The sequence below is a fragment of the Microtus ochrogaster genome, chromosome 8 (assembly GCF_000317375.1).
Source record: "Microtus ochrogaster isolate Prairie Vole_2 chromosome 8, MicOch1.0, whole genome shotgun sequence".
Taxonomy (NCBI): Eukaryota; Metazoa; Chordata; class Mammalia; order Rodentia; family Cricetidae; genus Microtus; species Microtus ochrogaster.
The window spans coordinates 10,114,628-10,174,865 of NC_022015.1; the positions used below are offsets into that span (position 1 = coordinate 10,114,628).

The 60,238-nt window shown below is 46.3% G+C and overlaps 1 protein-coding gene across 1 annotated transcript; it reads right to left on the reverse strand.

The window, feature by feature from the left end:
- Window positions 1-35,828: 35,828 nt before the first annotated feature.
- On the reverse strand, window positions 35,829-54,556 carry Clec19a (C-type lectin domain containing 19A). Its single transcript, XM_005372513.1, is given in 9 exon segments — window positions 35,829-35,908; window positions 37,055-37,093; window positions 37,096-37,134; window positions 37,137-37,173; window positions 39,537-39,607; window positions 39,610-39,637; window positions 41,839-41,988; window positions 47,359-47,440; window positions 54,531-54,556. Coding segments are annotated over 9 exon segments (552 nt in total).
- Between the last annotated feature and the right edge of the window lie 5,682 nt (window positions 54,557-60,238).

The following is a 60,238-nucleotide window of genomic DNA, read 5'->3' on the forward strand; positions in this document are numbered from 1 at the left end:
CTTTTGGATAGTGTCTCCCTATGTATCCTTGGCTGGTCTGGTCTGGAACTTGCTATGCAGAGATCTACCTGCCCCTGCCTCCTGAGTGCTGGGATTAAAGGCATACGTCACTATACCTGGTTCCTGTCTTCTTTTTAAGTTGATTATCTCAAGTATTTTGCCACAACTGTGGAAAGCTGACTAACACAGCTGCTCTCCCCAGAGCCAGGTAACAGCAAAGCTAGGCTTGGAATCCAGCTGTAGTTCTCAGAATGTAGCCTCTGCCTGGCTCTGCTCGATCATCTTCTGGAAACAAGGCCACCTCTCTGTTCCCAGGTCACCCTTTAATGGGGGTGAGTACTACCCACTACGAGAACAGAATAGTGGGGAGGGGTAAGACCTGGGGACCACACCAAGTGCTGTGGGAATCATAGGGGAGGCTCCCTCACTCACCTGAGAGGGATGTGGGTGGGTGACATGAAGGTCCTTGCTTCCTAGTTAATCATGCCCTCCTCATCTGTGACATCAAATCTATGCCTGGAAGAGGTCTTCATTCACTTATGCAGTGACATGTCGGTGACTCAGTCACCACAGAGCACTAACTGTGGCATCAGGGTTACAGAAAGGGGCAAAATTACCTTTGTCTCTCTGGAGTGTGCTTTCAAGTGAATGGGACAGTCGGTGGCCATCCTGAAGCCATTGCACACGGCTCCACTCACCCTCGTACCTCCTGTCTTGGTCTTTGGGGCCCATGCTCTACCTGTGGACTATGAAAGTGAGGGAGCTGAGAACCCTTGTTCTAATCCACCCGGCCCCAACTTTATCAAGCTGTGTACTCAATTGTCTCTGCCCCTCTGAGCCTTGATTTCCTAGTATCTAACATGGGGTAGTTCTAGATAAACTCCTAATGCTACTATCGGTCTGGTCAGCACCACCCATATCTGCTTTCCGTGTTCTACACAGTCATGAAATCTGACAGCACAGTCGTGTATCATTTTTTTAAAATTATTGCATTTAAAATTTATTGGGTGTGTATTTCTCTGTGTGTATGTGTGTGCGTGCGCATCTGTGTGTGTCATGGCTTGTGAGGGGATATCAGAGGGCCACTTGGAGGAGTCTGTTCTCTCCCCTCTACCATTTGTGTGCCAGCAATCAAACATAGTCAGGCTTAACAAAAGGTTTCTTTTTTTGTTGGGCCATCTCACCAGCTCCTTGCCTGTGTTTTATTTAACCAAATTAATTGGTTAGTTAATTATATAATTGTGTGGGGGAGAGTTTAGATGCATGCATGGGACAGCACATGTGTGGAGGTCGGAGGGCAGCTTGTGGAAGGAAGCTGGGTCTCTCATTTCACCTTGTTCTGAGGTAGGGCTCTCTTGTTTCTGCTGGACTGGTCCACGAGCTTTCAGATGGTTGCTCTGTCTCTGTCTCTCTCCCTAAGAGTGCTGGGATTACAGATACTCCTGCATCTGGCTTTTTATGAATTCAGGGGACCAGACTCAGGCTGTCTTTTATCTGCTGAGCCATCCTGCAGACCCTGGCTGAGTTATCCTGCGGACCCCAGACTTACCTCTCTTGAGTGCGTCATTCCGGGCCTCCCTTTTACTGAGACGTGGTGACTTGAAAAAAATTCTCATCTTTGGACAGTGAACCCAAGTGTAGTGGGCAAACATAGGCACCTCCCACTTCTAGGAAGACCTCCCGCTCCGCTCTCTCTCTTTCCCAGGGCTGAGTGGCAGTCTGGGAGGAAACCATCTATGACATAGAACAAAGTGAGAAGAAATTTGACCCTACATGACTGTGTAGTTCAGAGTCACCCCACTAGCCTGGACTACTAACCTCTGAAGCCTCCCAAAAAGCTAGAAATAAAACACCTAATGGTCTGAGCTGTGGGACTTCGGGGTTTCTTTGTTATAGCCACTTGGCATGCGCAAGGACATGGGACATCTGTGGTTTTATTATTTCTTTCTTGTCTGTCTTCCTTTTCTATTAGCCTCTCCTCCCTCAATTTAGCTGCAGATGACAAGCACCCTCATTTTGGGTTTTTGCCTGCTTCTCTAAGCATGGGTTGTTTACCCAGAACATGGATGGGAAGCCAATGTGACAGAAAGACAGTGGTAGAACCCTATATCCTTGTCAAGAGGCTATTGCATCATCTCCTCCCAAGAGGGGTGACTTCCCAGAGTGTCCATCTTCACAGTGAACAGAGCCACATCTCACACAGTTGACATGGGAATGTCTCATGATTGTGTGATCAATGCATTTGTAAAAAAAAAAAAAACAGTGATCATAAATAATGTCTCTCTCTTCAAGCATTCAGCTAACTCTGGCTGGTGGGGGGGTAATAGTCACCACCTCTCTCCTCCTTCCTTCTCTGTCTCCTTCCTCCCCACTTCACTCCCTTTCCCTTTTCCCCAGGGTCTTGCCATGATAGGTAAGCACTCTGTCCCAGAGCCATAACTCTGACTCCATTATTTTCTGTTTTGTTTTGAGACAGGGTTTGATGCTGTAGTCTAAGCTGGGCTTGAACTTGTGACCCTCCTGTCTTGACCTCCTGAGTACTGGAATCACAGGTGTGGATCAATGTATCTGGTGGATCCTCCCCTTCTAGCATTTGGGCTTGCCTGTGTGTGTGTGTGTGTGTGTAACATGATGCACCCGTGGTGGTCAGAGGACAACTTGCTGGAGTTAGCTCTCTCCTTCCACTTTGTGGGCTCTTAGGAATTGAACCAAGGTCATCAGACTTGGCAGCTTGACTGTAAATGCATTTACCCACAGAGTTATCTTGCCTCACCTTCAGAGATAACGTCTCCTGATGTTGACCTATGACTCTTGGGGCTCAACCATCCTCCTACTTGAACTCTGGAGTTGCTGGGCACACTGGGGCATGCCACTATGCCAACCTGTTACTAATCCATCACCACTTTACAAATGAGGAGCTGAGATTCAGACAACACAGCAAGCCCAAGATCACACGGCCTAAAATGGCAGAATGGAGTGGGCTGATGCCCCATAGTTGAAAGAATTTCACGGATGCAAAACTCAGTTGCCCTTTTCGTGAAATCTCTGATATTCCCAACCAGGAAACCAAAAAGAATGACAAGACCGCAAAGAACTGCCAGAAATGAGCATTCTCAGGGGAGAGAATCCACCGCACAGTGGAGGGTCAACTGGTGAGCTGTGGAAGAAGGTAGATCTGGGTTCAGCCATTTTCTAGTTGAAGCCCTTTGTCTTCTCATTTGAGGCAGTAGAGGAGAGGGCCTGACAGTCATCCGCACGAATAAGGGGGAGCTGTCTTGTTGCCTGCTGCACTTGCTTTTGTTTATATTTGGGATTTCCTATAAAGTGATGAAACCCAGATGAACCAACAACAAGTGGGGTTTGTTGCTTTACAGGATTGGGAAGCTCAGTGTCAGGCAGGGGCTCAGTCGTGTCAAGAATCTGTCCTTTGTCCCAGGTGCTGTCATAGTTATGTTTCCATGACTGAAAAACACCATGATCAAAAACAACTTGAGAAGAAGTTCCTCATCCAGGGAAGCCAGGCAGAAGCTCAAGGGGGAACCTGGGGCAGCAGCTGGTGCAGAGGTCATGGAGATGCAAAGGTAAGACAGATCTTCCTGCCATTGATGAAATCTTTGAGAACCCCAACAGAACTAGCAGTCATGTGCTTTCTCTGGAACAAACCAGTAGCCAGAAAGATGGCTTCTGCAAGTCTTTAATTTTTTTAAAAAAATTATGTTTTAATATGTATATGTGTATCACTGTGTATGGGTACACACACCTGTGAATACAGGTGCCCGGAGAGCCCAAAAGAGGGTGTCAGATCACTTGGAGCTTCACTTACAGCAAATTGTGAGTCACTTGAAATGGATGCTGGAAACTGAACTGGGGTCCTGGGCAAGAGCAGTGCATGCTCTTAACTGCTGAGCCATCTCTTCAGCCCCATCTTTTTTTTTTAAATATTTATTTATTATGTATACAATATTTCATCTGTGTGTATGCCTGCAGACCGGAAGAGGGCACCAGACCCCATTACAGATGGTTGTGAGCCACCATGTGGTTGCTGGGAATCGAACTCAGGACCTTTGGAAGAACAGACGATGCTCTTAACCACTGAGCCATCTCTCCAGCCCCCAGCCCCATCTTTTCGGTACATTTGTTTATGTGTGTGCATGCCTGTGTGCACCATGGTGCATATGTGGAGATCAGAGGGCAGTAGCTAGTTCACAGCAAGTAGATACTACAAACAGCACATAGGTCACACGCAAGCTGATCATGGCCAGCATGGGCTACACAGGGAATTCTAGGTCAGCCTGTGCCAGAAAAACAACAGAGCTACAGGAACCCAGAAATGGGCTGGCAAGATGGCTCAGTGGGAAAGGTGCTTGCCGCCAAGCCTGACAACCTGCGGTCAATCCCCAGAACCTACACGGTGATGGAGATTCTGCGTGCTAAGATTACAGGTGTGCTCCCCCATGCTCAGCTCTTTAGATCAATCAGTGTGTTGTCAATGACGGTAATAGCATTACCCCTCCTCTGTGTGCCTGGGGGGCTTAGCTGAGATGCTGGCTCTCAGCATTCCTCTGTGGCAGGGTTTCTTGTGGTAATCTAAACTGCTTTTATGTTACCACATTTGTTCTGTACTGAGCTGCAAATCCCTTGTGGATGAAGGTTGGATTTAATCCAACATTGAGTAACGGGAGTCTAAGAGCCAAGTGACTTTTCTTTTCGTTCCTTTTCCTTTTCGAGACAGGGTCTTCCTTTCTGGATCAGACTGGCCTCAAACTCACAGCGAGTCCACCTGCCTTCCCAAGTGCTGGGATTAAAGGCCTAAGTGACATTCCTTTAGATATGTCTCGCGCCTGTAGAGAAAGAATTCCTTCCTCCTTGGTGTGCCAGGAAGTTCTAATAATATGTGGCTTAGAAATAAGACTTCACAAATCATAGGTCAGGCCTTCTGTGTGTGATAGTTTCTCAGGTCTGAATCAGGTCAAAAGCCATGGCACAGGGACTGGGTGAGGCTCCATTGGCAGCATGCTTGCTGCACAAACATAGGGATCCAAGTTTGGAGCCCCATAACTCACGCAAAACTGGGCAATGGCAGTATGTTTCATAACTGCAGCCGTGGGTGGGGTTGGGGGGACAGAGGCAGATGGGTCTCAGGGGTTCACTGCCCAGTCAGCCTAAACAAATGAGTGAACTCTGAGTTCACTGAGGGATCCTGTCCTAAAAAGTGAGGTGGAAATTGATAGAAGAATAAACCCAGCATCTGTGGCCTTCACATATACTTATATAAATAAGTGCACACAAATATAATGTGTGCCCAAAAAGAGTGTATAAGGTCCTTTTCATAGTGTCATCTTCAAAACCAGGTATTTTTTTTGTTGTCTTTTTACCTTCTGTTCATCTTAAGGGCAATATGTGACATTTTGCTGCTGCTTGTGTTTTTATTTCTCTCACTGTGGAGTCTGAGCACTGTTTCATGTGGCTGCTGGACCTTTGGGTTTCCTCCAGGATGCTTTGGAGCCTAGGGGGCTGCACGGCTCTGGTGGGCCCATTTTCATGTTCCCTAATATTTGTGCACCTGCCCTCCTAATGCATTATCTCGAAAAGCTAGACCTGGGCGGCACCTGCCTGTGCCCGCTGAAGGGCACCAAGTCTCTTTGTAGTCATTCCCTGTAGCTGGGAATCATACAGAACAAATTGCAGAGTGCCCAGAATAAATATGTGAGGGTTTCCAAGCTGCAGGAACTGATTGTTAAGCTGGGCGCCTTGCTGCGGGGCAGGTTCCCTGAGATTGACTGCTCTCAGGCTGTGGATGCTGTATGAGCTGGCAAGCCTGCCCCCAAAGACTCATTTGGAAGCTATACAGTGCAGTGCTGCCTCTCAGGGCATATTATTGGATATGGCAGTCTGTGTGAATCAGTGGCTTCTTGGCTGCAGAGAACCTGTGGGGTCCAACATTACCACTCCTGGCCCTCCATGGCAGCTAAACTGGCCTTCAAATTACCTTCAATGCCCTAGCCTCGGAGACTGGTGCTGGCCTGACTCCTATCCTCCCACCCAACCCAGTGACCACTGTCTCTATTTTTCTCCTTGAGAGCATTTGCTTCTGGTTCCTTGAATATGATCACAAATTTTGAAATCAGAGAGCTCTGTATTGGAGTAATGGCTTCATGCTCACATTCTGCATTCTATGTGCAGTGACAGATACACAGCAGACTCAACAAACTGATTTTATTTATGTACTTTTTTTCTAGGTAGGGTTTCTCTGTGTAGTCCTGGCTGTCCTGGAACTCACTCTGTAGACCAGGCTGGCTTCAAACTCACAGAGATCCGCCTGCCTCTGCCTCCCGAGTGCTGGGATTAAAGGTGTGTACTACCACCGCCCAGCAACAAGTTGTTTAAGACAAATGACTCCTGGGACCTGAGAGATGACTTAGTCAGTAAAGTGCTTGCTGCTCAAGCCTGAGCACCTGAGTTCAGATCCCTCCACCTGCGTGAGAAGTCGGTCCTGGAAGCACATTGTCCATAACCCCAGCATCATGAAAACAGGCAGGGGGATCCCTGCCACTCACTGTACAGACAAGCCAAATCTGTGATCTCTGGCCTCCACATGCACAAATACACACACACACACACACACACACACACACACACACACACACACGCCAACCTTTGCATGTGTATTTTAGTATCTTGCTAAGGTCATGGTTTTTGGTAGTGCTGGGGGTGGAACTCAGGGCCTAGCACATGGTGGACAAGTGTCCGACTCTTGAGTTGCATCCTTAGACTTACCAGTGTGGTTCTTAGGTTATGTAGCATGAGTAGGCTTGTGCAAATGGCCAGTCTGAAGCCCTGCTCCCTTCCATACTTCTGTCTTATGTAAAATCCCTGCTAGAGGTCCTGCTTCATTTTTCTTGAGATTTCCAGTCATGTCTAGCTCTTGGCTCATAGTAGCTGTTCAACACATTTTTAAGTGCTGAAGACTTAGTATAGTTTATGCAATTAAGCAAATGTTTTTCAAATTGTTTGGTATGTTGGGAAAAAAGTTAGTGGATTGTAAACATTTTTAAAGGTTACAGAAAGATTCTAGGAGCATGGAAGACCAGCGAGCTTAACTAGACAATGAACTCTCTCCTTAACCAGGCAGAACTTACTGTCTGATTGAGCTGTTTCAGGAACTTGGCATCTGTTTTTCTTTGTTCTTATTTTGAAAAGTCTCACTCTGTTGTAGTGCCTGCTGGGAACTAAACTGGAGACTTAAAAAGACATACACATACAGACAGACAGACAGATAGACAGAGACATAGGGACAAGACCTTGGTACAAGAATGCCAACTTTATTGTGCTCCAGGGAAGCTTATATAGGGAGCCTTAACTGATAGCCATGCCCCAGCTCTCGGGATCTTTCAGCTGCAGGCCTCATCAGAGTCCACTCCCCTGCTATCAGGGTCTTGTGCTCAGAGCAGCGGCAGGCACAGGTGTTTTGCTCAGTTCACTCCAGCAGCCAAAGGGTCTGAGGCAGGCAAAGAAAGTCAAGGGGCCAGGCACCTGCAGATCCCAACAGCTCCTCCTTTTCTGTATAATTAGACCAGGCCTGTCTTGGGTTTCAGAAGCACAAATTCACATCTTACCCATCATCAAGAACACTTGCCGCAGCAGGCGAGGCCTCTGTCTTAGGTTGTCTGTGACAGGCTCCTGTCTTACCTGTCTCTGGATCACTGGTCTTTCCATAGTCTGCTAACCCATACTGCTCTTGGAGGAAGCCCACTTTCTTGGGCAAATAGCGATTTACATCGCTGCTGTTGCTGCTGCTGACGCCTGTTATAGAGGCAGAGCAACAGAAATTCTCTGGCTACAGGAGTTCCTAAGGCCTAGGCCGTATGGGAGTGGCTGGACTGGCATGGGTGTGGCACAAATATAATGAATGGAAAGGGAGCAGCCAACCACATGCTCCTACTTATAAAAGGAGGTCTATGGGTCAAACCAAAAAGTGCCCTGGCAAAAATTATATAGGGAATTCTGGATCTCTAAGGTAGTAGCAAACTGTCTGGCTAGAGAATCCACAGTGCTAGTAGCCACAGCAGTCATCTGGCTGGTGACAATTCTGGCAGTCTCAGCGGCTGCAGTGGTGACAATAGCAGTCTCGGCCAGGACGGCTCAGCACCAGTTGACTCACTGGAACAGGCACTAAGCCCGGAACCTGACCCACAGCGGCAGTTATCTCATTCAGTATCCCAATAGCTGTTCAGAAGACACAAAACTTGAAAATAGTTAAGGGCAGAATCATTAATTAGGCACAGACAGCCTCATGAGAAGCCTTATTTTGGCTCTGATTTTCCATCTTGCTGTGCTATTCAACAAGGTAGAATCCTGCACAGCCAAGGACACAAACTTTAAACAGGCATGAAGTCCACAGAGATACCATCCTGTGAAGGTAGACCCTACACCACATTGGGCTGGATTCCAGAAATGAAACTCCCTGAGAATCCTTGCTAACATTCTTATAAAGTGATCACGGTCTCCATCACCATAATGAATAATGTACTCTGTCCATAAGCCATAGCACTGGGCCAACATTTAGCACAAGGAGAAAGAAAACCCAGCAAAAATAAAACACAAACTGCTAGATAGTTTCCACATACCAATAGCATTATTATGTCTCCAATCAATGGAAATGGCTGGCCGTTCCATAGCCCAATCAATGGAAAGGAAGTACAGCCACATGGGAATATCCAGGCCTTTCGGCTTCAGCACTGATGGATTCCTGACTGGGACCCATTGTACCTGTTGGTCGTGGCTGATGGTCAGGAGAACCGTCCATAGGACACACAAGCCATTCAGGAATCCAAATGGGGCTTTCAATAACCTGTGGAAACACACATACACTTCCATGCCCCCAAATGATGGCTGGATCAGGCCCCTTCCATGCTCCAGTCAACATATATACCATCAGAGGAGTAGAGCCACGGGGCTGCCAGTGCAGCTGAGCAGCCAATGAGTGTGTGATTCAATCGTCAGAAAATTTAATCTATAGAGACCATTAGAAAGAATATCCTGGAGAGCACTATATTCCCCCCTTTGTGTTTTATGAATATAGTCTTTGGGAATTTGGTGAACTATTCCACTATAGCTTGTCCCTGGGGATTGTAAGATATTCCTGTCTTATGAAGGATGTAGTAACTGTCACAGAATAATTGAAAGCCTTTACTGATATAAGCTGGTCCATTGTCCATTTTAATCAATTTTGGGGCCCCCATGTAGGCAAAAGCTTAAAGACAATGGCTTTTTACATCCTTCACCTTTTCCCCTGAGTGGGCGGAGGGAGGCAAAGAGCATGCCTGAATAAGTATCCACAGAAACGTACAAATCCCAATTTGCCAAAAGATGCCTCATGAGTAACATCCATCTGTCAGATATGATTGGACAAAAGACCCAGAGGATTAACTCCTAGATGAGGAACAGGAGCAAGTTCTGCATACAAAGGACATGCTTTGACAATCTTAAGAGCTTGTTCCTTGGAAATTTTATATGTGAGCCTCAAAGAAGTAACATTAAGATGGAATTTATCATGAGCCTGCTGGGCAGAGGCCAAGGAACCTAGGACAGAGAGATTAAGAAAGCATGGATCATTTGATCAACCTGTGCATTACCTTCACTAAGAGGGCCAGGTAAGCCAGAATGTGCCCAAAGGTGGTCAACATAAATCTTATGAGATCTTTTCCATAAAAGTAATTGAATGTTAGTCAACAATTCATGAACTGCGGAAGTAGTGGCTACATTTCTTGCCATTTCCAAGGGGAGAAGAACCTTAGCAACATATATGCTATCAGTAAAAAGATTAATAGGTTCAGCTGGAAAGGTAACTAAAACTAAATAAATGGCAGCCAATTCTACTATTTGTGCAGGCGTGTAGGGTACTTTTATTTTAACAGTCTTCTGGGCTATGACTACGGCAGCTGTGCCATTGGAGGATCCATCTGTAAATACATCAAGGGCACAGTCTAGGGGAGCTAATGAAATAATTTTAGGAAAGCAAACTGGAAGTTCCTCAAAAATTTTACTAATTTATTAAGCGGTAATTATTGTCAAATTCAGAAAACTGAATGATTAAAAAGATGGTCTATTCCAGGCTAAATAACTGGAGTCAGTTAAGCTGTTTCTTATGTATGGAACAATCGCTTTAACAGTGATTTTGCTAAATGTCTTAAGACTTTTCAGGTAGGCAGTGTGCAACACCTCCAGGACAGCCAAAAGATAGGGCTGCACAACCTTTTTGGGAGGGGCTCATCTGTGCACCCAGAGAATAGGTCCCTCCTGCCAAAAGACTGCAGTGGGCTTCAAGGTTGTGCAAAAGAGCAGCAGAAGCAAAGGCTGGTGATAATCAATATAATTCAGATAAGCTTCTGCTAACCACTGTTTGACTATTCTAACACATGCATAGCCTTCAGATGTCGATAGCCTGGGAGACGTGGGGTTTGAGCCACCTCTTAAGATTTAAATAAGGGTTTTAATTTTCCTGTTGTTAACCCCATTGATGGTCTGCTCCAATTTAATGTCTACCAAAAGCTGTTGAAAATCATTAAGAGTGCGGAGCTGATCTATTCTAAGAGTGATCTTTTGTGGTTGAACTCAAGTCTGTAGGAGCTGATAGCCCCAATACTGAAAAGGAAACGCAGTCTGCATTTTCTTGGGGGCAACAACTAAACCAGACAGTTGCAGTCCCTCATGAAGTGTCTGTAACCCTGCATGCAAATCACATTCCTTTGAGGCTGCAATAAGAATATCATCCATATAATGAAGGACATATAGCTGGGGATGTTGCTCCCTTAGGGACCGCAAGACTCTGGAAACATACAACCGGCACAGAGTTGGACTATTAACCATGCCCTGGGGCAACATAAACCCATTGATACCTTTGGTGCAGCTCTCTGAAATTAATAGAGGGAACACTAAAAGCAAATTTGGGTGAGTCCTCGGGATGCAAAAAAATAATAAAAAAGCAGTCCTTGAGGTCATGTGACCACCATGTGATAATCCTTAGGGAAAGCACAGGTCTTGGCAATCCTGGCTGTAATGATCCTATAATTTCCATATAGTTGTTAACCTGCCTAAGGTCCTGCAATAGTTGCCAACTGCCAGATTTATTTTTGATAACAAATATGGGGGTATTCCAAGGGAAGAGGGTAAGACTATATGCCCAGCAGCTAACTGTTCATGCACAAGCTGCTGAGCAGTCAGTAGTAACCTTTCTTCTGATAGGAGTCACTGGTCCACCCTTACTGGCCTAGTTTCTCGCCATTTAGTGGGAATTGCAACTTGTGGCTCAACAGTGGCCCTAAGAATAAATTTTCCAACCTTGTTCTGTCCCCACCATGCCCCACAGTCAACCCTTTATCAGTAATAGCCTGTGGATCCCCCCTGAGGATCTCTGCCCAGCCCCCACCCAGGACTAAAGCCCTGGTCTGCTAAGGTATGCTGCACAGCTTCAGTGGTCAGAATTGCCCCCACGGCTTACAAATCCTACCGGTGTGTGCCACCATAACTGGCCAGAGCAGCAGGCAGGCTCGGGGACCCTCTGTGACTGCCGCCATCTTCTGGGCCTCTCTGTGAGCATTCACAGAAGTTGGCTGCCCTTGTGAAGCTAGGCTCCAGCTGCCACCTCTCCACTCACAGGGACTCTGGGAAGTGGGCTTAGGAATCATGGAAAGGACCCAAACTCGTCCTGCCATCACCTTCTCCATACTCATTGGACAGACTGGCAGCCCAGTGGGGTCTGAGCGGCTCCAGCCCTCCCTGGCTTGAGCACTTGCCACTCATTCCCCGATGCTCCTGGCACCCTTGCGGTGTCCCCTTTGGCCCCACAACCTTCAACAAACAATCAGGGAATTTGAACGTCATTCCTCTATAAACTACTTCCTGCTGTTTATTAGACAATGTATCTTTGTGGGTATTCATGGTGACCCTTTGGGGGGGGGGTCCTTGTCCACAACAAATCCATAGACTCAAACCTCAAAGTCAAGATACCTTTTTGCTGGTTTATCTTTGCAGCCCATAAAATAAAATGTCTCTTCTGTGTATATATTACTTTCTGTATATATTATGTTTTAAAAACTTTAATTCCAGTGCCCTGCTTCTCTAAAAGAACTACCAATTGACCTGAACAGAATTACTGGCACCCATCTTCAATCTGCCCTCACCATCAATCTCTCACTTGCTTGCTGGCCAGCCTTCCAAGGATGATCTCCCAACGTCTCCCTAATTCCCGATCTCATTGGGGGGGCCTCCATCTGTAAAACTACACCATTTCTGTTCAGCACTTTATGGGAACTAGGCTGAAGATTTTAAAACACACAGAACAGAGACAGACGGCCACAGGGACATCTTTGAGACAAAAATGCCAAGAATGCCCACTTTATTGTGCTCAGGGGCAGCTTATATAGGGCTCTTGCCACACCCCAGCTCTTGGGATCTTTCAGCTGCAGGCCTCAACAGAACCCACTCCCCTACTATCAAGGTCTTGTGCTCAGAGCAGCTGCAGGCACAGGTGTTTTGCTCAGTTCACTCCAGCAGGCAAAGGGTCTGAGGCAGGCAAAGAAAGTCAAGGGGCCACGGGTCTACAGCCCCAACACTCTGTGTTCCAGGATGACCTAGAACTCACTATGTAGCTCAGACTGGCTTAACACTCACTGTGATTCTCCTGCCTCGAACTTCTGCATGCTGGAATCACCTGCACAAGTCACCATCTGGAGTATGTGTAAAGGATTTCAGTGTCTGAGGCAGGCTAGGGTTAACTCAATAAAACCGTAGGAGAAAATTTCCCCCACCTAAGGAAGGATATGCCTATTAAGGTACAAGAGCATACAGAACACCAAATGGACTGAACCAGAAAAGAAATTCTCCAGGGTACATGATAATGAGAACACTAAATGTACAGAACAGAGAAAGTCTATTAAAAGTTGCAAGAGAAAAGGACAAAGTAACATGAAGGCAGACCTATTAGAATAATACCTGAATTTTCAAAGGAGACTCTAACAGCCAGGTCCTGGATGGATGTGTTGCAAACTCTAAGAGACCACAGATGCCAACCCAGACTACTATATTCAGCAAAACTTTCAATCACAGTAGTTAAAGAAAGAAGGCTATCCCACGATAAAGCCAGATTTAAACAGTATCCATATATAATTTGAACCTACAGAAGATGCTAGAAGGAAAACTTCAGCCTGAAGAGGCTAACCACACCCAAGAAAACACGAGAAATGAGTAACATAAGACCACCAAATTGAAAGAATGGGGAAGAACCCACATCATAACAACAAATTAATGGCATTAACCAATATTGTTCACTGATAACTCTCAATCTCAGGGGTCCCAATTCCCCAGTAAAAAGACACAGACCAACAGAATAGATGTTAACATAGGATCCAGCCTTCTGCTGTGTAACCCTGACAGTCCTAGAGAGTGAGGAACCAAGGCTGGGATGATTCTTCCTAGGAAGAAAAAATAGACTAGATTGTTATGGATGGATACAGGGGTTGGTGGTTGGAAGGGGAGGTCCAACCAGGGAGGGGGAGGGAGGAGAAGGATGAGGGATGGAAATGTGGAGGGACAGCTAAAACTAAGGACTGTTTGAGATGTCATATGGAAATCTAATACTGCTGTGGAGTGTCTTCCTCTACACTGTGAATATGTTTTGCTCTCACTGGTTGATAAATAAAGCTGCTTTGGCCTATGGCAAGGCAGGATAGAGCCAGGTGGGAAATCCAAGCAGAGATACAGGAGAAGAAGGGCAGAGTCTGAGACTTTTTTTTTTTTTTGGTTTTTCGAGACAGGGTTTCTCTGTGGCTTTGGAGCCTGTCCTGGAACTAGCTCTGTAGACCAGGCTGGTCTCGAACTCACAGAGATCCCCTGCCTCTGCCTCCCGAGTGCTGGGATTAAAGGCGTGCGCCACCATCGCCCGGCGAGTCTGAGACTTTTTATGTGCATATTTTCTGTGTGTGAATGAATGTGTATATCTCTGCATCTACATGCATTTTTTTGTGCCTTTTCTGTGTCTCTTTTGTCCTGTTTGTTGTGTACTATTCTGATTTTTGTTTTTTGTTATTTTATTATTATGCCTTAGTTGCTTATTTGTTTTCTTTAGAAAATAATATGTTATTATTTTTGAAAGGCCTTTCTTTCTTTCTTTATGTTTTTGTTCTTTTGAGACCTGATTTTTCTGTGTATCTCTGGAGGTCCTGGAACTAGTTCTACAGACAAGGCTAGCTTCCAACTCTGAGATCTGCTTGCCTCTACCTCTCAAGTGTTGGGATTAAAGGTGTGTGTGTTGTGGAATATTAATTGAAGATGTGTTACATTTGTTTATGCTGTGGAATATTTGTTTAATGATGCAAAGATGTGTTGCATTCTTTTATGTTGCATTTGTTTAACTCTGTGAAGCTGTGCTACTTTGCCTGCCTAAAACACTTGATTGGTCTCATAAAGAGTTGAACACACACTAAGTAGGTGAGGCATAGCTGGGGCTTCCAGGCAGAGAAAATAAAAAGAAGAGGAGGAGTGAGAAAAAGAGAAGGAGAGGAACACTGCAGGGGCTGCCACCCGGTCACACAATTAGCCATGGAGTAAGAAGGAAAAGGTCCAGAGGCAAAAGGTGGATGGGATAATTTAAAAAATTGTTTAGAAATAAGCCAAGACTTATTCATAAATAAGAATAAGTCTCCATGTATTTATTTGGGAGCTAGAGGGGGGGGTGGGCCCTCAAAGACTTAAGAGTAAAAAACAAAAAATCAACTACACGTGTGTGTCATCACACCCAACTGCCTGTCTCTTTTCTAAGGAGAGACAGAGTTGAACGAGATGGCAAGGGAAGTGGGGAGGAAATGGGGGGATTAGGGATAAAGGAAACTGTAATCAGAATATATTGAATGAAAAAAATCTATTTTCAATAAAAGAAAAAAAAAAGTTAAGCTGTTTGTTGTAAATTCAAAGTAGAGCTTTATGATTTCAGGAGATAAAAATCCCCATGGTATCCACAGAGGAAGAAAAATACATACACATAAGTACGTGAATTCAGAAAAATAATACACGTAAGTGTGTATATTCAGAAAAATCTATACATATAAGTGTGTAATTCAGAAAAATACATACACGTAAGTGTGTGCATTCAGAACATTCATGCACACAAAAGGAAATAAGACAAAACATTTCACTGTGGAGAATCAGCTAAATACAAAAAGAGGGAATAATGAAGGAAATTAGGGGCAAAAAGCTATAAGATTACAGAATGAATTTACAAAAATATGAGCCAACTACCTGATATCCAAAAGAAACCCGCTTTAGAGCTACAGACACAAGAAGATTGGAAGTAAAAGGAGAGAAAAAATATTCTGTGGAAGTATAGGTGGAAGAGAGGAGGGTGCTTATAAATATGACAAACACTACATGGTGTTACTTAGTGAGGGGTAGCCTGATGCATAGAAACAGAAATAGGAATAGAAATAAGTAAGACAGAAGACATCCAATGTTGATCTCTGGCTTTCAAATGTATGCTTGTGCATGTGCACACACATGCATATGTGCACATGTATACATGAACATGTTTGCACATGACACACACAAAGTTTAAAGAATAAGCTGGGCATGGCGGCAGCTTTTTTTTTTCTTCCCTGAAACAGGGTTTGTCTGTGTGATAGCCTTGGCTGGCCTGAAGCTGGCTGTTTAGACCAGGCTGGCCTTGAACTCACAGGGATCTGCCTGCCTCTACTTCAGAGTGCTGGGATTAAAGGCATGCACTACCATGTCTGGCTTCATGGCAGCTGTTTTAAATAACAGAATATGGGAAGCTGAGGCAAGATCCTCCCCCAAAATTATTAATAAAGAAAATAAAAGATATTAAAGAACACTACATGTAATAATATTTTATGATTTTTGGGTTAGTTTTGTGTGTCTGTAGGTGTCATTGTGGGGTATCTGTGTTAAATGCATTTTCTGATGGTTGTTTATAAAAAGTGTGAAAGCCAAGGTGTGGTGGTTCTGTGCCCAGGCTGTTCAGTCAGGTAGATGTGTATACAAGCCATCTTCTACTGTGCAAGTTCCTTAACCACTCTGGGCTTCATTTCCTAAAGGAAAAGAAGTGTAAGGGCCCATGCTCTAGAACTACCGTCCTGTGTAGATACAGCTGGACTGTCCCCTGTAAGCTCAGAAGTTTGCATGCTTGCTTCCCAGCTGGTGGAGCGGATTTAGAAGGCTGTGGAACATTTAGGAAAGAGGAGCTTAGATGGAGGAAGTGGTCGTTGGTCGTTGGGCGTAAGTCTTGGGATTTTCTAGCCTGGCTCCACTTCCTGTCTCCTCTCTGCTTCCTGGCTGCAGACACAACAGGTTCCTGCTGCTCTTGTTGCTAAAATTTCTTCCCTTGGCAAGAGATACAACCATTTACTCCTCCTCCAAGGGCCCCAACAACAGTGGAAGTTCTAACAAAGTTCACCAGGGAGTACCATTGAGTGACCTTATAGCAGCTCCACTGGAAGCTTTGTCCCCAGCATGGATGATGACTCTCCAAGGCTCTGTAGACAGAAACTAACCCCCCTTGCTCACCCCTGTCCACCCCCACCTATGTCCTCTAGCTCCTCCCCCCAAACCAGAGGCAATTAGGGCAGAACTGCATGTAGCTGGTTAGTGGGGGTGGCTGGATACTCAGGCGAGGGTCTGATGTCCCTCCCCAACCACTCCTTCCAAGAGGGAATGTCAACAGTCACCAAGTCCAGTGGTGACCATTTTTGGTGAGCAGGCCCAGCTTGGCCTGTGGCACTTTGGCTCTAAGGATATTTCTGTACAGCAGCCTTCTTAGCCACAGTGGACTGTATCTCCTTAGACTGTGAGCCATGATAAATCCCGTATCTCTTAAATTGTCTCTTATTTTTTAAAAGATTTATTTATTATGTATATAGAGTTCTGCTGACATGTATGTCTGCATGCCAGAAGAAGGCACCAGATCTCATTATAGGTGGTTGCGAACCACCATGTGGTTGCTGGAACTCAGGACCTCTGGAAGAGCAGCCAGTGCTCTTAACCTCTTGAGCCATCTCTCTAGGCCCTTAAGTTGCTTCTTATTTGTTCATGACAAAAAGAAAAATAACCCAGGTGGCATTCTGCCTGGCACATTGCTGGTGTTCCCTGAATGCCACCCATTGTCACCCTTAAATTTGGTTGCATTTCCTGTCAAGATGGAGAATCTAGGAACAATATAGTCAGCTGGAAAAAAATGTATATATGTGTGAGTATGTATGTGTGTGTATTTGTCTTTAGGAGATGGTAGACATTTCCTTCAGGCTTTTGCATCCTCAGGTTTGGCAGTGACAGACTCCCTGAAGGAAGCAAGCCTTGGGGATATTCCTTAATGATGGAGAAGATGCAGGAGGATGGTGTACAGGCTGTGTGGAAGTGTGGGGGCTTAGAAGTGTGGGCCTCTCCCTGGCTTTCAGTAATTGATGATTCTCATTCCTATCGTGTGTGTGTGTGTGTGTGTGTGTGTGTGTGTGTGTGTGTGTGTGTGTGGTGCTGGGAAGAAACTCGCCCATTTGGGGAGAAACTCTGGGTAAGGCTATTTTCAGTTGTGAGAACACTGTTTGGGATGAGAATAGAAATGGGCCTCCATCTGCCCAGCTGGGTTATTAGCATCCATTTGTAGGAAGATGGTTTTGAAAGTGCAGTGGGGGCTACCCACAGCTAGCTCTTTTTTTCCTCTCTGCAAACCCTCTGGATTTAGCCCTTGAAAGTTCTTCTGAATCAGACACTTTTGGAAGAAAGTCTTAAACACCTAGGAGGCCTTAAGGGTTTGTTTGTTTATTTATTTACAAGTGTCTAATTGGACACAGGACACTGGGTATGCCCAGCCAACACTCTACCATTGAGCTATATCCTCAGCCCTATTTATTTATCTCCTGTGTGGATGCATGTAGAGGTGAGAGGTCACTGCCAGGCGTCTTCCTTAACTGCTCTTTATCTCTTTATCTTCTTTTTGTGTGTTTGTGTATGTGTGTGTGGTGGTATGCACACAGGTGTGAGTACACAGGCCTGTGTGTGTGTGGAGGCCAAAGGAGGAGGTAAGACATCCTGTCTTATCCCTCTGTATCTTCTTCCCTTCACATAGGGTCTTCTCATAGCCCGGCGCTGTGCTGGCTGCCAGCCAGACCTATCAGTCCTCTGGTCTCTGCTCCCATAGTGCTGGGGCGTAGGTGAGTGCTAGGTTGCCATACGGACCTAGGTTCTTATCCACAGAATCATCCACAGGCCCTCCCACCTTAGTTTTTGGGACAGGTCTCTCACTGACCCTGGAGGTCACAGTTTGGCAGACTAGCTGGTCAGTGGGCTCTAGGGGACCATTTGTTCCTTCCCCATCATCACTGAGGTTATAGGCACATGGTTCTGGGAACCCACACTCAAGTCCTTATGCTTGTGTGGTAAGCTCTTGGCCAACTGGGCAATCTTTCTGGTATTGATTTATTTATTTTTATTGTGATAAAATATAGTTGTCATAAACCAAGCGGCTACCATAGCCTGAGAAGGACTTGGTGGGCAGAGAGGAGATGGAGGCAAGGATGTAGCTGGATAAAGGTAATAACTTGTATGACTCTATAACACAGGAGGGTAATTGTGATGCACAGTAACCATACATTTCAAAACGTATGATTGAGAGAACTTTAGACATTCCCACCATACACAGAAAATGATAAATATCTGATGTGTGTGTGTGTGTGTGCGCGCGCGTGCGCATGCCAGTGACTCTAACATGCCAAATACACACTGCATATATGCTGAAATGCCACACTGTACCTCATACGTATATGCCGCTATTATTTATCAGGGACAGATGGGGAGATGAGTAGAGGCACCTGCCACCCAGCGTGACGACCTGAATTCAGTCCCCAGAACCTTCGAGATCAGAGAGAAGACTGACTCTTACAAGTCATCCTTTGACCCTCACACAGCCCCCTGGCACATGCAGCCTCCAAATAAATAAATTTTTAAAAGCTTAGAAGTTGTTATACATCAATTAAAAATGAAATGTCATTAATATATAAATAAAATTCACTATTTTAGCCACCACTTTAAAAGGTTTTTGGCCATTTCATATGTGAATATAATGAATTTTGGTCATTTTAACCACTCATTATCTTTTTTTGTACCCCACCCACTCATGCGACCATGTGAAGCCCTTCTGTATGTTGAGTACCTTCCTACTCTGATGTTGGTGTGTGTGTGTGTGTGCATGTGCACATCTGCATGTGTGCATGCATGTGTGTGTGTCCCACTGAGTTAACAGTGGCTGTCTGTCTGAGCACAGGTGGAAGGTTATTTACTGGAACATGGGCAACTGTTTAGTGGCTACACCACTGAAGAAAATGACAACCATCGACTACCCATAGTTCCTTGGTGCAGTAGTAAGGGGTGGGTCCTCAAGAGCTTTCCCTTCCACGTTGGACATTTTAAAAAATGTGAGGTTTAGTGAACTAGAGTACAGTTACAGTGCTGTGAAATGACCACTACCACCCACCTCTCTCATCTACCCTACAGAGAAGCTCTGTGTCCATTAATGGTTCCTCCGATCCCAATTTCTCATCTCTGATCAGCCATTTGTCTCTGGTTTTGCCTGTTCTAGTTACCTCAACAGAATCATTCTCTGGCCACTCACCGTGGGTACATGCTTCACTAACTTCCTAGGCATTTAATTAGTCCCATCAAGATGATAAGGTAAACCAAAGTCCACCCCTTGTCAATTTGACACCCAGACTCATTCCCTTAAACCAATGAATTTCATTCTTTACCCCCAAAGGCTCTGTCTTTGTTCTTTTATGTCTGGCTTATTTTATTTGCATGTTTCCAAGTTTCATCTGTGTTGTAGAGTGTGTAATAACCCTATACATCTTTATGGCTCAATAGTATTCTCTCTCTCTTTTTTTAATTTATTTATTTATTAAAGATTTCTGTCTCTTCCCCGCCACCACCTCCCATTTCCCTCCCCCTCCCCCAATCAAGTTCCCCTCCCTCGTCAGCCCAAAGAGCAGTCAGGGTTTCCTGCCCTGTGGGAAGTCCAAGGACCACCCACCTCCATCCAGGTCTAGTAAGGTGAGCATCCAAACTGCCTAGGCTCCCACAAAGCCAGTACGTGCAGTAGGATCAAAAACCCATTGCCATTGTTCTTGAGTTCTCAGTAGTCCTCATTGTCCGCTATGTTCAGCGAGTCCGGTTTTGTCCCATGCTTTTTCAGACCCAGGCCAGCTGGCCTTGGTGAGTTCCTGATAGAACATCCCCATTGTCTCAGTGTGTGGGTGCACCCCTCGCAGTCCTGAGTTCCTTGCTCGTGCTCTCTCTCCTTCTGCTCCTGATTTCCAAGTTTCGTCTGTGTTGTAGAGTCTCTATACATCTTTATGGCTCAATAGTATTCTCATTTTTTATTAATTTGTCTATTCACAACATTTTAAACGTTTAGTTATATTTAGTGTGTGTGTGTGTGTGTGTGTGTGTGTGTACACATGTGGAGATCAGAAGACAACTTTCAGGAGTTGGTTCTATGTTGTTAAGTCAAGTCTCTTGTATCTGCCACTCAGGGTACTCCAGGCTAGCTGGTTCGCAAGCTTCTGGCCCACTCTCCTGTCTCCAGCTACCGTCTTGCTATGGGAGTGCTGGGATTACCACTCTGTACCGCTGCATCCAGCTTTCTGTGGGTTCAAACTGAGTTAGGCTTACTTGGAAAGCACTTTTCCTCAGTGAACCCACTCTCCAGTCTAATAGAACCCACTTTGTTGAAGAACAAGCAGAGGCTTGCCCAACTAGCTCAACTTACAGAACTAGTTTGTGGTAGGACCCCATAGTTTGTGGGTGGACCCCAGTGAGATTGGGAGGGGCTTTCTGGTCCCTAACCCCCCCTCTGCTGTTGTGTCTGGGTTTTCTCTCACTCCCACAGTTCAACAGCTCCCAAAGAGGGAAAGGGAATCTATCACTTACTTCTTCCTCTGATTCTGCCTCCTACTTAATGGTCCTACACGGTACCAGATTTATGGAGAAACATCCAGAAAGGCCCAGAGAACATGGTGACACCCTTGAGCTCTGTCTGCTGGTAAAGAAATCTGAAGGACATTTTGAAATGTTCTGACACTGGTCTTGGCACTCCAGTGCTCGCCCCTTTAAAGGGGCAGGCATCAGATCGCTCTGTCTGACTTCGTACTTATTTCCCTTTCTATTTGTGCTTCTCAAATATACGGTCCTAGCCTCAGGGAGACAGCTCAGTCAACAAAGTTCTTGCCTTATAAGCATGAGGACCTAAGTTCAATGCTCAGAACCCACAGGCAAAAGCCAGACATGGCAATGTGTTTGTAACCTCAGTGCTGGGGAGAGCAGAGACAAAACATTCCTGGGGTTTGATGGCCAGTTAGCTTAACCTGTGTAGTGAGCCTTGTCTCAAAAATGAAAAAAAAAGATGGACCACATCTAAAGAATAATATTTTTCCATGGCCTCTAACACACCTGAACACATCTGCAGCCGCCCACATACACCAACACAGATAGACAGAGAGAAAGACGGACACAAACACACACAATGATCTGCTACTCGGATTGGTCTGAGAGAAAGGATTGGCTAGGCAGATGCATCAATGGTCAGAACCTGAGTTCACGGAAAGGTGCGTTAGGCAGTGTCTTCCAGCCCAAAGGAACCAACCAGATGTGTGGTAAATCAATCAGTGATGAATAAATAAATATATTAACATTTCTGTTTTGATGAATTTACTGATGGAGTTGTGGAGACAGTTACTGAGTGAGGGCTTCCTGCCCTACATGACTAGAAGTCAATATTAAAGCACCCGGTTTTGATTACACAGCCAAACAACAAGGAACCAGATCATAAAATGTAGCCCAAATGTCCCTCCCTCCCAGACCAGTTAGCAGCAGAGTGGCTGCAGGGAGGGAGGCATTCCTTGTGGATTGGACTGCACGCTCCCTCTTGGAGTGAGTGACATTCCCGAGAGGAACCCCAGGGGACTATGGGACTGTGACATACTTTAGCTGATGACTTGGCATCTTCTGTTTGTGCCCATTCTTAAAAAGCCAGTTTTGAGCCCTTAGCCTCAGGAGCAGAAGGCTGGAGGCCTTTCCCGATAGACCTTTGTCACTTAGGACACCTGTGTCTGAATGTGCCCAGGCTGCTGCTGATTGCGTCATCACCATTCCTGAAATCTCCGGGGAGGGGGGGGGCTGGGGGGGAGCCGCTTTAGGTCTTCAGTTCAGAGAGCTTCCCGGGAGGAGCTCACCTTCCACCTTCAGCGGTAATGGCTTAGGGATCACTGTTTGTGCACACGTATATGCAGGTATACATGTGTGCGCAGGTGTTTAGAGGCCAGAGGTCGACATCATGTGTCTTCCTCAACTGCTCTTACATTAAAATATTTTTAGATTGATTTTATTTTATGGGTATGGATATTTTGTCTATGATATGCCCACCGCATGTATGACTGGTGCCTATGGAGGTCAGAGGTGGCACGGTATCTCTCTGGAGCTGGAGCCAGTGCACGGATGGTTGTGAGCCATCCTGTGATGTTCTGCAAGTGCTCTCAATCAGTGAGCCATTTAGCTGGAGCTCTGTGGTTTGGCTAGACTGGCAGACAATCTGCAAGGATTTACTTGGCTCCATCTCCCCAGTGCTTGGGTTACAGGCGTGTGCTACCATACCTGGCTTTTTCTGTGGGCGCTGGAGACCCGAACTCAGGTCCTAATGCTTGCACCAAGAGTACTTTACTGACTGAGCCAACCTCTCCAGCCCTACTTAGCGATCTCCTGATTTCAAATGTTCAGAACAAGTATGAAAAACTCTGGAACAAAGCGGAAAACTTACAACACACATTTTCAAAACCCAATGGAAACTTTCAAGGGTCCTCTGGCTCCCTGGGGACAGATTTGACTTCAGCTTATTGGATGAGGTGTCGCCTTCCAGAAAACAGCAAGTGGTCTTTCTCCTATGGAGATGGTATTCATTTCTCTTTTTTTCTTTTAAGATTTATTTATTTATTATGTATACAATGTTCTGCCTGCATGTCAGACAAGGACACCAAATTCTCATTACAGATGGTTGTGAGCCCTCATGTGGTTGCTGGGAATTGATCTCAGGTTCCCCGGAAGAGCAGTCCGTGCTCTTAACCTCTGAGCCATCTCTCCAGCCCTGGCATTCATTTCTAAGCTAAAGCATCTTGTGTTATCTTTAGCTGCATCCATAACCACTCATTGCTCACCTCTGTGTCTGACCTAATATCCTTGTAACTCAGGTAAAACCTTTGGGGATGTATTGATAGACCACTAGCTTCCCCAAACCCCAAAGCTTGGAATGTTTTCCCATAGCATCTGCAGTCTATAGAAGAGAGTCCCCCACTCTGCTGTAACTCCCCCCTTTTGGGTTTGAAAACGCCTTGATCCGTGCCTTTCTTTTGCTCTGTGCTATACAAAGCTCATTAAACTGTTCCATGCTGGAGAATGACATCCGTGGCAACAGAAATATGCGGCCATGGTTCCTCACATTTGCTTCCAGAATAAACTTACCTCCTCTGAGATGAGAGCTGGGTTTTGCACGGTCAATTAGTTGTGTTTCTGGGACTTTGGGTGGTCTTACAGCCAAACATTAAGAGATGGGGTGTTATTCATGAGTTAAAGTGGGTGGCAGTCAGGAGTACAGCGGAGATTTTCTGACAAGGCTTACTCCACTTTTCTGTCCCTACATGGAGTGGCCTAGTGTCAGAGGTATGAAGACAGTAGCCAGTTCTGCAAGACCCATGACAGGGGGAACCCAGGGCAGTGAGGAGCAGGTCTGTGACCCCATATCTTGGTCAGTCATGTTGGTCACAACTGGTTTGTCATGGTCTGGGTGGACTGTTTTGCTCTTACACCATTGTAGTGATATTTCATTTGAATTTTAATAAATAAAACTTGCCTGAAGATCAGAATGCAAAACAGCCACACTAGTCATCCATACAGGCCAGGCAGTGGTGGTGCAGCCCTTTAATCCCAGTGCTAGAGAGGACTATAAAGCAGGATGGGACAGGAACTCACTCTCTTCCAGTCTGAAGATTTCATAGAGGCAAGAGCTCTCTAGTGGCTTGGCTGCTTTGCTTTTCTGATCTTCAGCCTGAACCCCAATATCTGCCTCTGGGTTTTTATTATTCGTGCTACATGCCATGATGTCTAGTATGATGTAGCCCTGCAGTTGTATCAGCTTCTACCCACCATGCACTTTGCTTCTTTTTCAACTATGTCTGCCAAGCCCATATGAGTACCATTTTCTATTTTCTCCCCCTTCTCCTCCTTCTTTTTACTATGATAACAATTATTATTGTGACCCACACTCACGATGTGTCCGTAGCATGTGTAGACACTAGAAGAAGACCTTGTGGAGCTGGTCTTTCTGTTCCATCATTTCGTGGATTCTGGAGATGGTGCTCAGGTCTCCGGGCTTGCACAGCAAGTAAATTTTACCAGCGGAACCATTTCACCAGTTCTCAGTAGCTGTTTCCTGTACTACAAAAGACACACATATTGTTTCCTTTCTTTATTTGTGCACAATGGGTGGTGCATGTGTGACCATGTGTTCATATGTTTGGGTTTACATGCTTGTGGAGGTCGGAGGTCAACATAGAGTGTCTTCCTCTATCGTAATCTGTTTTTTCTGAGGCATGGTCCCTCACTGAACCTATTCAGCTAGAATGGCTGACCAGTGAGCTCAAGGGGTCTCTTCCTGTTTCTGCCTCCCACTCCCAGCACAGGTGTTTTGTTGTTGCTGTTTTAATCCTGTCTGTAGGCCATTTACCAGCTGTGTTTAACTGGATGTTTGTCTGCATTCTTTCTGCTGAATGTTTGCCTGGACACATTAGTGCAGACGCGTGGTGCGGGTGTTCATCTCTCTGATCCTCTTTGGACCAGGTTAGGATCCTGCTGCTTTCACCTTTAACAAGATGAAAGAATCCATACTATGCCTGCGTCAGTGAATTGCAGAACTGCTGTTTTTAACCTGAAAACGTATTCTGAAAATGACACCCTGACACACGGGATGGAAACTCCTGCGGGCTAGCTTCCTCCTTTGTGCCCACCCCAAGTTTATTTATTCGTCTGCTTGTTTGAGAGGGTCTCTCTATGGGTCATGTCTGAAACTCACCCTGTTGCCCTGTCTGGTCTCAGATCTGCAGAAACCCTCTTTGATTTTCTGAGTGCCAGGATTACTGGCTGCACCATAGTTGATTCCAATTTTGAATGTACACTCTTCCGTGACCTCGACTGCCCGCTCCCACATCAAAGGCTTTATTAAGATGTTTCCCTTGAGAGGGCTGGAGAGATGGCTCAGCGATTAAGAGGAGACAGGCTTGGTTCCTGTTACCCATATCAGCTCACAACCACTTGTAACTTCAGTTACAGAGGATTTGACACTCTCTTTTGGCTTCTGAGGATACCTGCATAAATGTGACACACACACACACACACACACACACCTAAAACTAAATATAAAGAGGTTTTCCTGGGGCTGGAGAGATGTCTGGGGAGAAGGGATGAGGACCTTAGCTCAGATCTCAGTCAGACATAGTTGAGTGCTTCTGTAACTCCGATGTGTTTGGAGTGGGTTGATGGTTGCAGTTTGCAGGTTGCCAGTCTAGCTCCAGGTTCAGTGAGAGACCTTATCTCATGGGAACAACAAGGTAGAGAATGATCCTGATGTTGTCCTCTGGCCTCTGCACAGCATTTGCACAGATGTGTACACACATATACATATAAGTGGACACATAGATATTTTCATAAATAAAGGCAGGTCTGTCTGTAAGAGGAATTCGGAGGCTTGCGATTCCACTACCATCCTATTATCACTGTGAGTTCCTTCTGTAACACCCTCTCCAGGAGATGCCAGCAAGGACAAGTACCCAGCCCAGGACTGGGGCTGGTGATGGGCTGGCTTGCACGGGTGAAAGGTAATGAGTTAATGACGCTGGGAGTGGGTGATGCACCAAGGGGCTCATCAAGGAGGTGCCAGGGACATCAAGCTGTCAACAGCTCTGTGGAAGAGAGCGGAGCGTGCGGAGGCTCTGCGGGCACCTGCAGGGCCTCTTCCACCCTCTTCTGGCAGCTGTGAACTTGCCCCTATGGATCTATGGTATCATTAGTGCAGGCCAGTGCGTCCCAGCATCCTTGTATTTGACAGGCCCATGTGGCTGGTGGGTTCCTTCTATTGTAAAGAGAATAGCGGTGACTTCAGTAGGTGGAGGGCAAAGTATAGGTTCCTGCCTGGGGGTTGCTGGGTACCACGGTGGGACAGGTGTTAATTAAATGATCCTTAGGCTGTGGGAGGTGGGCTTTTCCTAACTTAGGAGCAAGTGGAAAACCTGGCGCTCTTTCCCCTACCAGCTCAGGGGGATGGCCAAGTGTCTATGGAAGAAAAAAAGAGGCTCGGCCTTATTTTAAAAAATTACAGCTTGCTTTGCCTTCCAATCAAAGGTCACAGATAAATTTTGAAATTGTACCTACCGACTGCTTAGAACTCCCCTGAAGGAATGTGCTATATTTATATGACCGGTAGTTTGTTACAAAATTAAATATTACTTAAAGTGTATCAGTATGTGTGTGAGAGTTTGTAAGCATGTGCCACAGGGACGTGTGAAGGTCGGAGGGCAACTTGAGCCATGTAGGTTCTGGAAATAGAACTAGGGCTGGCAGGGTTAGTTTCGAGTACCTTTACCCACTGAACCGTCTTGCTGGCCCGTAGCAATTTAGTTTAGATCACTGGTTCTCGTCCTTTTTATGTGCCCTCTTCTGATGCCATAGATGATGGAAGAGGCTCACATTTGATGCTCTGGAAGTGTTTTTTTTTTTATCCCTCAGAGGTTCATGGGTTCAAAGTTTGGACTCCAATATGAAAATATTGGGAGGCGATGGGACCTTCAAGAGGTGAGACTTTGCCAGGTCAGGCCATTGAGGGCATGGAGCTAGAAGGAACTCATGATGATCTTGCGAGGTGAGTTAGTTTCTAGGACAAGGGTCATTATTAAAGGGTGAGGGAGTGGGGGGGGGATGGCTCAGCAGAAAGAGGGTTTGCTGTGCAAGCATGAGGGCCTGCGCTCACTTCTCTAGCACACATGTGAAATTCCAGAAGTTGCTACCTGTGTGCTTGTAGCCCTTACGCCTTGGTAGCAGGGACAGGAGGATCACCGGGGCTTGCTGGTCACCAGTCTAGCCTCAGGTTCAGTGACAGAACCTGTCTCAAGGGAATAAGGTAGAGAGGGATAGAGGAGGACACCAAAGGCTTCCTCTGGCCCCTGGGAGTCATTCGTACCAATGCATATCATACTCATTGAGACTGGCCCTTGAGCCTTTCTGGTTCCCAGTCTCATCATATAATCTCATGCTCTTAACATGCTTCTACCATGATGGCATCTGCATGTTGTGACCTGGCCAGGGGAACTCCACCAGGGGCTGAACAGGTGTAGCTGTCCAGACCATGTGCACATCTAGGCGCTAGAGAGAGAGAACATAGGAATGTGCTTGGCTGCTCTGAAAAATAAGGCAGCTCAGCAAGGCTCTAGGACTCCACAGCCATCAACCGGGAAACCTGTGTCCTCCAGAAACAAGTCTGCCTGAGCAACCCACATGTGCACATACATCCACACATGTGCACATGCATCCACGCATATGCACATGCACCCATGCATATGCACATGCACCCACACATGTGCACATGCATCCACACATGTGCACATGCATCCACACACACACATACTTCTCTACTTCTGTAGCGTAACTGCATTTAAAAAAAGCTTTGTCAACATGTGTCTTATTTTCATGTTGTGGTGGTAAAATACCATGACCAAAAGCAACTTATGAAAGGAAGAGTATATTTTGGCTTCCAGTTCCAGAGGGAGTGCCCATAATGACAGGGAAACATGGCAGCAGGTAGCTGGGGCAGGAAGCTAAGATCTCAATGTGAAGAATGCACATGTGAAGCACTTGAACTGGCTATGGGACAAGGCTATTGTCTTAGTCACTGTCCTACTGCTGTTAAGAAACACCATGACCATGGCAACTCTTATAAAGGAAAACATTTAATTGAGGCTGGCTTACAGTTTCAGAGGGTCAGCCCATTATCATCATGGCAGGAATCATGGCAGCACACAGGCAGACATGGTGCTGGCGAAATAGCTGAGAGTTCTACATCTGAATTCATAGGCAGCAGGAATAAAGAGACACCGGGACAGGCTTGGACTTTTGAAACCTAAAAGCCCACCCCCAGTGACATACTTCCTCTAACAAGGCCATATGTACTCCAACAAGGCCACACCTCCTAATCCTTCTCAAGTAGTGCCACTCCCTAATGACCAAGCATTCAAATATATGAGCCTATGGGGGCCATTATCATTCAAACCATCGCAGATATGAACCCTCAAATCCCAACCACAGTAATGTACTTCCTCCAGCAGGACTCTACCTCTTAAGATTCAATGACCTCCCCCAAATAGTGTCACCAGTTGGGCACCAAGTGTTTAAATACATGAACCTATGGGGGCTATTCTCATTCAAACCACCACAGCTATGAACCCTCAAATCCCAACCACAGTAATGTACTTTCTCCAGAGAGTGTGTGTGACATTTCTCTTTCAAATCACGACATGTGATTGCACTTAAAATCTTCCTGTGTTTAATATGATGTGAACAATTAGGTGCAACCAAGTGACCAGCAATACAAGAGCAGCTAAGTATTGTGATGCAGTTATACCATGGGGTCCAACACATCCTTTACAAAGGTAAGATGCATATTCATTGTCATGAACATCAGCCTGTCTATTTATCTATCTTCTATAAGAAGAGACTAACATCTATCTACTTATCCACCCAATACTTATTTATTCATCCATCCACCATCTATCATTCATAATCTATAATCCATTATCTATCAATCTATCATCATGTCAACCTAGTATCTATCTATCTATCTATCTATCTATCTATCTATCTATCTATCTATCTATCTATCTACCTACCTACCTACCTCTCATCTCTATAGTTGTGCTAGTTAGTTTTTTTGTCAACTTGACACAAGTCATCTGGAAAGAGTGGGACCTCTGCTGAGGAATGCCTCCATCAGATTGGCCAATAGTCATGTCAGTGGGACATTCTCTTGATTAATGATAGATGTGGGAGGACCAAGCCCACTGTGAGCAGTGCTACCACTGAGTAGGTGGTCCTGGGAAGTAAAAGAAACTTAGTTGAATGTGATCTTAGAGAGTAAGGTTGGCAGAGAATATTTCAGGGACCATCAAATGTCTAGCCTTTCCCTGCTTTCCTTTCACAGGTATTAATTCCTGATAAGCAACCGGAACTCCAAAAATAGATCCACAGCTACCCCCACAGAAGCCTGCTTTTACTTGTGACCTCAGGGACAAGCTGCAGAAGCAGGCAACAAGCTGAAGCATGGAAGCTGGACAAGAGTTAGACATAATTATGTCACCCTGGTCAAGATGTGGTCTGTATGCTCTTGCTCAGTTCTGGTTCTGCAGGATGGTCCAAAAAGATCTTATTACTTGAGAAGAGCAATCTGGTGACCAAGGAAGATCACCTCTGCTCCAGGGTGCATCCTTGCCTTTGTAGACAGTTACCCTCATTTCAGTGGATTGGGGCAATCTGAGAGGCTCTGTCATCAGTGGAGTCCAAGACCAAGGACTGGAGACTTCTACATGTCTTTGGGGGTCTTGGAATGCAATGCCATGAAAAGCTGATACTAAGTGGGCTGGGGAATGGCTCAGTCAGTAACTGCCAATACAGACACAAGGAACTAACTTCAGATCCCCAGAACCCGTGTGAAAAGCCAAGTGTGGTGGCGGACCTGTAACTCTGGTGCTGAGGGCTGAGGGGGGTTAGGTGGGTGGGTGGAGGCAAACAAATCTTTGAAGCTCATTGGCCAGCCAGCTTAGCTGAATTGATGGGCTTCAGGCTTAGCTAGAGACCCTGTTTCAAAAAGTAAAGGTTGGATTGATGAAGGAAAGACCCCTGACATTGACCTCTGTCCCCTCCATGTGCACATCCAGACATCAACAAGTACACACACCACACACACACAATATATAAAAAATAATACGTGGACTACATGCTACTTAGCCACTCTCCCCTTTGTCTTCAGTTTCAGAGGGGGATGGGATGAATCAGGCACCACAGGTAGATAGGAAGTCCTTGAGGCTAATGTGCCTGCACGCAGAAGTAAGCAGGTCGCCCAGAGTGAGGGAGACAGATGCAAACAATGGCAGAGATGCCTAGCTCTATATCTGATATTTAGTTACCTTGTGGACCCAAGTGAGATGTCAGTCATTGTAGTGAGTGTGGTTTCGGTCCTGCTTTATCAGAGGGAGCAGCATAATAGGAGCAGACAGCATCTGTGAACTGAACTGAACTGAACACCTGTGCACAAAAGGCTTTGGTCCTATGGAAAGAGCCAACAGCTAGGACGAGCTTGAGGCACCGTGGGATGAAAGCCACAGAGACTCTCTGGCTACAGGCAAAGAAACTCCCACTGGCTGTGACCCCAGTGACCCCAGGGGCAGACCTTGCCAGGAATCACTGGGACAGAACTGTAACATGAAGGCCGGCTTGTTGGGGTTTCTGTCCCGCCTGGTACCCAACAGCTGGCAAGTCCCAAAGAAAATCACACAGAGATCTTCATAAGTCATAAAACTTTCATCTCAGGTAACTGCCGACATCAGTATTGGCTTCCTGGCTCAGCCTCCAAGCTAGCTGATGTGATCCTATAATTCCTACTCTTCTGGGAATCTGAGCATCCAAGTTAAAGGGCTCAGTGATACATTTGCTGTCAAGTCTTAAGCACCGTGTGGGTCCCTTGGAAGTGCTTGATACATTTGACAATGGATGCCTTTTTGATGTGTCAGCAGTGGACAGTATGACATCCATCACCATTTTATACTTGTGACTGTCCTGAGACAAGGCAGCACATGCTACTAGACCAGTGAGTAAACATATAGAGAGGGGTTCAGGGATACTTGTGGTCCCACTGTGTGATGGTTAATGTTGACTGTCAACTTGTCATGATTCAGAATCAACTAGCGGCAACCTTTTAGACACCACCCTGAGGGATTATCTAGACTAGGATTCAGGCACACCTGTGAAAGCTTACTTAGACTAGGTTAGCCTCCAGGCACACCTGTGAAAGCTTACTTAGACTAGGTTAGCCTCCAGGCACACCTGTGAAAGCTTACTTAGACTAGGGTTAGCCTCCAGACACACCTGTGAGGGTTAACTTAGACTAGGTTAGTTCAAAGACTCACCCCAAAGGAGGGCTGCACAGTTACCTGGGTTTGGGGCCTGGATTACATAAAAAGGAGTCTAGATGAACATTCAGTCCTGTTTCCTGATTATGAATGTTACGTGAACTGCTGTCAAGCTCCTGATTCCATGAAGGACCACATCCTTCAGCTGTGAGGCAGAATACACCTTTCTTTCCTTAGGTTGCCTTTGTCAGGGAATTTTACCACAGTAACAGAAAAAAGGAATTGAGAGACATCCCGAGTGAGGTGAAGAATTCTACTTGGAACCCTGGAGTCCTGAACCATATTCTCGTACAATCCTTGCTGCCCGTGTCTTCTCTCCCATCCACCCAGTGAAACCATGCGGTCAGGGGGCAGTGTGCTGTGGTCCAGTTTGGTCCAGAGCTTGCTTTTGTACAATGTCAGAGTTAAAAATAAAATTTATGTAATTGGAAAAAGGGGTCCAAAGAACAATATTTCATGACACGTTGTCATGGTTACCTCCAGCTATAAATTTGACACAAACCTAGAGATACTCAGAAAGAGGGAAAATCAACTGAAGAATTACCTTGATCAGATAGGCCTGTGGCCATGTCTGTGGGGCATCACTCCCCGCCACACTTAGTTTTTTAGACAAGATTTCTTTGTGTAGCATCCGCTGTCCTAAAATACTCTTTGTGGACCAGTCTGGCTTTGAACTTAGAGAGACCCACCTGCCTCTGCCTCCCAAGTGCTGGGATTTAAGGTGTGCACTACCACCACCCAGCACAGGCATTTTCCTGATTAACAGTTTGTTGTAATGGGAGCAGTGGGCTGCTTCCCGCCACCCGGCAGCCATCACGGCTAGCTTTGCCCGAAATAATTACACGGACACTGTATTTTTTTAAACACTGTTTGGCTCTTTAGCTTTAGCCCTTTTCTCGGCTAACTCTCGCTCCTGGACTAACCCATTTTTAATCATGTGTGTCGCACCCCAAGGTGCGCTTACCAGGAAGATTCTAGCCTACGTCCATCCTGGGTCGGAGCTTTATCGCGTGTGCCTCAGAGAGCAGAGCTCTCGCCTCTGTCCCCAAGAGTGGAGCATCATGTCTCTCTGAGGCGTCTGCCCCTGAGAGGAGAGCTGTCGAGTCTCTGACCTCACTTCCTCTTCCGCCCAGCATTCTGCTCCTCCCACTTACGTTCTAACCTATCAGGTCAAGCAGCTTCTTTATTAAATCAACCAATGACCTTCCTCCATCACTTTTTTTGAGCGTGTATCTTTGACCTGGAATAACTCTGTAGACTAGGCTGTCTTTGAACTCTCAGGGACCCGCCTGTCTCTGCCTCCCAGGCATTGGGATTAAAGGTGTTTGTTATTATACCTTGAATTTACAGAGATCTGTTTGTCTCTGCCTTTTAGGTATTGGGATTAAAGGCGTGAGCCACCACACCTTGAAGTTATAGAGGTCAATCTCCCTTTGTCTTTTAAGTGTTGGGATTAAAGGTGTGTACTACCACACATAACAACTCTTTTTTTTTTATTTTTGTTTTTTACTTTAAGAAATTTAACTTTTAGTCTGTATATATTTTTAACATACTTTAAACCATTTAGAAATTTTTTTTGTTTTTGAATCTCTCTTTATTGTATATCTTTTTTTTTTGACCACATGAGTCTTTAATTTACCAAGCAATTTTAGTAGGACTAAAGGCGTGGCTTTGACAGCTGGATCCAGCCCATTTTTTAGCTTTTCAGCCTCATGGCTGAGGTACTGGTTGTAGCCATGTTTACTGTCTCAACTCTATGGCATTTTAAGATCCCTGTCAGCAAGCGAGCTTTAGCAGCCTGTGCTTGTAAACCGCACAAACCGTCTGTGTAAAAGAGTCAGAGTTTTTTCTGGCAGGACAGCCCAGAAAGCCGGCATTTTTAAACAGTGTAGCTTTTTTTTTGATACGGCTGAAAATCGAAAAGCATGTGTTTAGCTTTTTGTCAACCCCGTTTAAGTGTTTTGTGGCAGGACCTCTTTTTAATGAGCTGTAGGGTTTTGTAGCTAAAGCTGAGTCAGGAAGCCTCTCTTAGATGAGAGTAATTGTTTGCCTCTAACAAGCAGAGCAGACCCGAGAAATCACTGCTATCAAGAAAACATGCTTTACTCTTTACCAAGCTTTTTTAGGCTTTTTGTGGATTTAGTTGCCCCACGTTGGGCGCCATCTGTTGTAATGGGAGCAGTGGGCTGCTTCCCGCCACCCGGCAGCCATCACGGCTAGCTTTGCCCGAAATAATTACACGGACACTGTATTTTTTTAAACACTGTTTGGCTCTTTAGCTTTAGCCCTTTTCTCGGCTAACTCTCGCTCCTGGACTAACCCATTTCCAATCATGTGTGTCGCACCCCAAGGTGCGCTTACCAGGAAGATTCTAGCCTACGTCCATCCTGGGTCGGAGCTTCATCGCGTGTGCCTCAGAGAGCAGAGCTCTCGCCTCTGTCCCCAAGAGTGGAGCATCATGTCTCTCTGAGGCGTCTGCCCCTGAGAGGAGAGCTGTCGAGTCTCTGACCTCACTTTCTCTTTTGCCCAGCATTCTGCTCCTCCCACTTACGTTCTAACCTATCAGGTCAAGCAGCTTCTTTATTAAATCAACCAATGACCTTCCTCCATCAACAGTTCATGTAGGAGGGCCTAGCCCATTGCAATAGGTGCCATCTCTGGGCTGGTGGGCCTGGGCTGTATAAGAAATCTAGCTGCACAAGCCAGGGGAGCAAGCCCATAAGCAGCATTCCTTCATGGTTTCTGCTTTAGGCTCCTGTCCTGATTCCCTCAAGGATGGATTGTAAAGCGTAAGATAAAATAAGTCCTCCCTAAGCTGCTTTTGTTTTTGGTGTTTATCACAGCAACAGAACAGTAGTACAGCCATTCTACCAAGCTTAGCTTTTTAGACACAGTCCCTAACCCACAGCAGGTTCTGTCAAACACGGCAGAGTTTCACAGCTATAGACAGTGCCTGAACCTGAAATATCTGCTGTATGATCATTTATGGAAAAATGTAGTAGGAAGGAAGGAGAGGGCCGTGTCCCACCACCCTGGCTAGCTTAACCCCCGAAATAACCACACCAAAACTGTATTAATTAAATACTGCCTGGCCCATTAGTTCTAACCTCTTATTGGCTAACTCTTACATATTCGTTTAACCCATCTCCATTAATGTGTATCGCCACTTGACTGTGGCTTACTGACATGAGTCTAACCAGTGACTGTCTCAGGCAGGAGAAACATGGCGTCTGCCACACTTCCCTTCTTCCCAACATTGTGTTCTGTCTACTCCACCCACATAAGGGCTGCCCTATCAAAAGGCCAAGGCAGTTTCTTTATTCAACCAATGAAAGAAACACAAATACAGAAGGACCTCCTACACCAGAAAAAAGTTTGCTGGCTCTGGGACAAGAAATTGCCTCTTTGAATCCTCTTTTGTGTACTGGATGCAGCCCACTCTTCTGGCAAGGAAATATGGGAATAAAACCCCATTCCTGGCATTAATAACATTAGTAACAGAAGCTCTCATACACTGAAGTCCTCCAACACATCAGGCCTTTTGAAGTTGACATTCCTTAGATGTTTATATTTCTTTTCCACCCACTGTACAGACCAAGGTTCTCACAAGAGAGAGGTTGTGTATTAAGGGGTGCCATTTAGAACTGAATCCAGTTTTTCTGCTTCCATGGACACTTTACAATCAAGCCCACTCTTCTGGCCAACAGTTCATCTTCATTACCCAGAGCCCCTCAGAGGGTCTCAGCTCCCACTCCATTCTGCCTCAGTGATGCACACCACATCATGATGGACGAAGGTCATTGGTTAAATAAAAAGAAACTGCTTGGCCCTCATTGGTTAGAAGATAGGTGGGAGGAGTAAACAGAACAGAATGCTGGGCGGAAGAGGAAATGAGGTCAGACTCCACAGCTCTCCTCTCGGGAGCAGACACCTCAGAGAGATGCCATGCTCCCTGCTCCTGGGAAGATATACGCGATGAAGCTCCGACCCAGGATGGACATAGGCTAGAATCTTCCCGGTAAGCGCACCTAGGGGTGCTACACAGATGACTAGAAATGGGCTAAATTAATATGTGAGAATTAGCCTAGAAGAGGCTAGATAGAAACGGGCCAAGCAGTGATTAAATGAATACATTTTGTGTGTTGTTATTTCGGGCATAAGCTAGCTGGGCAAGCAGCCGGGGTGCTGGGGGTGCAGCCCCACCTCTCCTATTACTACAACATCAGGGCTAACCAGTCAACCTGTGTCAAAGTAATCCCGTCAATCACAAACTGAAGACCTGGCCAGGATGGGGACATTCAGTTCAATCCAGAATACTGGAACCTGTGTGAGCTGGTCTGCTGTCTCTTGGCCACTGAATAATTAAGGCCAGCTTGTTGAGAATCTCTGCCTGGAGGACTTCCTTTTGATGTGTGTTTCCATTTACTTTGGGTGAGATCTGTTCTAGATACCACTGCAAGACACCTTGGTGCTGAGTTCATACCGGGCAACAGGAATGCATTAGTGAATGCTCAGGGATGGGATCTTGCAGACAAAGGGGAACCTCCTGTGGCAGGCGTTACCATTCCAGGACCTCAGTGCTGTGAACAGAAGAAGCAGATCCAGCTACTGCAGTAAAAGTCACCATGTCACTGCTCTGGAGTAAAAGTCCTCTCCAGCTAGCCTCACTTGCTGATGCTTTCGGAAACAGCTCTCTGATCTTCACTTCCCTTAAAGTTGGGTTGATCTGCCCCTGGTCTGGGGAGGGTAAGCTTTACCTAGAGACTGCATGAGCTCCATTTGCTGGACTGTTGCAATGGCTTCCAGGATAAGTCACTTTCCTCTTCCACCACTCCCCAGGAGGAGGAGAAGGAACAGAGAAGAGCAGCAAGATGCTTATATCTGGGATTCAGTACATATTTCAAACCTAGCTTCATTTCTTGCCTGCTTTGACCTTGAAGAAGTTGCTCAGCTTCTTGGGGCCTGGATTCACCTTGGGCTCCATAGTTGATAGAGCAGAGAACATGCGTTCAGACAATGGCTGACACCCCGAGTCCACCTATCTCTGGACTCTGCCAACTGTCCTTCAATTATCTCTGCAGCCTTTTACATAGGGGTGAATAGTATGCCCATTTCCTGGGAGAGGAAACAGACTCTCAGAGAGAGAGAATTACTTCCTGCAAGATCATAGCTACATTAAGTAACAGGGCTGGAATTCAAACCCAGGTGTGTGCTCTTCAGTGCCCATGCCTCCATGATTCTCCAGATACAACTGTGTTCTATCACTCACAAGTGCCAGCCTGGTCTTGAGGCACTTTGATGCCCCGTGAGCTGACCCAGGAGACTAATTCTCAGTGAAGAAAATTTTTCTTAAAAAGGAATATAGGCTGTACTGCACACATCAAAGAACTTAATGAAATCTCTGCTACCCACTCTAATTCTCTAACGCCTTTTCATCCATTTAGAGCCGGAATGTCAGCGAACCGTTACAGATCATTTCAAACACTCCTCCCCATTCCCTAGGGATGCTGGCTGCTCTCCAAGGTGCTGAAAAGGACAGCCCCTTAATCCTCATTGTGCCAGTCTTACCCCAGGTGCCTCTCCATGCTCCCTGATGCCTCCGCATGCCTCATGGTGACTCCATTCTTCACTGTATCCCCCATTCTTCAGGGGGGTGCAGTGATTCCCCATCCCCCATTGTGTCTCTCCAGCAGCTCTGTGAGAGTTCAGGTCCCAGGGTACCCCACCACTACTGGGTGGGTACCACATCTGCACACAGTCTCTGTATGGATGCCATCACCAGACTGACTCCTGTCCCAGTAACTGAGTCATAAGGAGAACCATCCATCCATTCAAACTGTCCTTCCTGGGGTCCATTCACAGCAAGAAGGTAGAGAGGAAGACCAAATATTGGGTCAGCTCCAGTGTAGGGACAGTGTTATAGTAGTACTTCATGCCTGCTACCTTACATCAAAGTAATGTGTACTATTGTGAAGTATGCCTATACACTGTGTGAATATATGTCATTGTGATTGGTTAAATAAAGAAGATGACTGGCCAATAGCCAAACAGGATAAAGTTAGGTGGGAGAGCCAAACAGAGGATGCTGGGAAGGAGAAGGGTGGAGTCTGGAGTCCCAAGCAGATTCAGAGAGAAGCAAAATGGGCATGCTGTACTGAAAAAGGGTACCAAGCCACATGGTAAAACATAGATAAGAAATATGGGTTAATTTAAATGTAGGAGCTAGTAACAAGGCTGAGCTATTGGCTGATCATTTGTAATTAATAGTAAGTCTCCATGTCAGTTATTTGAGAACTGGTGGATGGGAAAGAAACAACTGTCTACATGCTATGACTGGCAGCACTGCTCTTCCCAGATGCCTTTGGTCCTTATCATGTGAACTTGACTCCCTTTGTCCTCACTGCCCTACACTGCAGGTAACATCATCTTCAGAAAACTGGCCCAGATCCATTAGTGTTAGCACTCAAACTCACGTGGTCCTGACTCCAGTCCCCAGCCTAAGCACTGTTCTTTCTCAGCTGCTGAGACTTACTCCTCCCCACCTCCTTTTATTCCAATGCCCGTGTTTTTCTCTCGTGCTCTGGAACTACACTGTTCAAACACAAGAGAAGTCCCGCCGGCAGTCTGATTGGTGCTGTAGTGAGTGTGCAGACCAACTGTGAGAAGAATGACACCGGCAGGGTGGGAGCAGGAGTCATGCCTCCTTTTATATTTATTCTGGTATTTACAACAGTACCTCTCGAAGCACAGATGATTCTGAGTCCTTTCTACACAGCGGAATAGCAGAGGTTGAGCTCAAGGCTTCCACTCTCTCCATCTTCCTTGCTCTGTGACCTGGGCACATTACCGAACCTTTCTGAGCCTCGGTTTCCCACCAATAAAGTAGAGTGAATATCCCAGAGAGGGCTGAGTGACTTTCAAAGTATGTGAATGGCAACATGGAGCCTGGTACACAGTGCCTGGCCCCTAAAAGAAAAGAAAGCCCTTTCTCTGTCTCGTTTGTTAGGGCTATTAAGTCTTACAATACACATTCTTTCCCCCTTTCTTATTTTTCTTTTCTCCTCTTTTATTTTCCTTCCTTCCTTCCTTCCTTTCTTCTCCTGAGACAGGGTTCTCTATGTAGCCTTGGTTGTCCTGGAACCCACTCTGTAGACCAGGCTGATCGTACAGAGATCTGCCTCTGTGCGGCCATTGAGATGTGTCTGCCTCTGCCTTCCAAGGACTGGAACTAAAGGTGTATGCCACTACCACCCAGCCTATAATACATATTCTTTAAATTATGATTTAAGGTAGATCTAACCTAACTTTATTTATGTATTTTTGTTGGTTAGGATGATTTTAATTAAAAAAAAAACCTCCAAAGTCTTTGGGAAATACTCTAAAACACAGTTAAAACTGAGCAAGAGTATTAGTTGTACATTCTAGTTGGCACACGGTGGTTAGTTACTTCAGCAGAAATTTCCACATGATTCCACACCCCTCCCCCTTTAGAAGTTCTTTCTAACAGGAGGACCTGGGAAAGAGGTAAGGAACTGGCATGGCGGCTAGTCTCGTCTTCACATTGCTACTTTAAGTGGCAATAGTCCTTGTACCACAGGTTCGTTTGGTCATTAATTTTATGGTGCTGGGGTTGGAGCTCAGAGCCTCTTGTGTGCTCTGCCAGTGTATCTCAAGTCTGTACTACATGGTCTTCCTAGATTTTTTTGTTTGTTTGTTTGAGGTTCTCGGGACTGAACCTAGAGCTGAGACAGGAAGCCTGAGCTCAGGGCCTTTCACGGTAAGGAATGAGCCCAGGCAACCAAAAGACATTTCATCTCCAAAGAAACAGAGTGGGTCTGGGAATTGCAGCCCAGTGATCTACTTTGTGCTGAGCCCTGGGTCCAGTGATGCTGAGGGAAAAAAAAAAAAGACCCTTGTTTATCTAACCACATTTTTGTTTTAGAAAATCCAAGTCAAAACAAAAGCCTTTTCTGGTCATTCTACATGTTCCGGTCACACCCACTTCCACGGCTAACAGGCAGGTCAGCGTCACAACTACCTCCAGGGCTAACTGAGATAGGTCAGTGTCACACTCATTTCCAGGACTAACTGGGACAGGTTGGTGTCTATGTGCTGGATGCATAACTGTGATCATCATTATTAAATCAAAGTGGAGCCTTGGGGGGAGCTTTTCCATGGGATCTGATAGCTGTGGCTTTCTCGCCACACCTCCCTGTGGTCATGAAGGCCAATCAAGATGTCGGCTGGGATGTCAGGAACACAGCTGTTCACCGGGTCATCACAAAGACATTCTCCTTCCAGCTGTGGATGTAGGAAGCACAGCAGCAGTCAGCACCATCCCTTCCACAGGATGAAGTCTAAAACAAGCTTGTTAATGTTTCTGGACTACATAAAAAGAGCATGGGATGCTTTCCTCTTCTGTTCTCTTAGGATTTCAGTTAATTAACTAACTGTGTGTGTGTGTGTATGTGTGTGTGTGTGTGTGCCTGAGGGTGTGCACATATGCATGATGGTTGTGCATATCTGTGTATCTGTGCAGCAACCAGAGAGTCATCCTCTGCCACTCTCGGAATGATATTCCTTTGAGGCAGTCTATCCATGACCTTTTTGGCTAGACTGGAGGCCACAAGGCCCAACAATCATTCTGTCTGGCTATCCTTGAAACTGGGGCTATAGACATTTGCTGAGTCACCTGGGATGTTATGTAGATGCTGGGATTATGAACTCTGGTTTTCCCAGTTGTGAAGTGAGTGCCCTTAGCAACTGAGCCATCTCTCTAGTTCCTCCATCATTCTTAATTAGGTCAACCCTACATTGTCATCCACACCAGCTCAGAGAAAGACTCAGCACAACACTTACTACCACTTCAACCAAAAACACTTCTCTCTTCTCTCTCTCTCTCTCTCTCTCTCTCTCTCTCTCTCTCTCTCTCTCCTTTTCTTGAAAATTCAGCTCTAGGCTTGAACTTGCTTAGTCCACTCAGTGTCTTTTTGGAGGAGTCCTAGACTTGATTTTAAAAGTTCATTAACAAAGAAACGAGCGAGGGACCCTGATGTTTGCTCATTGTATAAAACAATGAAGAAATAGAGATGAAGGAATGAAAGGGCAGGCAGATGGGTGAATGGAGGGAAGGAAGTAGGAAGGGATAAATGGATAATAGATAAAAGATGGATGATGAATGGGTAGAAGGATATAGGGAAGGAAGGCTGAGCAGCTGGACACAGTAAAACAGACTCACAGGGGCTACAAGTCATTTATGTTAGGACTGTGCTTCATGTTACACAGCCATGAATTCATTGCATCCTCATAGCAAACTGGGACTGTAGTGGACATGACTGGTTGTCTGCCCCAAAGCCATTCCCACAGATGATTTCATCTCACTACTGTAAATATTATAGCCTAGAAAGCCATATTTCTTTCCCCAGTTCTCTTTGAAGCTAAAATTGCCAAAAGACCCAGTTCAAACACCTAGCTGAAAGGCACGGCTTCCAGGGAGCATCTACGAAGCATCTTCCCCCTGGTAGAAAAAGGAAGGTGTGTGGAGAAGGCTCTGGTCTCTGCTCTGCTCTTTCTGTTCAGAAACTTTCCTGAGGAACATCAAGGTAACTGCTTACCAAAGAGTGGTTCACCTATTGCCTTGATATCAGCGAGCTCAGAAGAAGCCATCAACCAAAGTCAGGAGCTCAGAGGAAGGATGTGAGGACAAGCAGACCAATGACAGCATAGGTCACACAGATGTCCACACAACAGACCCCCTGACAAGTGCTTCCCATCGTGTGAGAGGCGAACTTCAGTGCACCAGGGAAGTCATAGTGCACCGGTCCTGGACCGGAGGTCTATCCGCTCCCATGAGCATGCTCCAAAAGTCCGCCATTTTGTGGGGGTGTCCACTATGGAGGATATCTCACCCGGAGTGGAGGTCAGAGCACGAGGTCGTGCTTTCCACTTTGTTGAGGAAAGATCTCTCTTGTTTCTGCTTTGTTGATAACTCAAGGGAACCAACCTGCAAGCTTCCAGGCAGTTCTGTCTCTACCTACCACCTCACACAAGGAGTGCTGGATACAGACTGTGTCAGATGCAAATGTATCTGTCGCCCCGCCCCTCTGTCCCGCGGGGGGGGGGGGGCAGGTTCTGAGGCTCAAACTACACTAGCCAGGCTTGTATCACTGGCGCTTTTCCCTACCAGGCCACCTTCCTGACCCACCTCTTCCCATTCCACACATGTTTATCAGGTCAGCTGTTTCACCAGATCAAGAGCGCCGATGCCCTGCAGTGCATGGCACAAACCTGGCGACTATAAAGATGATTCTCCCAGCATGCTCTTTGCTCCCACTGCTGAGTTATTTCCCCTCCATTCCACCCAGATAACTTCAATGACAACTTGGGCTGGGTAAAAAGGAACTTCCGTGATCTGAACCAGAAGCCAGATGGAGACATCAGACTCCAGTCCTTTTCCCAAGGGGCACTTGGCTAGGCCACAGAGGCCCGGGCAGTCCACTCACCCGTAAATGGAGGTCAGCCTGGCAGATTTCCTGCCAACAGTGAACTGAGAGTCCTGCAGGTCGGCTTCGGCCCAGGTCTTGTTGATGGGGTAGAGTCTGTAGCAATGACCTTTGAACCCTCTCCAGAACAGGGGACACAGCAGGGGCATCTGGGGCACCTCTGAGAGGGTTGAGGAGAGAAAACGGAATGGGAGGAAGATTGGTGGTGCTCATGTTGTCTCTGTGACTTATTACATATTTTTAAAAAGTGAAACACATCCATTATGATTAACACAGTTCTGCATCTGAAGTCTAAAAATACATGTACACCCCAGGGCTACCTAAAAAAGACCCTATATCAAACAAACAAACAAACAAACAAACAAACCAAAAAAGAGTTATTTTAATTATTTATGCATCATGTATGTGAGTATGCTGGGTCTGTGCAGGCGCCACGTTGTGACAGGGTCTACTGAGCCCAACGGGGGCGCTAGCTCCCTTGCTGCTGGAGTTACAGGTGGCTGTGAACCATCACATGGGTGCTGGGTCGGAACCTGGGTTTTCTCTTAAGTGGTGAGCCGCTTCTGCAGCCCCTATTAAGATTGTTTTAAATAGTTCATGAATAGCCCTTATGTAGCCCTTCTAGAGTTTAATAACTGCCTTATCTTTGGATAATTAGATTTCTTCCTCCCTTCATTCCTTTGTTTGTTCCTTCCTTCCTCCCTGCCTCTCTCCCCCTTTCTTCTTTCCTTTCTTCCTTCATTTGTTCGTTCCTTCCTTCCCTCCCTTTCTCTCTCTCCTCCCTCCCTCCCTCCCTCTCTCCTTTCTTTCTTCCTCTCTTCCTCCCTTCTTTTCTAGATAAAAAGCTACTAGTAATAAAACTGAGACACCAGTTTCATGCCTCAAGCTTTGTCGGTGTTTCTCTCTCTCCTACCTCCCTCCCTCCCTCTCTTCTTTCTTCCTTCCTCTCTTCCTCCCTTCTTTTCTAGATAAAAAGCTACTAGTAATAAAACTGAGACACCAGTTTCATGCCTCAAGCTTTGTCGGTGTTTCTGATGGTTTTCCTGATGGTTTTCCGGGGAGAGACTTGGATGGCTTTGATACAATTTCTAAATTACCTCCTGAACGCAATTTCCCCTCCCACTGCCATGGCTGAGGGCAGCCATCTCACTTGCTCGTCCTGACTGCCATCATTTCCTGGGGAATCTTTGCAAATTTTATAAGCAAGAAATGGTGCCTTGTTTCAATAAGCAATTCCAGGCTATCTGGCAAGTGCGTGCATTTACTGATAAGCTAGAAGCAAGACTTTGTATCTTTTGCCCTCCACACTGCTAGGGTTAGGATCAGTTGTTAATTGTGAAAAGCAACACATTGAAAACAACAACAAGGTCATGGTGTTTGAGATGATAAATTTCTCTCAAGTCTTGGCTCCTCTTCAAATTTCTTGTGGGTGTTGTTCTTGGACACAGAAGTCGGTTGTTGGGAGAGACCGACAATTGAGGACCTTCCATCCACTAGGTTGGGAGACCCATGCGGTGAGCAGTGGTCCCTGGTCACCTACGTGCTGGTCAGTGAGCAGTGGTCCCTGGACACATATGACCTACTGGTCAGTGAACAGGGATCCCTGGACATCTGCATACTGGTCAGTGAGCAGTGGTCCCTGGTCACCTCTGTGCTTGTCAGTGAGCAGTGGTCCTTGGTCACCTACATGCTGGTCAGTGAGCAGCGGTCCCTGGACATGCACAAGCTGGTCAGTGAGCAGTGGTCCCTGGTCACCTCCGTGCTGGTCAGTGAGCAGTGGTCCCTGGTCACCTACGTGCTGGTCAGCTTTGTGTTTGACCCGCCATGAATGAGAGGCACATTTTCTTCTTCCTCGGGTGTCCAATTGGCAGACACCTGGAGTCTCTTTTGTAACCACCCAGAGGCACAGAATCTCTGCCTTCAAATCACCACCATAGTCGACAGACTCTGAGAATCATAGCACAGTGACTAGGGGCTGAGAGACGGATCAGTGGGTAAAGTACTTGCTCTGCAACCGTGAGGACCCGAGTTCAGATCCCCAGCAGCCACAGAAAAAGCTCAGTCTGGTGATGCATGCCTACAGTCCCGGCGCTGGGGGTCGGGGAGGGGCATCTAAGAGACAGGCAGGTCTTTGGGGCCTGCTTACCACCCGGTCTAGCTGAATAGGTGAAGCTTCAGGGTTACTGAGGACCCTGTCTCAAAAAGGACCCGGCATTGTGGCACACGCCTTTAATCACAACACTCAGGAGGCAGAGGCAGATGAATCTCTATGAGTTCAAAACTGGTCTGGTCTACATAGTGAGTTCCAAGCCAAGAGACCCTGACCACCCCCCTCCCTAAAAAAAGAAAAACGAACATGGAGAATAACAACTCTCTTTCACACACATTCATAGAGCATTTGTTTATTTGTGTGTGTGTGTAGGTGCACATCCGTATGGGGGTCAAAGGACACCTTCAGGTGCCATCCTCAGGAACGCCATCCACTTCCTTTGAGACAGGCTCTCATTGGTCTGAATCTTGCCAATGAGGCTGGGCTGGTTGGCCAATGAGCCCTAGGGATGCCCCTGTCTCTGCCTCCCCAGTGCTGGGATTACAAGTACAGCTACTACACCTGTTTGTTTAAACGTGGTTTCTGGGGGGACTGAACTCAGATCCTCATGGTTTCAAGGTACCTGCCTCCCCCCACATGGAGCACTTATGATCGGCCAAACGGGCAGAGAGAAACCGAGGCTTCAACAAGATCGGCCTGGCAGGAAAGTGGCAGAGACCTACTGGTCACAAAGACTTCCTCTGAAGCATCACATCCTGTTTCCTCACAGGACATCAGCAGGCTGGGGAGGGCAGGATCCCAGAGCTTGCACCTTCTGCTTTCATCCAGGTTGACTCATCTCCTACCATCCTCAAATACCTAATCAGACCTTTGTGGGCTTGTCTCTTGCCTTAACTTTGGCTAATTCTTGCTTCTCTTCTAGTCTCAACTGCAAGGTGGCTTTGAGTACTGTCTTAGTCAGGGTTTCTATTGCTGTGATGGAACACCATGACCAAAAGAAAGCTGGGGAGGAAAGGGTTTATTCAGCTCACACTTCCACATTGCTGTTCATAACCAAAGGAAGTCAGGACAAGAAGGCAAACAGGACAGGATCCTGGAGGCAGGAGCTGAGGCAGAGGCCATGAAGGGGTGCTGCTTACTGGCTTGCTTGCTCATCATGGCTTGCTCAGCCTGCTTCCTCATAGAACCCAGGACCACCAGCTCAGGCATGGCCCCAGCCACACCTGGCATGGCTCTCCCCCATCAATCACTAATTAAGAAAATGCCTTAAGGCCAGATCTTATGGAGGCATTTTCTCAGTTGAGGTTCCCTCCTTTCAGATGACTCAAGCTTGTGTAAAGTTAACATAAGACCAGCCAGCACAGGTCCCACCAGGAGGGAATCTCTGGTACGTGCCTATGCCCTCTGGCTCCCATCTGCACCCAGGATTTTTGTCCAGTGTCATCCCTGATTGGTCAGTAGTTACTTCTCCCAGAATCTCAGCACACAGAGGGTATTGTGAGACTAAGAGTCAATCATTTTTATTTCATTTCTAATTATGGGGGTGTTTACATGCATATAAATGTAGTCTCCATGGAGGCCAGAAAAAGGCATTGGAACCCCTAGAGCTGGAGTCACGGGCAGATGTGAGTCACCTGATGTGTGTGCTGAGGCAGGAACTGAACTTGGGTCCTCTGAAAGAGCCCTAAGCTTAACTTCTGCAACATCTCTTTAGTTCAGGTTACGAATGAATACAAGCATGCAAGAATGTATTCAAACACCACTGAAGGTTAGTTGGCCGATCTGAGTTTTCCAGATTGTTCTGCACTATCATGGAATGAGCAAAATAGCATGGCTCTGAGTCTCGGTGGCCACACAGACTCTTGGGAACACTTACTCAATTACCCATGTTTGAAACCTGGGAACTGCTGGTCTGTAAGTAGGAAGATGAAGCCTATAAAAGAAACTTCCTTCTTCTGTCCTTCCTCCTCCTTCCCCTCTTTTCCTCTCACCTTTCCGTCTCTCCTCTTTTCTCTCCCTTTCTCTTCTCTTTCCCTTCATTTCTCTTGTCCTTCTCCCCTTTATTCCTGCCTTGGACAGAGCTTGGCAAAGAGGAATTAACTAAACGAAGGGTAGCTGGGCAGGAAGAGGAGGAGGTAAAAGCCCTTGGTCTCAAAGCCTTTCTCCCCAAGGCGGAAAATACTGCCGAAGCTACTCTGCATCTTCCCAATCTGGTCCCTCTGAGGTTTCCCCTCCACTCAGGAAAAGGAGTTTCTGCATGCCTGGGTTGAAATAGACCGGAAAATGGGACCGTGACAGGTCACTGCCCAATTGCTCTCCTTCTATCCAGGCAAGCAAAAACCTTTAATCGAAGGGTTGGGAGCCACAAGAATGAGCTCCTTCCTAGCTGGCTGGTACTTCCCCTCTCCCTTGGCCTCTCAGAGCTAAGAACCTTAGAGGTGAAGGGCTTTCATCAATTTGACCCCTGACCAGCCTTTGCTAGTCTGTCTATCTTTACAGGCACACTGCTGGATTTGTATATCGACCTTTAGAAAATGGTGGTAATTCAATAACCAGAACCACTTGCTGTGTACCAGGCACTGTGCTAAGTGCTTTGAACATATTAATTTAATCTTTATATCCTACCAGGTAGGCACCATAATCATTGCTATTTTACAAAGAAACTCAGAACACAACAAGGTTGGCTACCTTGTCAAGGTCGCAGAATTGCTCGGAGGTAGCCTATGGAGCCCAAGACTTACTTACTTTCTTTCTTTCTTTCTTTCTTTCTTTCTTTCTTTCTTTCTCTCTCTCCTTTCTTTCTTTCTTTCTTTCTTTCTTTCTTTCTTTCTTTCTTTCCTCCCTCCCTCCTTCCTTCCTTCCTTTCTAAGAGAGAGAGAGAGAGCACAGAAATAATGATGTCATTAATATTTAACTGCGGATGTGAATCTTGCAGGCAAAATTGGAAACTTGCTATTTGTTTGCTTCTTTGAGGAAAAAGAATTAATGGCTCTCTGGTCCCTGACAGAAAGGACCTCACAAGTAGTTAGGACAGAGTCCCACAAGAGGTGCCCAGATGGGTGATGGCAAGGGTTGTCCCTGGAGCATCTAAACAGCACATAAGTCAGACTTGAAGATCTGAGGGGCTTCCTGGAAAAGGACCTGGACGATGTTAAGAGTCAGAGACTGTTCCAGGCAGAGGGCATGGCTCAGGCAGAAGGTGTGGCGCAGGCAGAGGGCGTGGCAGATATCATGGTGCAGGCAGAGGGCAAGGTGCTGGCAGAGGGCAGAGGGCAGGGCCCAGGCAGAGAGGCATGGCCAGGCAGAGGGCAGAGGGCATGGCGTGAGCAGGGGGTGTGGCAGAGAGCATGGCGCAGGCAGAGGGCGTGGCCCAGGCAGAGGGCGTGGCCAGGGCAGAGGAAGGAGTATGTGGGGAACTGAGAGAAGTTCAACAGGGTTAAGAATCTGAGAAGGAATCCAAGGTGAGGCTGGAGGGAGCTAGGGGGATAGTGGGAGAGAGGCAGACAGGAGATTCAGGGAAGGAGGAGAAGGCTTGTTGCTCAGGAAACCGAGAAGCCAAACTGCATGGTCTTTTTCTCAATTAGCAGCAGCCACGGGCTCCCAGCTGGGGGTGTAGGGGGAGTCAAAGCCCTTGGGAGATGAGCTTGTTCTGGGATGAAAACACATCCGTGGAATCCAGCTCTCCCACTTTGCAAGAATAAATTGTCACCTTCCCACTCAATCTGGCTGTGCGCTCCCTGGCCCCGCTCCAGCCGCCCACAGATGCAACACTCTGCTCTCTACTGCCTCCTGCAGATGCACTGCTTTGCTGCCGCAGCCTCCTGCCAAGATCAGCCTGGGAACCAGACAAGGAGAGGAGGTGGGGAGGCCCTGAGGCCACCTTTGCCTTCCCGCCCCTTCCCACAGTGGCTCCCAACCCTCCTGGGAGCTAAAGGGAAGTGGCTTCCAGACTCCAGCGAGGTGGAGGGCTGGCTGCTTTTATCACCCATCTATTGCCTGCCTGGTCTCAATTCTTGGCAGTCCTTAAAGCAAGCCTTGCTAATTTCATCTTGAGCTCTGCCTTGTCCTCTCTGAGACACGATGGACCGAAACTATTGTTAAGATTGATCCTAGCAGGGGTCATTTACCGGGTGCTTAGTGCTTGATTCCTGAGGCCAGCCTAGGAGTGATATTAGATTTGTACCCACTTTGTAGACAAGGATTGGAGAGGCTGCCACTTGCTATCAGGTTTGTGACTCTCTGAAACTCCCAAGCTCTTTAGTGCTGCTGGAAGACATGGTTCCACGCTCATGGCTCTGTGGCTCATCGGCAGAGTAAGCATAGTTGACCTTCATACCTACAGTCTCTGTTCCATGAGTTTAACAATAGTGGAAAGAAAACGTCTGGGGAGGCACCGCCCTCGGGCTGAACACAGACTTCTGGGTGCTGAGAATCATGCCCGGGCATTTGCATAGGCAAACCCTCTACCTAGGTTCCAGCTTCTGGTGTTTTGAGATAGGGTCTTGCTCTGTAGCTCAGGCTGGCCTTGGATTTAAGATTCTCTTGTCTAAGATTCCTAAGTGACGTAGTTGGGGGTGGGGCGCTTTTCTTTCGTGTCATCCTTCTTGACACAATGCACCTCAGAACTCAGGAAATGGGCACTGGTTATATGCGACTTCTGTGTCCTTCTACAGGAGGGACCCCAGTATCTGAGAATTTTGGCATCCACAGGAATGCTGGAACCAATCCCCTGCAGATGGCTGAGGGACCACAGTATGTTAGACATCAAGTTTAACCAAGATTTAATTAAAGACATCAGCATTTACTGGGTTCCTATATGTCCCTAAGTTAAGTGTATACGCTCATGATGTTCCCACATGGTATAAGTTGTCATATGCTAAGGAGTATTCCAAAGTATGTGTAGCGTGTCCTTTGATGACAGAGGAGGAGCAAGAATGGCCAGAGCCTCTGAGGCATGCTCCAGGATTGGGTTACTCTAGGAGGAAGGACATCCAGTTGCTTGAGCCTCTGTGCTCCTGTTTAGGAGCTCGGGCTCTGACACCAGATGGCCCTGATTGGAAACTCTGCTCCCGAGCCTGTTGAATCTGCAAAATGGGCATGGGTGGGACTGGGCAGAGGCTCAGTGGGTAAAGTGCCATCTGTGTAAGCATGAGGACTGGAGTTCATAAGATCTCCAGCACCAAAGGGGGAAAAAAACAGGCACAGTGACATGTCTCTGTGATCTCATTGTTGGGAGTTAGAGACAGGCAGATCCCTGAAACTCATTAGCCAACTAGCCTAGCTGAATCAGTGAGTTCCAGGAGCAGCGAGAGACCCTGCCTCAAAAACAAAAATAAAGGGCTGGAGAGATGGCTCAGAGGTTAAGAGCATTGCCTGCTCTTCCAAAGGTCCTGAGTTCAATTCCCAGCAACCACATGGTGGCTCACAACCATCTGTAATGGGGTCTGGTGCCCTCTTCTGGCCTGTGGGCATACACACAGACAGAATATTGTAGATATAATAAATAAATAAATATTTAAAAAAAATAAAAATAAATAAGACACCAAATGTCAATCTCTGATCTCTACAAAACAACATTCAACGTGCATGTGTGTGTGTGTGTGTGCGTGTGCACACGAGAGTGCGAGCGTGCATGCGCGCGTGTGCGCGCACACACACAGTGGGCTTGGATGAGTCCTTATTTCTCCGGAAAGATGCCTAGGCAGAGGGAGCACCATAACAGACCTCAAGTATTACCATAGCAGAAGCAGTCTGAGCCCCAGAACCTTCCAGCAGCAAAGAAGACAATGCCGTATTTCTGGAGGGTCGGGAGAAAGTTGAGTAAGTGGTTTGACTGATTGCTACATCTACACTTTGAGGCTCTGCAGAGGCAGGAGCTGAGTTTAGATAACTTTGCTCTGGATTCAGGAGCTGGGGGAAGTAACCAGCAATGGCTGAAGAATCCTAATAGCACTTACCTTTGTTACTGCTATTAGATTCTAGCTCTAAGTACTTCCCTTGCTGGAATCCACAGAAACAATGAAATCAAAGGCAATTTCAGAGGAAAGCCTGGGGGAAGTCTAGTTTGGCTAAATGCCACAGGCATGTTTGAAGGACTTTTTTTTCCCCCCAGGAAATCCAGGACTGATGGGGAGCCAGTCTGTGCATAGATTAGCACGCTTAGGGGATGGATAATGACAAGTAGGAGCTGTAGGAGAATTGATGGGTTCCCTGCATTGCTTTGTATAGAATAGCTGGGGATATCCAGAAGAGGAAGGAAATCAAGTTCATCCAACACAAGAGGATTTTGGGGTGCTCATCCACTCTTAAGGTCTGCAAGGAACCAAGGAAACCCTACTAAGTCCTTTCTAGTCACCCAGCAGTGCATGCTCTCAATGTTGTGTGTCAGGCTCTCTAGGTTGATATAATTTTCCCAGAGTCCCAGTCTGCTCGGTGGGGAGTCTGGGGAATGCAATTGGTGCTGTATGAGCAGTGATGATCCTGCTCAGCAGTCTGCGGCCTCAGTTTCCCCGCTGTAGATCTGTCAGTCTGCAGCCTCAGTTTCCCTGCTGTAGACCTTGGTCATTCTGCAGTAGGGGGAGATCAGTTCCCCCGCTGTAATAGGGAAGGGTTGAGTGGAATGCATTTCTAAGTCAGAGGTCTCCAAGATGGCTGGGTTTCATATGATCCTGTATCTATAAAAGAGGGTGGCACATGGGGACGGGTGTGTTGCCTCGGAAGTTCCTGCTTCTGGTGAATCCTGTTTGCCACGATGAAACTCTCCTGCCTTTATCATCATAACACCAGCAACCCCAATGTCAGGGGTGTCACAAGAAAAAAATGCTGTTTTTTTTTTCAAATGTTCGTCATGCAGTCAGCACCTCATGTGCACTGTAATTCCATTATCATCCCCCCTCTGGTGTGCATGTGCGTGTGCGTGCATGAGGGTGTGTGTGTACGCATGTGTGTGTGGATGTGCATGTGTGCACTCGAGCCTGTGTGTAGTGAGATGTTCATGTGTGGGTGCAGAGTGGATTTGGATGTATAAGTGATTGAAGTTGGGTTTCTACCTCTGTCCCTCTCCATCTTGTCTTTGAACACGGGGTCTCTCACAGGACTGCAGCTCACTGGTTGAGCTGGGCTGGCTGACCAGCAAGTCCCGGGCATCTTCTTGGCTCTGCCCGGCTCTGTGATTACAGGCACACTGTGGAGCCAGGCTTTTTACCAGGCACTCGGAAGAAAACTCAGCTCCTTATGCTGTACGACAAGCACTTCCAGCCATGGGCTGAGGGACAAGTTTCTGCAGTTTCAGGCCCCAGTCTATGGATTCTGCCATCACAGCCCGAGCTGGCTATATATACCCAGAGAGCTTGGGTAGAAGCGAAGCCCCCAGGCTGGGCCAGGTGAGGCAAGGCTACCCACCTCCCTACCAGGGGATTGCCAAACAAATAAACAGAAGAGTGGTTAGTGCCATCAGAATTTCAGATAAATAAATAATTTTTTGTATAAATTTGCTCATGAAATAACTGAGGTACACACTTAGACTAACAAAGGTTTCACTGGTACCTATTTACTGGTGTTTTTTGTTTGTGGGCTTGTTTTCAAGACAGGGTCTTTCTATGCAGCCTTGGCTGGCCTGGCACTCGCTCTGTAGAACAGGCTAGCCTTAAACTTACAGAGCTCCACCTGTCTCTGCCTTCTGCATGCTGGGATTAAAGGTGTGTGCCACCACCACCTGAGTTATTTACTGGCATTTTAACTGGTAACTCTGAGCACCCCACAGGCCTTATGACAATCTCCATCTGGAGAGTCCTTTTAAACGGGGATGAAAAGGACCGGTCTCCACCACAGGTTTCCTGAAAGATTACATAAACCCATAACGAAAAGTATTTAGAACTATGCTGATATATAGTAGGGGATTTGTGAGTCTTGCCTCACAAATGTGCTGTTTGTGTCTAAACACACAGACACACATATGTGTATATGTGTATTTAGGAGAGCAACACACATGTACCGCAGGCTAGCCTGTCACTTCATCTGTAATCCATCGGACTTTGAACTCTCTAGCCTCTTAACTCAGCCTCCCAAATGCTGGGTTTACAGATGTGGACCACTGCTCCTGGCATTAGTGGATCTTTTAAACAATGCTTGAAAAGCACTTGGTGGAGGTTTCAGATAAGAGCCTCAGGCACATGGGCACAAGGAGATGCAAGATGCCCCCCAACCCGAGAGCAGTTCCCTGGCCTTAGCGTTCCAGCCTACCCTTTGCAATATGGAAGAATTCAAACTCACTGGCTGTCCCTTGTCCCCCCAATGGCATATATGGAGGTCATGTGCCTGAGGTTGATAAGTCTTAGTTCCTGGGGACATCCCACAAAGTCCAGAGAGACGGATATCGCTGGAGTCAGGCTGCCGGGGAGACCAGGAGAGGGACAACTGTATCTGTCCCACACGTCTGTTTCCAGTGCATGTGTATCTGAAAGTTCTCTGGGAATGGTTGGCATTGCCACGGCTGGAGTGGGAGGAGGGTCCCAGAAATCAGATTTTGAACAAAAATGCCATTTTCCTTTTCCCCATGGTGCCAGGTACTGTGCTAAATACTTTCTCCACAGCCGGGAGAAAGCGGTCATCTTACAACCCACCCCCACCATTCTGGAGCAGGAAGCAGGAGGATCGAGATTTCAAGACCAGCCTAGGACAGTAGCAAGATCCTGTCTCAAAAATAAATGACTGAATAACAAAAGTTTAAAGGGAGAGAGAAGGGGGGGGAGGGAAGGAGGGAGAGAGGGAGGGAGGGAGGAAGGGAGAGAGAGAGGGAAGGAAGGAGGGAGGAAAGAAGGGAGAGAGAGAGGGAAGGAAGGAGGGAGGGAGTCAATCTCCCAGGTTACACAGCCTGTAAACTGCAAAGCTGGGATTTAAACTTTAAGGGGCCATCTTAGCCCCCCAGCACCCCACCCCTCTCAGTATTCCTGTAGTCCAGACAAGCTGGCCTCACTATTGGGTCCTCAAGTCTGGAAGTGACCTCCTGCAACCTGCCTCGCCCCTGGCCCCTGTGCTCACCTGAGTGGATACTGATGTCGGTGTGTGGAAATGCCCGTGCAGACAGGAGGGCCAGGATGGCCACAGTACCTGAGGGCTCTTCTAGGTTTAGGCAAAGCCTCCAGCAGGTCTGGCCCACGGCGGCATAGACCCCAGCCCCTCTCCCTCCTGACTCTCCCTCCACTCCTCTGCATCACTGAGCACAAAGCCCAGTGACATCTAAGAACAGAGCAGAGCTCTAGCCCCCTGGGAGCCCCTGAGCCTCCTGGGTTCCCAGCTCTGAGTCATGCCACCTTGTTTCTGAGCTTCAGTTTCTGCCTCTGTCAGACGGAGATCATGAAGTGGCCTGTGTTCCAGCTTGTCCACCAATCACCTCTGTCCTCTTGGGTGAAAAACCTCACAAAAGCTGAAAATACAAGGTGAGGTTGATTAGGTTGATTACACCCCAGCCATGGAACTAATCTGCGTGGTCCACATAATGTCTTAAAATTAATATAAAAACAGGGCTGGTTCAGGACATGTCACCAAGCCTGATGACCTGAGACTTGCATGGACGCACGCGATGGAAGGGAGATCTGACTCCTGCAAGTTTTCCTGACTTCCAGCACACACACACATACACACCACACACCACACATTGATGTCAGAATATAAAAATCAGGAGGCTTTTGGCTAAGGGACAATTTCTGTCTCCTGCTGCAAATCTGAAAACTGGATGAGACTCGGTCCCCATTTCTGCAGCAGAATCGCTACCCAGAGGTAAGGACGGCCCACATCAGGAGGACTTTACGAACCCAGGTTTACCAAAGTCTTGTCCACTAGTCTGATGTTGAGGCCACCAAGGTTTCTCCAGCGGCTTGCAGGGTTAAAGGAGGCATCCGTGGAAGGGTTATACAATGAGTGATAAATGTCACAGTGGTCATCCTTGGAGCCCAGCTCTGCTGTGTGGTTTGTTTATTCTTCAAAGTCTTAAAGCCCTCTGGTGTTTCTATCAGGATTTCACTGCATGTAGGAGGGTTTCTATTCCTTTCATTATACATATGTATGTTCATGTGGCCTGGGCAGGTGGAAGCCTGAGGCTGGTGTCAAATGTCTCCTTTAATAACTCTTCCCTGACTTTACTTTTAGAGACAGGGTCTCTCTCTGAACCAGGAGTCCGTCGAGGCTGCTAGACTGGCTGGCCAATGAGCTTTAAGAATTCTTCTTTCTTCGACTCTGGGATTACTGGTATGTGGCTGAACATCTTTTTACATGGGTGTGGAGATTCAAAGTCAAGTACTTTACCAACAGAGTCAAGTCCCCAGCCCCAGAACCCCTCTTTGTGAAAACAATAATTGTTCTGGCTTCTAACCTGTGTGTTCTCAGGCAGGTCACTTTTCCTTCCATCTCATTAACAATAAGTGGTATGTATCTCCAAGAGATTAAATGAAATTCATTCCTTTGCTTACACTATTTTTTAATCTTGGAATTTTTATAGCCCTGGCCTGAAATTCATGATCCTTCTCTGTCAGGCTCCCCAGAGCAGGGATGACAGGTACGTGCCACCACAGCCAGGTGTTTATTCTGTTTAGCATGGATGCTGGCCTGGAGAAGATGCTGCTATTATTGAGCTGGATCTCCTGAGAGACTTACCCTGGCACCAGCTGCACCCTCTCCATTTTGTATGCCCCTTATCCTCCCCCAAAGTGTGCTGCAGGATTCTCTGACACTTCACGTAACTGGCATTCGTGAGTAAGATGGGAATATGTCAACTTGGTTTCCTAGTCACTCATTTTCCCTCTGGAACCCCCACTGCTAAGCTTGTGAGGAACAACTTAGCTCTCACCCACACAGCATGCTTTGCCCCACTGGAATGAGCACTGAAGTGTGCCAATGCATGACTCAGCACTCAGGCTCAACTCAGGCCCAACTCCAGCTCACAGCAAGTCTGGGGTATACCAGTTGTCTCACGACCATTGTATTAGGGTAACTGCCAAAGCATGCATATTTATTCAGAACTAGTGAACATTTAGTGCATGCTTATAAGAGGGCTGACATTACTGTGAATATAAATGTTAGTGTGGACCGGGCAGTGGTGGTGCAGGCCTTTAATCCCAGCACTTGGGAGGCAGAGGTAGGTGGATCTTTATGAGTTCAAGGCCAGCCTGTTTTACTGTGCAAGTTCTAGGACAGGCTCCAAAGCTACAGAGAAACCTAATCTCAAACAACAACAAAAAATGTTAATGTGTGACTATCAGTCTGCACCATTGACTTGACTGGATTTGGAACCACTTAGAAGACACATTTCTGAGTGTGTCTGTGCATTTCCAGAGAAATTTACCTGAAGAAAAATGACCCATCCTGAATGTCGGTATGCCATTTGACGGACTGGAATCCCAGACTGAAAAGAAGAGAAGAGGAAGAAGCCAGAATGGAGTCAGTATTTATGCCTCTTTGCTTCCTGTCTGTGGCTTTGATATGACCGGATGTCCTACCTAACTTCTCTCCCAGCTGGTGCTGTTCTCTCCCCGATGTGTTCCTTGGTATCGTGGACTATACCCTCAAAACTGTGAGCCCAAACAAACCTTTCCTTGCTTGAGTGTCTGTGTCGGGTGTTTTGCCACAGCAATGAGCAAAGGTAACTACCATGACTTTCTATACTAGTCTCTCTGCTCTAAACACCCCTAACCTGACATTAGTGAAGGGACATAAAAAGATAAAGTAGACATTTTCCCTTCAGTGCTGCTATCTGTGAGTAGAAACAGAGAGGCCTCTACTGTTCTGTTATTTGGGGATACCAGGAACCCAAACACATCTGCCTCAATCCGTATTTGATGCTATAGCAAAATACTTGACACTGGATAATTTACAATGAAAAGAGATGCTTTGCTTTCAGTTTCAAGGTTGTAAAATTCAACATTGACGTATCTGCATCTTCTTGCTGCAGCATCACAGGTGGAAGGGAGGAAGAGAAGGAAAGGGAGGTGAGAAAGAAGGGGGCAGAAGAGGAGACAAACTCCTGAGATATACACCTTAATCTACACTTTATGAGACCAAAGCATGTCACAATGATAAAATTCAGCATGAATTTTGGTGGGGACAAACATTCCAGTCATAGCAATGTCCTTCTGAGTATGAATTTCTAGATGGGAGCTGGCAAATAGTCCAAAAGAGGTCTCTGGAAATTCTTGTGGAAGAAGGATGGATGGTAGGTAGCTAGCTTATAGATGACAGATAGATAGATAGATAGATAGATAGATAGATAGATAGATAGATAGATAGATAGAGGATGACAGATTGGTGATAGATAGATAACTTATAGATGATAGATGATAGAGATATAGATAGATAGATAGATAGATAGATAGATAGATAGATAGATAGATAGATAGATAATAGAAAATTTTAGACAGACTTTGCTGAATCTACTCCTATAGCCATCTGTCCTGTAATGTGGTGACTGAGTGTTGTTGTCCATCAGTCCCGTCCCCTTTTTGAATGTGTCCGTTGCTCAATTGCAGGTGTGGCCTGTGGAAGTGTATCAGAATTGCAGAGTTTCAGGCCATGCCAGGAGCTACTGAGTCAGAAATTGCTCTTAGTTTGCTGTTTCCCAGTGGCTTGTGTGCTCACTAAAGCTTACAGAATAGTGCTCTAGACAGGGCTACAGAACTTTTCTGTAGAGAAAGTACATTTTTAGACTTTGTAGGCTTTGCTAAACACTGTTCAGCTCTAACAGAAAGCCAGAAATAGGACTGAACATGTTTTAATAAAGCTTTATTTATAAAGACAGGCAATGGGTTAGGCCAACTTCTGATTTAAGTCTCAAGTTTACAGAGAAAAAAAAGTGAATGATTTTTTTCACAAGTATTATGTTTGCCATCAACTGGAGATTGTAAAGATCTTTTTGTAGTACTCTGTGTGTGTATGTATGTATGTATGTATATATTTTATAGTTTCTTAAAGGGGCATTTACTGAATGATATCCTGTCTTCCCTCTTCTATATCTGTGTTTATTAGAGGCTGAACAAGTCAGTTAAGATCTGTCTAAAACAACTACCATTTATCATCTATCTATCTATCTATCTATCTATCTATCTATCTATCTATCTATCCATCCATCTAGCTACCTATTTACTATATGTCTCTCTCATTTTTTTTAGCTTTTAAAATGTTATTTATGAGGCTGGATAGATGATTCAGAGGTTAAGAACATTTGATATGAAATCATGAGGAGGAGAATTTGGACCCCAGCACCCAGGTAACATGCTGGACATCTTGAATATTCTGGTAACTGCAGCTTCAAGGGAGACAGTGACAGAAAGTTTTACGGGGCTTCCTGGTTTCCAGTTTGACCAAGGAAACAGGAGCTTCAGTTTCAGGAGACCCTATCTCAAAGGGATAGGTGGAGAGAGTTATGGAGGATGACACCTGGTGTCCTCTTTCTGGCTCTGTTTGTTCATAGAGATAGTGCACACACACATGTATACACAGTCAAACAGACATTTAAAAAGATTGCTTATTTAATAGTTAAAATTTTCTGTCCCGAACCATTATAAAAGAGGAGTCGATGCTAATACATTTTTGTGAACTACAAGATAGATGTTTTCATGCTCTCGACTTGCTGCTGAGTGATTAGATACCAATTAGTACATCTTTCTAAGCCTCAGCTTTCTTGACTACAAAATGTGAGCAAGCTGATACTTCTCAAACAAGTGCTTAGGAAATTATTGGCACGTGAGAAGTACCCACAATCTGGAACCTTAAATAATCCTGGATAAGATGACCTAAAGTTGGGAACGAAAGGAGCTGGTGTGGTCTGACTATGGCTTGAATGTCTCCCAAAGGTCCCTATGATGAATCAGAGTGGCAGTATTGGGAAGTACTTGAGCTTTAAGAGGTTGGTCCTAATAGGAGGACACTGGGGACATCATCCTTGGATGAGGTTAAGGCCATTCATATGTGAACTCATAAGAATTATGAGATCAGCAAGCCAGCACCTGCCCTCTGCCTCTGCTTCCAGGTTACAACACTCTCACCAAGGTGTGCTTCCATCCACTGCCCTTGACAGATGTCAAAACCATGACCCAGTTTGGTCTTTCATACTTTCCCTGCCTTAGGTACTTTGTTCCAGTGATAAAACACTAACACACTCTCTGAAGGTTTGAACCTTGAAGGCATTGCATTCCAACATTTTCTTCTAGGTGTAAACTACCAGCCCCTCTGGAGTCATTTCTACTTGGAATGTCTGGACATAACTGCAGAGGGAAGTTTCTGTCCCACCTGGTCCCACAGTCATTCAGTCCCAAATAAACACACAGAGGTTTATATTAGTTATAAACTTGTTGGCCTACTGTTCAGGCTTATTACTAACTACCTCTTACAACTTAAACTAACCTATAATTCTTATCTATGTTTAGCCATGTATCTTGGTACCTTTTCTCAGTAAGGCATCTCATCTTGCTTCCTCTGTGTCTGGCTGGTGACTGTGTCTCTGCCTTTCCTTTTCCCAGAATTCTCTTAGTCTGATCACCCCACCTATACTTCTTGCCTGGCTACTGGCCAATCAGCATTTTATTAAACTAATACGAGTGACAAATCTTTGCAGTGTACAAGAGAGCATTATCCCACAATATTCCTAATGGAGGGCAGTTATCTCACTGGACATGGACAACAGGATACCCAGAAAGCAAAGGGACACTTCTTTCTTGCAGTTCTTGGTTTGTTAGGAGAAAAATGCCAGTGCCTCAAATGGAAGGCTGGTCTTGGTGTCTTAGATGGGACTATTCTTTCAGTACAGGCAGGGCAGAGGTCAGTAGTTTGTGTCAAGTCTGAGGGTGCAGTTGAAATCCCAAGATGTTCTGGAGTTGATCTGAGCTCAGAGCTGCAGCTGAGGAGGAAGAAGGGAATGCCTTCTCTTCCAAGAGATGAGGATACTCCAGGGCCCTGGGAAAGTGCAAGCATCTTTAAAACTCCCCGCTGCTGCTCCCCACCCTCCTTTATTCCTTTAACTTGGGTCCCCATACCACACTGAGTGGTGAAGTGGTCCAGGCATCTCTTTCCCACCTCCTACCTGAGGAGGAGGAGGTTGCTAATTAAAACAATGGGTAGTCCAAAGCAGGGCACCTTGGGCTTCGGTTTCTATAGAAACTCAGTCCTCCTTTCACCTTTCAACACATTTCTCTGTCTCCTGACAGACTCTATTCCTGGAGATGTGGATGGCTCTGATCTGAGCTGCCAATGTTCCTTCTGGTGCCCAGCAAAAGCTGTCTGATGCACGCCAGGTAATAATAGCCACTGAGTGCTGTGCCAAGACTCAAGTGAGAACTTTGCCGGTTCCAGCGTGTCCTTACATCTATCCCTTGGGGTTGTCACTGATTGTCAGACAAAACAGATCAGTGGGGCAGCTGGCCCATACCTACTCTGGATTACAGATGTCTGAGGGGGGCTGGTTCAAAGACACCCAGAGATACTGCAAACAACAGATATTCAAGTGTCTCCCATAAAGTGGTGCAGTGTTTACATCGAACTAACTTAACTTTAACCCTACCATGTTACATAGGGCATGCCCTCTGAAGATTGCATCATCTTCAACTGCTTACGATACCTGGTGCTCTGGCCATGCTACCATTACAGTTGTTGCATAGCATCATATGGGTAATGATAATGAGAAAAGAAATATGTGTGCATCTAATACAGATGTGGTGCTTTGAATCAGAATGACCTCCATAGGCTCATATATTTGAAAGCTTAGTCACCAGGCAGTTGGTGCTATTTGAAAGGATTAGAAGGATTAAGAGGTGTGGCCTTGGTGGAGGAAGTGTGTCTCCGCGGGTGGACTTTGAAGCTTCAAAAGCCTTTGCCAAGCCCAGAATCTCTCTCTTTACCTAAGGATCAGGATATAGTTCTCAGCTACTGCTCCTTGCTGCCATGCTTCCTGCCATGATAATGGGCTAAACCTCTGAGATGTAAGCAAATCCTCAATTAAATGCTTTCTTTTATGATAGTTGCCTTGACTGTGATGTCACTTCACAGCAATAGAATGGTGACTAAGACACAGATGTAAATTGAGAAGTATTATACTTAATTACTTACTTTGTGCATTGGAGTGCAGGTGCATGTGTGATACCACACTCATGTGGAAGCTGGGCAGCTTCTTGGGAGTTGGTTCCCTCCCTCTACCTTGTTTTCTGAGGCAGGGTCTCTCTTGTTTCTGCCACTGTACTTTGTACTCCAGGCTTGATGGCCTGGGAGCTCCCAGAAGATTATCTTTAGAGTCTTGGAATTGTAGAATTGTAGATGGGTACCACCACATCTGGTTCTTTCATTCTTTTTCTTGTTCTTCTTGTTCTTTGTTCCTCCTC